Raw genomic sequence first — 72,089 nt, 5'->3', positions numbered from 1 at the left:
CCACGTCTTCCTCCTCCATGTCTTCCTCCTCCATGTCTTCCTCCTCAACGTCTTCCTCCTCCACGTCTTCCTCCTCCATGTCTTCCTCCTCCACGTCTTCTTCCTTCATATCTTCCTGCTCCATATCTTCCTTCTCCATGTCTTCCTCCTCCACGTCTTCCTCTTCCATGTCTTCCTCCTCCACGTCTTCCTCCTCCATGTCTTCCTCCTCCACGTCTTCTTCCTTCATATCTTCCTCCTCCACGTCTTCTTCCTCCATGTCTTCCTCCTCCATGTCTTCCTCCTCCACGTCTTCCTCCTCCATGTCTTCCTCCTCCACGTCTTCCTCCTCCATGTTTTCCTCCTCCATGTCTTCCTCCTCCATGTCTTCCTCCTCCACGTCTTCCTCCTCCATGTCTTCCTCCTCCACGTCTTCCTCCTCCATGTCTTCCTCCTCCACGTCTTCCTCCTCCATGTCTTCCTCCTCCACGTCTTCCTCCTCCATGTCTGCTCCTCCATGTCTTCCTCCTCCAAGAGACCCAGAAGGAAAGTGCCCATAAATAAAGTTTTTACAGTCATCTGATTGAAATTATATTAAAAATCCATTTTCTGTGAAGGTAAACAAAAGTAATTTCTTAAAGGGTAGAATATTTCAAATAATGCAGATTGTGTATCGAGCTTTAGCGAAGCTGTGACGTCCCTGCTACGATTTATTCATTTAATTATTGAAAGCTCATAAAGCACATCCATCCCTCCCCAGCCTGACGACTGGCTGTTTTAGTCCTGGATATTGTGGTGGGGCCTCCAAGGAAGCCAGGGAGAGTGGCTGGTGTACTGGGAGGCAAGCAAGCCAGGGCTGTTGTACTGGGAGGCAAGGAAGCCCGGGCTGGTGTACTGGGAGGCAAGGAAGCCAGGGCCGATGTACTGGGAGGCAAGCAAGCCAGAGCGGGTGGCTGGTGTACTGGGAGGCAAGGAAGTCAGGGCGGGTGGCTGGTATACTGGGAGGCAAAGAAGTCAGGGCGGGTGGCTGGTGTACTGGGAGGCAAGGAAGTCAGGGCGGGTGGCTGGTATACTGGGAGGCAAGGAAGTCAGGGCGGGTGGCTGGTGTACTGGGAGGCAAGCAAGCCAGGGCGGGTAATGGTGTACTGGGAGGCAAGGAAGCCAGGGCGGGTGGCTGGTGTACTGGGAGGCAAGGAAGCCAGTGCGGGTGGCTGGTGTCCTGGGACGCAAGCAAGCCAGGACTGGTGGCTGGAGAACTGGGAGGCAAGGAAGCCAGGGAGGGTGGCTGGTGTAATGGGAGGCAAGCAAGCCAGGGCGGGTGGATGGTGTACTGGGAGGCAAGGAAGCCAGGACTGGTGGCTGGTGAACTGGGAGGCAAGGAAGCCAGGGAGGGTGGCTGGTGTAATGGGAGGCAAGCAAGCCAGGGCGGGTGGATGGTGTACTGGGAGGCAAGCATGCCAGGGTGAGCGACTTGTGTACTGGGAAGCAAGCAACCCAGAGCGGGTGGATGGTGTACTGGGAGGCAAGCAAGCCAGGGCGGGTGGATGGTGTACTGGGAGGCAAGCAAGCCAGGGCGGGTGGCTGGTGTACTGGGAGGCAAGCAAGCCAGTGCGGGTGGCTGGTGTACTGGGAGGCAAGCAAGCCAGGGCGGGTGGCTGGTGTACTGAGAAGATAAGCAAGCCAGGGCGGGTGCATGGTGTACTGGGAGACAAGCAAACCAGGGTGAGTGACTGGTGTACTGGGAAACAAGTAAGCCAGGACGGGTGGCTTGTGTACTGAGAGGACAAGCAAGCCAGGGCGGGTGGATGGTGTACTGGGAGGCAAGCAAGCCAGGGCGGATGGCTAGTATACTGGGGGGCAAGCGAGCCAGGGCGGGTGGCTGGTGCAGTGGAAGAACAAGCAAACCAGGGCGGGTGGCTGGTGTACTGGGAGACAAGCAAGCCAGGGCGGTTGGCTGGTGTACTGGGAGTCAAGCAATTCAGAGCGGGTGGCTGGTTTACTGGGGGGCAAGGAAGCCGGGCGGGTGGCTGGTGTACTGGGAGGCAAGTAATCCAGTGCGGGTGGCTGGTGTACTGGGAGGCAAGCAAGCCAGGGCGGTTGGCTGGTGTACTGGGAGGCAAGCAATCCAGGAAGGGTGGCTGGTTTACTGGGGGGCAAGGAAGCCGGGCGGGTGGCTGGTGTACTGGGAGGCAAGAATCGAGGGCGGGTGGCTGGTGTACTGGGGGGCAAGCATGCCAGGGCGGGTAGCTGGTGCACTGAGAAGACAAGCCAACCAGGGCGGGTGGCTGGTGTACTGGGAGGCAAGCAAGCCAAGCGCGGGTGGCTGGTGTACTGGAAGGCAAGCAAGCCAGGACGGGTGGCTGGTGTTATGGGAGGCAATCAAGCCAGGGCGGGTGGCTGGTGTACTGAGAAGACAAGCAAGCCAGGGCGGGTGCATGGTGTACTGGGAGACAAGCAAGCCAGGGTGAGTGACTGGTGTACTGGGAAACAAGTAAGCCAGGACGGGTGGCTTGTGTACTGAGAGGACAAGCAAGCCAGGGCGGGTGGCTGGTGTACTGGGAGGCAAGCAAGCCAGGGCGGATGGCTAGTATACTGGGGGGCAAGCGAGCCAGGGCGGGTGGCTGGTGCAGTGGAAGAACAAGCAAACCAGGGCGGGTGGCTGGTGTACTGGGAGACAAGCAAGCCAGGGCGGTTGGCTGGAGTACTGGGAGTCAAGCAATTCAGGGCGGGTGGCTGGTTTACTGGGGGGCAAGGAAGCCGGGCGGGTGGCTGGTGTACTGGGAGGCAAGTAATCCAGGGCGGGTGGCTGGTGTACTGGGAGGCAAGCAAGCCAGGGCGGTTGGCTGGTGTACTGGGAGGCAAGCAATCCAGGAAGGGTGGCTGGTTTACTGGGGGGCAAGGAAGCCGGGCGGGTGGCTGGTGTACTGGGAGGCAAAAATCGAGGGCGGGTGGCTGGTGTACTGGGGGGCAAGCATGCCAGGGCGGGTAGCTGGTGCACCGAGAAGACAAGCAAACCAGGGCGGGTGGCTGGTGTACTGGGAGGCAAGCAAGCCAAGGCGGGTGGCTGGTGTACTGAGAAGACAAGCAAGCCAGGGCGGGTGCATGGTGTACTGGGAGACAAGCAAGCCAGGGTGAGTGACTGGTGTACTGGGAAACAAGTAAGCCAGGACGGGTGGCTTGTGTACTGAGAGGACAAGCAAGCCAGGGCGGGTGGCTGGTGTACTGGGAGGCAAGCAAGCCAGGGCGGATGGCTAGTATACTGGGGGGCAAGCGAGCCAGGGCGGGTGGCTGGTGCAGTGGAAGAACAAGCAAACCAGGGCGGGTGGCTGGTGTACTGGGAGACAAGCAAGCCAGGGCGGTTGGTTGGTGTACTGGGAGTCAAGCAATTCAGGGCGGGTGGCTGGTTTACTGGGGGGCAAGGAAGCCGGGCGGGTGGCTGGTGTACTGGGAGGCAAGTAATCCAGGGCGGGTGGCTGGTGTACTGGGAGGCAAGCAAGCCAGGGCGGTTGGCTGGTGTACTGGGAGGCAAGCAATCCAGGAAGGGTGGCTGGTTTACTGGGGGGCAAGGAAGCCGGGCGGGTGGTTGGTGTACTGGGAGGCAAGAATCGAGGGCGGGTGGCTGGTGTACTGGGGGGCAAGCATGCCAGGGCGGGTAGCTGGTGCACCGAGAAGACAAGCAAACCAGGGCGGGTGGCTGGTGTACTGGGAGGCAAGCAAGCCAAGGTGGGTGGCTGGTGTACTGGAAGGCAAGCAAGCCAGGACGGGTGGCTGGTGTTATGGGAGGCAAGCAAGCCAGGGCGGGTGGCTGGTGTACTGGGAGGCAAGCAAGCCAGGGCGGGTAGCTGGTGCACTGAGAAGACAAGCAAACCAGGGCAGGTGGCTGGTGTACTTGGGGGCAAGCAAGCCAAGGCGGGTGGCTGGTGTACTGGGAGGCAAGCAAGCCAGGACGGGTGGCTGGTGTTATGGGAGGCAAGCAAGCCAGGGCGGGTGGCTGGTGTACTGGGAGGCAAGCAAGCCAGGGCTGGTGGCTGGTGTACTAGGAGCCAAGTAAGCCAGAACGGGTGTCTAGTGTACTGGGAGGCAAGCAAGCCAGGGCGGTGGGCTGGTGTACTGGGAGGCAAGAAAGCCAGGGCTGGTGGCTGGTGTACTGGGAGGCAAGCAAGCCAGGGCGGGTGGCTGGTGTACTGGAAGGCAAGCAAGCCAAGACGGATGGATGGTGTACTGGGAGGCAGGCAAGCCAGGACGGGTGGCTGGTGTACTGGAAGGCAAGCAAGCCAGGACGGGTGGATGGTGTACTGGGAGGCAAGCAAGCAAGGGCGGGTGGCTCTTGTACTGGGAGGCAAGCAATCCAGGGCTGGTGGCTGGTGTACTTGGGGGCACCCAAGCCAAGGCGGGTGGCTGGTGTACTGGGAGGCAAGCAAGCCAGGGCGGGTGGCTGGTGTACTGGGAGGCAAGCAAGCCAGGACGGGTGGCTGGTGTTATGGGAGGCAAGCAAGCCAGGGCGGGTGGCTGGTATACTGGGAGGCAAGCAAGCCTGGACGGGTGGCTGGTGTACTGGGAGGCAAGTAAGCCATGGCGGGTGACTGGTGTACTGGGAGGCAAGCAAGCCAGGCGGGTGGCTGGTGAACTGAGAAGACAAGCAAGCCAGGGCGGGTGCATGGTGTACTGGGAGACAAGCAAGCCAGGGTGAGTGACTGGTGTACTGGGAAACAAGTAAGCCAGGACGGGTGGCTTGTGTACTGAGAGGACAAGCAAGCCAGGGCGGGTGGCTGGTGTACTGGGAGGCAAGCAATCCAGGGCGGATGGCTAGTATACTGGGGGCAAGCGAGCGAGGGCGGGTGGCTGGTGCAGTGGAAGACCAAGCAAACCAGGGCGGGTGGCTGGTGTACTGGGAGACAAGCAAGCCAGGGCGGTTGGCTGGTGTACTGGGAGTCAAGCAATTCAGGGCGGCTGGCTGGTGTACGGGAAGGCAAGTAATCCAGGGCGGGTGGCTGGTGTACTGGGAGGCAAGCAAGCCAGGGCTTTTGGCTGGTGTACTGGGAGGCAAGTAATCCAGGGTGGGTGGCTGGTTTACTGGGGGCAAGGAAGCCGGGCGGGTGGCTGGTGTACTGGGAGGCAAGAATCGAGGGCGGGTGGCTGGTGTACTGGGGGGCAAGCATGCCAGGGCGGGTAGCTGGTGCACCGAGAAGACAAGCAAACCAGGGCGGGTGGCTGGTGTACTGGGAGGCAAGCAAGCCAAGGCGGGTGGCTGGTGTACTGGAAGGCAAGCAAGCCAGGACGGGTGGCTGGTGTACTGGCAGGCAAGCAAGCCAAGGCGGGTGGCTGGTGTACTGGGAGGCAAGCAAGCCAGGACGGGTGGCTGGTGTTATGGGAGGCAAGCAAGCCAGGGCGGGTGGCTGGTGTACTGGGAGGCAAGCAAGCCAGGACGGGTAGCTGGTGCACTGAGAAGACAAGCAAACCAGGGCGGGTGGCTGGTGTACTTGGGGGCAAGCAAGCCAAGGCGGGTGGCTGGTGTACTGGGAGGCAAGCAAGCCAGGGCTGGTGGCTGGTGTACTGGGAGGCAAGCAATCCAAGGCGGGTGGCTGGTGTACTGGGAGGCAAGCAAGCCAGGGCGGGTGGCTGGTGTACTAGGAGCCAAGTAAGCCAGAACGGGTGTCTAGTGTACTGGGAGGCAAGCAAGCCAGGGCGGTGGGCTGGTGTACTGGGAGGCAAGCAAGCCAGGACGGGTGGCTGGTGTACTGGGAGGCAAGCAAGCCAGGACGGGTGGCTGGTATACTGGGAGGCAAGCAAGCCAGGACGGGTGGCTGGTGTACTGGGAGGCAAGCAAGCCAGGACGGGTGGCTGGTGTACTGGAAAGGCAAGCAAGCCAGGACGGATGGATGGTGAACTGGGAGGCAAGCAAGCCAGGACGGGTGGCTGGTGTACTGGGAGGCAAGCAAGCCAGGACGGGTGGCTGGTATACTGGGAGGCAAGCAAGCCAGGACGGGTGGCTGGTATACTGGGAGGCAAGCAAGCCAGGACGGGTGGCTGGTGTACTGGGAGGCAAGCAAGCCAGGACGGGTGGCTGGTGTACTGGGAGGCAAGCAAGCCAGGACGGGTGGCTGGTGTACTGGGAGGCAAGCAAGCCAGGACGGGTGGCTGGTGTACTGGGAGGCAAGCAAGCCAGGACGGGTTTCTGGTATACTTGGAGGCAAGCAAGCCAGGACGGGTGGCTGGTGTACTGGGAGGCAAGCAAGCCAGGACGGGTGGCTGGTGTACTGGGAGGCAAGCAAGCCAGGACGGGTGGCTGGTGTACTGGGAGGCAAGCAAGCCAGGACGGTTGGCTGGTGTACTGGGAGGCAAGCAAGCCAGGACGGGTGGCTGGTGTACTGGGAGGCAAGCAAGCCAGGACGGGTGGCTGGTATACTTGGAGGCAAGCAAGCCAGGACGGGTGGCTGGTGTACTGGGAGGCAAGCAAGCCAAGGCGGGTGGCTGGTGTACTGGGAGGCAAGCAAGCCAGGACGGGTGGCTGGTGTACTGGGAGGCAAGCAAGCCAGGACGGGTGGCTGGTGTACTGGGAGGCAAGCAAGCCAGGACGGGTGGCTGGTATACTGGGAGGCAAGCAAGCCAGGACGGATGGATGGTGTACTGGGAGGCAAGCAAGCCAGGACGGGTGGCTGGTGTACTGGGAGGCAAGCAAGCCAGGACGGGTGGATGGTGTACTGGGAGGCAAGCAAGCCAGGACGGGTGGCTGGTGAACTGGGAGGCAAGCAAGCCAGGACGGATGGATGGTGTACTGGGAGGCAAGCAAGCCAGGACGGGTGGCTGGTGTACTGGGAGGCAAGCAAGCCAGGACGGGTGGATGGTGTACTGGGAGGCAAGCAAGCCAGGACGGGTGGCTGGTGTACTGGGAGGCAAGCAAGCCAGGACGGGTGGCTGGTGTACTGGGAGGCAAGCAAGCCAGGACGGGTGGATGGTGTACTGGGAGGCAAGCAAGCCAGGACGGGTGGCTGGTGTACTGGGAGGCAAGCAAGCCAGGACGGGTGGCTGGTGTACTGGGAGGCAAGCAAGCCAGGACGGGTGGATGGTGTACTGGGAGGCAAGCAAGCCAGGACGGGTGGCTGGTGTACTGGGAGGCAAGCAAGCCAGGACGGGTGGCTGGTGTACTGGGAGGCAAGCAAGCCAGGACGGGTGGCTGGTGTACTGGGAGGCAAGCAAGCCAGGACGGGTGGCTGGTGTACTGGGAGGCAAGCAAGCCAGGACGGGTGGATGGTGTACTGGGAGGCAAGCAAGCCAGGACGGGTGGATGGTGTACTGGGAGGCAAGCAAGCCAGGACGGGTGGCTGGTGTACTGAGAAGACAAGCAAGCCAGGGCGGGTGCATGGTGTACTGGGAGACAAGCAAGCCAGGGTGAGTGACTGGTGTACTGGGAAACAAGTAAGCCAGGACGGGTGGCTTGTGTACTGAGAGGACAAGCAAGCCAGGGCGGGTGGCTGGTGTACTGGGAGGCAAGCAAGCCAGGGCGGATGGCTAGTATACTGGGGGGCAAGCGAGCCAGGGCGGGTGGCTGGTGCAGTGGAAGAACAAGCAAACCAGGGCGGGTGGCTGGTGTACTGGGAGACAAGCAAGCCAGGGCGGTTATCTGGTGTACTGGGAGTCAAGCAATTCAGGGCGGGTGGCTGGTTTACTGGGGGGCAAGGAAGCCGGGGGGGGGGCTGGTGTACTGGGAGGCAAGTAATCCAGGGCGGGTGGCTGGTGTACTGGGAGGCAAGCAAGCCAGGGCGGTTGGCTGGTGTACTGGGAGGCAAGCAATCCAGGAAGGGTGGCTGGTTTACTGGGGGGCAAGGAAGCCGGGCGGGTGGCTGGTGTACTGGGAGGCAAGAATCGAGGGCGGGTGGCTGGTGTACTGGGGGGCAAGCATGCCAGGGCGGGTAGCTGGTGCACCGAGAAGACAAGCAAACCAGGGCGGGTGGCTGGTGTACTGGGAGGCAAGCAAGCCAAGGTGGGTGGCTGGTGTACTGGAAGGCAAGCAAGCCAGGACGGGTGGCTGGTGTTATGGGAGGCAAGCAAGCCAGGGCGGGTGGCTGGTGTACTGGGAGGCAAGCAAGCCAGGGCGGGTAGCTGGTGCACTGAGAAGACAAGCAAACCAGGGCAGGTGGCTGGTGTACTTGGGGGCAAGCAAGCCAAGGCGGGTGGCTGGTGTACTGGGAGGCAAGCAAGCCAGGACGGGTGGCTGGTGTTATGGGAGGCAAGCAAGCCAGGGCGGGTGGCTGGTGTACTGGGAGGCAAGCAAGCCAGGGCTGGTGGCTGGTGTACTAGGAGCCAAGTAAGCCAGAACGGGTGTCTAGTGTACTGGGAGGTAAGCAAGCCAGGGCGGTGGGCTGGTGTACTGGGAGGCAAGAAAGCCAGGGCTGGTGGCTGGTGTACTGGGAGGCAAGCAAGCCAGGGCGGGTGGCTGGTGTACTGGAAGGCAAGCAAGCCAAGACGGATGGATGGTGTACTGGGAGGCAAGCAAGCCAGGACGGGTGGCTGGTGTACTGGAAGGCAAGCAAGCCAGGACGGGTGGATGGTGTACTGGGAGGCAAGCAAGCAAGGGCGGGTGGCTCTTGTACTGGGAGGCAAGCAATCCAGGGCTGGTGGCTGGTGTACTTGGGGGCACGCAAGCCAAGGCGGGTGGCTGGTGTACTGGGAGGCAAGCAAGCCAGGGCGGGTGGCTGGTGTACTGGGAGGCAAGCAAGCCAGGACGGGTGGCTGGTGTTATGGGAGGCAAGCAAGCCAGGGCGGGTGGCTGGTATACTGGGAGGCAAGCAAGCCTGGACGGGTGGCTGGTGTACTGGGAGGCAAGTAAGCCATGGCGGGTGACTGGTGTACTGGGAGGCAAGCAAGCCAGGGCGGGTGGCTGGTGAACTGAGAAGACAAGCAAGCCAGGGCGGGTGCATGGTGTACTGGGAGACAAGCAAGCCAGGGTGAGTGACTGGTGTACTGGGAAACAAGTAAGCTAGGACGGGTGGCTTGTGTACTGAGAGGACAAGCAAGCCAGGGCGGGTGGCTGGTGTACTGGGAGGCAAGCAATCCAGGGCGGATGGCTAGTATACTGGGGGCAAGCGAGCGAGGGCGGGTGGCTGGTGCAGTGGAAGACCAAGCAAACCAGGGCGGGTGGCTGGTGTACTGGGAGACAAGCAAGCCAGGGCGGTTGGCTGGTGTACTGGGAGTCAAGCAATTCAGGGCGGCTGGCTGGTGTACGGGAAGGCAAGTAATCCAGGGCGGGTGGCTGGTGTACTGGGAGGCAAGCAAGCCAGGGCTTTTGGCTGGTGTACTGGGAGGCAAGTAATCCAGGGTGGGTGGCTGGTTTACTGGGGGCAAGGAAGCCGGGCGGGTGGCTGGTGTACTGGGAGGCAAGAATCGAGGGCGGGTGGCTGGTGTACTGGGGGGCAAGCATGCCAGGGCGGGTAGCTGGTGCACCGAGAAGACAAGCAAACCAGGGCGGGTGGCTGGTGTACTGGGAGGCAAGCAAGCCAAGGCGGGTGGCTGGTGTACTGGAAGGCAAGCAAGCCAGGACGGGTGGCTGGTGTACTGGCAGGCAAGCAAGCCAAGGCGGGTGGCTGGTGTTATGGGAGGCAAGCAAGCCAGGGCGGGTGGCTGGTGTACTGGGAGGCAAGCAAGCCAGGACGGGTAGCTGGTGCACTGAGAAGACAAGCAAACCAGGGCGGGTGGCTGGTGTACTTGGGGGCAAGCAAGCCAAGGCGGGTGGCTGGTGTACTGGGAGGCAAGCAAGCCAGGGCTGGTGGCTGGTGTACTGGGAGGCAAGCAATCCAAGGCGGGTGGCTGGTGTACTGGGAGGCAAGCAAGCCAGGGCGGGTGGCTGGTGTACTAGGAGCCAAGTAAGCCAGAACGGGTGTCTAGTGTACTGGGAGGCAAGCAAGCCAGGGCGGTGGGCTGGTGTACTGGGAGGCAAGCAAGCCAGGACGGGTGGCTGGTGTACTGGGAGGCAAGCAAGCCAGGACGGGTGGCTGGTATACTGGGAGGCAAGCAAGCCAGGACGGGTGGCTGGTGTACTGGGAGGCAAGCAAGCCAGGACGGGTGGCTGGTGTACTGGGAGGCAAGCACGCCAGGACGGGTGGCTGGTGTACTGGGAGGCAAGCAAGCCAGGACGGGTGGCTGGTGTACTGGAAGGCAAGCAAGCCAGGACGGATGGATGGTGAACTGGGAGGCAAGCAAGCCAGGACGGGTGGCTGGTGTACTGGGAGGCAAGCAAGCCAGGACGGGTGGCTGGTATACTGGGAGGCAAGCAAGCCAGGACGGGTGGCTGGTATACTGGGAGGCAAGCAAGCCAGGACGGGTGGCTGGTGTACTGGGAGGCAAGCAAGCCAGGACGGGTGGCTGGTGTACTGGGAGGCAAGCAAGCCAGGACGGGTGGCTGGTGTACTGGGAGGCAAGCAAGCCAGGACGGGTGGCTGGTGTACTGGGAGGCAAGCAAGCCAGGACGGGTTTCTGGTATACTTGGAGGCAAGCAAGCCAGGACGGGTGGCTGGTGTACTGGGAGGCAAGCAAGCCAGGACGGGTGGCTGGTGTACTGGGAGGCAAGCAAGCCAGGACGGGTGGCTGGTGTACTGGGAGGCAAGCAAGCCAGGACGGTTGGCTGGTGTACTGGGAGGCAAGCAAGCCAGGACGGGTGGCTGGTGTACTGGGAGGCAAGCAAGCCAGGACGGGTGGCTGGTATACTTGGAGGCAAGCAAGCCAGGACGGGTGGCTGGTGTACTGGGAGGCAAGCAAGCCAAGGCGGGTGGCTGGTGTACTGGGAGGCAAGCAAGCCAGGACGGGTGGCTGGTGTACTGGGAGGCAAGCAAGCCAGGACGGGTGGCTGGTGTACTGGGAGGCAAGCAAGCCAGGACGGGTGGCTGGTATACTGGGAGGCAAGCAAGCCAGGACGGATGGATGGTGTACTGGGAGGCAAGCAAGCCAGGACGGGTGGCTGGTGTACTGGGAGGCAAGCAAGCCAGGACGGGTGGATGGTGTACTGGGAGGCAAGCAAGCCAGGACGGGTGGCTGGTGAACTGGGAGGCAAGCAAGCCAGGACGGATGGATGGTGTACTGGGAGGCAAGCAAGCCAGGACGGGTGGCTGGTGTACTGGGAGGCAAGCAAGCCAGGACGGGTGGATGGTGTACTGGGAGGCAAGCAAGCCAGGACGGGTGGCTGGTGTACTGGGAGGCAAGCAAGCCAGGACGGGTGGCTGGTGTACTGGGAGGCAAGCAAGCCAGGACGGGTGGATGGTGTACTGGGAGGCAAGCAAGCCAGGACGGGTGGCTGGTGTACTGGGAGGCAAGCAAGCCAGGACGGGTGGCTGGTGTACTGGGAGGCAAGCAAGCCAGGACGGGTGGATGGTGTACTGGGAGGCAAGCAAGCCAGGACGGGTGGCTGGTGTACTGGGAGGCAAGCAAGCCAGGACGGGTGGCTGGTGTACTGGGAGGCAAGCAAGCCAGGACGGGTGGCTGGTGTACTGGGAGGCAAGCAAGCCAGGACGGGTGGCTGGTGTACTGGGAGGCAAGCAAGCCAGGACGGGTGGATGGTGTACTGGGAGGCAAGCAAGCCAGGACGGGTGGATGGTGTACTGGGAGGCAAGCAAGCCAGGACGGGTGGCTGGTGTACTGGGAGGCAAGCAAGCCAGGACGGGTGGCTGGTGTACTGGGAGGCAAGCAAGCCAGGACGGGTGGATGGTGTACTGGGAGGCAAGCAAGCCAGGACGGGTGGATGGTGTACTGGGAGGCAAGCAAGCCAGGACGGGTGGCTGGTGTACTGGGAGGCAAGCAAGCCAGGACGGGTGGCTGGTATACTGGGAGGCAAGCAAGCCAGGACGGGTGGCTGGTGTACTGGGAGGCAAGCAAGCCAGGACGGGTGGCTGGTGTACTGGGAGGCAAGCAAGCCAGGACGGGTGGCTGGTGTACTGGGAGGCAAGCAAGCCAGGACGGGTGGCTGGTGTACTGGGAGGCAAGCAAGCCAGGACGGGTGGCTGGTGTACTGGGAGGCAAGCAAGCCAGGACGGGTGGCTGGTGTACTGGGAGGCAAGCAAGCCAGGACGGGTGGATGGTGTACTGGGAGGCAAGCAAGCCAGGACGGGTGGATGGTGTACTGGGAGGCAAGCAAGCCAGGACGGGTGGCTGGTGTACTGGGAGGCAAGTAAGCCAGGACGGGTCGCTGGTATACTGGGAGGCAAGCAAGCCAGGACGGGTGGCTGGTGTACTGGGAGGCAAGCAAGCCAGGACGGGTGGCTGGTGTACTGGGAGGCAAGCAAGCCATGATGGGTGGCTGGTGTACTGGGAGGCAAGCAAGCCAGGACGGGTGGCTGGTGTACTGGGAGGCAAGCAAGCCAGGACGGGTGGCTGGTGTACTGGGAGGCAAGCAAGCCAGGACGGGTGGCTGGTGTACTGGGAGGCAAGCAAGCCAGGACGGGTGGATGGTGTACTGGGAGGCAAGCAAGCCAGGACGGGTGGCTGGTGTACTGGGAGGCAAGCAAGCCAGGACGGGTGGATGGTGTACTGGGAGGCAAGCAAGCCAGGACGGGTGGCTGGTGTACTGGGAGGCAAGCAAGCCAGGACGGGTGGCTGGTGTACTGGGAGGCAAGCAAGCCAGGACGGATGGATGGTATACTGGGAGGCAAGCAAGCCAGGACGGGTGGCTGGTGTACTGGGAGGCAAGCAAGCCAGGACGGGTGGATGGTGTACTGGGAGGCAAGCAAGCCAGGACGGGTGGCTGGTGTACTGGGAGGCAAGCAAGCCAGGACGGGTGGATGGTGTACTGGGAGGCAAGCAAGCCAGGACGGGTGGCTGGTGTACTGGGAGGCAAGCAAGCCAGGACGGGTGGCTGGTGTACTGGGAGGCAAGCAAGCCAGGACGGATGGATGGTATACTGGGAGGCAAGCAAGCCAGGACGGGTGGCTGGTGTACTGGGAGGCAAGCAAGCCAGGACGGGTGGCTGGTGTACTGGGAGGCAAGCAAGCCAGGACGGATGGATGGTATACTGGGAGGCAAGCAAGCCAGGACGGGTGGATGGTGTACTGGGAGGCAAGCAAGCCAGGACGGGTGGCTGGTGTACTGGGAGGCAAGCAAGCCAGGACGGGTGGCTGGTGTACTGGGAGGCAAGCAAGCCAGGAAGGGTGGCTGGTGTACTGGGAGGCAAGCAAGCCAGGACGGATGGATGGTATACTAGGAGGCAAGCAAGCCAGGACGGGTGGCTGGTGTACTGGGAGGCAAGCAAGCCAGGACGGGTGGCTGGTGTACTGGGAGGCAAGCAAGCCAGGACGGATGGATGGTATACTGGGAGGCAAGCAAGCCAGGACGGGTGGCTGGTGTACTGGGAGGCAAGCAAGCCAGGACGGATGGATGGTATACTGGGAGGCAAGCAAGCCAGGACGGGTGGATGGTGTACTGGGAGGCAAGCAAGCCAGGACGGGTGGCTGGTGTACTGGGAGGCAAGCAAGCCAGGACGGGTGGCTGGTGTACTGGGAGGCAAGCAAGCCAGGACGGATGGATGGTATACTGGGAGGCAAGCAAGCCAGGACGGGTGGATGGTGTACTGGGAGGGAAGCAAGCCAGGACGGATGGCTGGTGTACTGGGAGGCAAGCAAGCCAGGACGGGTGGCTGGTGTACTGGGAGGCAAGCAAGCCAGGACGGGTGGCTGGTGTACTGGGAGGCAAGCAAGCCAGGACGGATGGATGGTATACTGGAAGGCAAGCAAGCCAGGACGGGTGGCTGGTGTACTGGGAGGCAAGCAAGCCAGGACGGATGGCTGGTGTACTGGGAGGCAAGCAAGCCAGGACGGGTGGATGGTGTACTGGGAGGCAAGCAAGCCAGGACGGATGGATGGTATACTGGAAGGCAAGCAAGCCAGGACGGATGGCTGGTGTACTGGGAGGCAAGCAAGCCAGGACGGATGGATGGTATACTGGAAGGCAAGCAAGCCAGGACGGGTGGCTGGTGTACTGGGAGGCAAGCAAGCCAGGACGGGTGGCTGGTGTACTGGGAGGCAAGCAAGCCAGGACGGGTGGCTGGTGTACTGGGAGGCAAGCAAGCCAAGGAAGCTGGAAAAGGAGGAGAAAGTGCTGTAGAGCAGGAGTACCACGGGAGAGGAAGGAGATTGAGTACATGTAGGAAGAGGAGGGTAAAGAGAGAAATGAAGAAACAGGATGAACAGGAAGAGATTCGTAAGGATGAAAATGAGGAGAGAGACATGGTAATAAGTGTTGTGTAATATGTACGTTTGTGTTTATTCATGTGTGTGTGTGTGTGTGTGTGTGTGTGTGTGTGTGTGTGTGTGTGTGTGTGTGTGTGTGTGTGTGTGTGTGTGTGTGTGTGTGTGTGTGTGTGTGTGTGTGTGTGTGTGTGTGTGTGTGTGTGTGTGTGTGTGTGTGTGTGTGTGTGTGTGTGTGTGTGTGTGTGTGTGTGTGTGTGTGTGTGTGTGTGTGTGTGTGTGTGTGTGTGTGTGTGTGTGTGTGTGTGTGTGTGTGTGTGAGTGTGTGTGTGTTTGTGTGTGTGTGTGTGTGTGTGTGTGTGTGTGTGTATGTGTGTGTGTTTTTGTGTGATTCTCTGTGTGTGTCTCTATGTGTGTCTCTGTGTGTGTGTTTCTGTGTGTTTGTCTGTCTGTGTCTGTGTGTCTCTCTCTGTTTGTGTCTGTGTGTGTGTGTGTGTCTGTGTGTGTGTCTGTGTGTGTCTATGTGTCTCTGTGTGTGTCTGTGTGTCTCCCTCTGTTTGTGTCTGTGTGTGTGTGTGTGTCTGTGTGTGTGTGTGTGTGTCTATGTGTCTCTGTGTGTGTCTGTGTGTGTCTGTGTGTGTGTGTGTCTCTGTGTGTGTCTCTGTGTGTGTTTCTCTATGTTTGTCTGTGTGTGTGTGTCTGTGTGTGTGTGCATCTCTGTGTCGTTGTGTTGTGAAAGAAAAGAGGCGATTAAATCTAAGTCCAGAAACCAATATATTCATTCCATATATCCACAAATACTGTTTCACTTTTTTTCTTTCATAGAGGAGATATTCGCTGTTTGACACGTTCAGGTCCTCAACTCCAGTTAGTCTTGTTGTCAATGCTATCATGATTTCCAAGAGGCATAACTACGTTAAGGTGATCTGATACTGCCACAACCTTCCCTAAAATAATGACACTTTTTTGATGCATTCCACTCAACACCTTATATTAATCCAGCAAACATTGTCAGTTTATTGGTGAAACTGGACTTGACAAAATGGGTCAGTGTTTTCTAGAAAAACTACAAAGCCTGTACAGTAGTCATTGTACTATTCAGACCAGAAGATCACAGCAAAAAGGTCTAAGTAGCCCATGGCTAACAAATAGCATCCTCCGGTCCACTGATAAATAACTATGAACAGACTAAAAACTATACTTCAGTACTTTCCAATCTAGTATGGAAGTCTAAATAACTGTATTATACTATCAGGTTTAGTGAAATAAATGGAACATGAAAAAGACCTGGAAAACACTCTAAATCCTAGATTTAACTAAACCCAGTAAACACGGCTCGACTCGACTCACTAAACCATATCACGGGTGGGGTTTGAACCCGCGTTCAGAGAGTCTGGAGTTTTGAGACTCTCTGACAGCGGGTTCAAACCCCACCAGTGGTGTGTTTTTTTTTTCAGTAAACACCACATCCAACCTACTGAAACAGTTAACACATTAAATATTTTTTCTCTACTATAGGAACAAAACAAACTAGCAAAATCCCAAGTTCTAATACCCAACGGAGTGAATACATTGCTCTAAGTTTTCTAAACTCCAACTAAATTTACTGAAGTCATTGACAATAAATTCACTGAAAAACAAGGCAGGAAACCTAACTAATTTGCTACCACTAATGTACTAAAAAGAACAGCTCATGTGCTGTCACCCACCATTGCAACATTTTTCAACAAATCATTAGAAACCAAAACTTTCACAAAAATGCTAAAGATATCTAGACCTATCTCAGTACATAGAGGAGGAGACTTAACTGATGTAAAATGACTCTTGGCCAGTATCCAGGTTGCCATTGTTATCTAAAATCTTCTAAAAACTAAGTGAGTATATTTTTTCCTAATGTCTGCTCATTATATTCAGCCACTGTAAGTTTGGTTTCAGTTTAACCAAAAAGTACAAATGATGCAGTTATAAAACTGTAGAGCTTACTTTATGTAGCTTTTGACAATAATATTCACTGGGGCTCTTCTTAGATCTTAGGAAAGCTTTCAGTACAGTAGACTACGACATTCTGCATCTTACATTAGAACATTATGGTATGAGAGTTCATTCTCGTTCATACTTGAAGTCTTTCTTAATAGCAGACACCGGTATGTCTTTATCAAGGGCATAACCTCATCAACTCTGCCTATCAACATTGGGGTGCCTCAGGGCAGGGGTTACTTGAACTTGTTCTGTTTGCAGATAACACAATTTTTGTCATCTCCCATTCAAATTAGAGGTAGATATTTTTATGAGGAGCTCATAAAAATATCTACCAGTAAATTCCCTTCTACATTATGTTTGAGAAAAGAGCTCCAAATGTCCAATTAAATTCACTGATCAACGGTTCTCCCACTGAAATTCTAACCGAGGAAACATGCTTAGGTCTGTACCTTGACCGCAACGTGAAGTTCAGAACCTACATCTGGCACATAACAATTAGTAGGTATCTTCTATAAGACACTTAAGATTACCTAATCTATCCATACCTCACTTATGATACTTGTGCCTTTGGATCTACTACAGCAAATAAATTAAAACCAATAAAAACTCACCAAAAAGCGGCTGTACGAACGATTACCCAGTCCAGTATATGTATATATATATATATATATATATATATATATATATATATATATATATATATATATATATATATATATATATATATATATATATATGGTTGGTAGACAGCAACCACCCAGGGAAGTACTACCGTCCTGCCAGATGACTGTGAAACAAAACCTGTAACTGTTTTGCATGATGGTAGGATTGCTGGTTTCTTTTTCTGTCTCATAAACACGCTAAGATAACAGGGATATCTTGCTACTCCTACTTACACTTTGGTCACACTTCACAGACACGCACATGCATATATATATATACATACATCTAGGTTTTTCTCCTTTTTCTAAATAGCTCTTGTTCTTTTTTATTTCTTCTATTGTCCATGGGGAAGTGGAAAAGAATCTTTCCTCCGTAAGCCATGCGTGTCGTATGAGGCGACTAAAATGCCGGGAGCAATGGGCTAGTAACCCCTTCTCCTGTATACAATTACTAAAAAAGAGAAGAAGAAAAACTTTATAAAACTGGGTTGCTTAAATGTGCGTGGATGTAGTGCGGATGACAAGAAACAGATGATTGCTGATGTTATGAATGAAAAGAAGTTGGATGTCCTGGCCCTAAGCGAAACAAAGCTGAAGGGGGTAGGAGAGTTTCAGTGGGGGGAAATAAATGGGATTAAATCTGGAGTATCTGAGAGAGTTAGAGCAAAGGAAGGGGTAGCAGTAATGTTAAATGATCAGTTATGGAAGGAGAAAAGAGAATATGAATGTGTAAATTCAAGAATTATGTGGATTAAAGTCAAGGTTGGATGCGAGAAGTGGGTCATAATAAGCGTGTATGCACCTGGAGAAGAGAGGAATGCAGAGGAGAGAGAGAGATTTTGGGAGATGTTAAGTGAATGTATAGGAGCCTTTGAACCAAGTGAGAGAGTAATTGTGGTAGGGGACTTGAATGCTAAAGTAGGAGAAACTTTTAGAGAGGGTGTGGTAGGTAAGTTTGGGGTGCCAGGTGTAAATGATAATGGGAGCCCTTTGATTGAACTTTGTATAGAAAGGGGTTTAGTTATAGGTAATACATATTTTAAGAAAAAGAGGATAAATAAGTATACACGATATGATGTAGGGCGAAATGACAGTAGTTTGTTGGATTATGTATTGGTAGATAAAAGACTGTTGAGTAGACTTCAGGATGTACATGTTTATAGAGGGGCCACAGATATATCAGATCACTTTCTAGTTGTAGCTACACTGAGAGTAAAAGGTAGATGGGATACAAGGAGAATAGAAGCATCAGGGAAGAGAGAGGTGAAGGTTTATAAACTAAAAGAGGAGGCAGTTAGGGTAAGATATAAACAGCTATTGGAGGATAGATGGGCTAATGAGAGCATAGGCAATGGGGTCGAAGAGGTATGGGGTAGGTTTAAAAATGTAGTGTTAGAGTGTTCAGCAGAAGTTTGTGGTTACAGGAAAGTGGGTGCAGGAGGGAAGAGGAGCGACTGGTGGAATGATGATGTAAAGAGAGTAGTAAGGGAGAAAAAGTTAGCATATGAGAAGTTTTTACAAAGTAGAAGTGATGCAAGGAGGGAAGAGTATATGGAGAAAAAGAGAGAAGTTAAGAGAGTGGTGAAGCAATGTAAAAAGAGAGCAAATGAGAGAGTGGGTGAGATGTTATCAACAAATTTTGTTGAAAATAAGAAAAAGTTTTGGAGTGAGATTAACAAGTTAAGAAAGCCTAGAGAACAAATGGATTTGTCAGTTAAAAATAGGAGAGGAGAGTTATTAAATGGAGAGTTAGAGGTATTGGGAAGATGGAAGGAATATTTTGAGGAATTGTTAAATGTTGATGAAGATAGGGAAGCTGTGATTTCGTGTATAGGGCAAGGAGGAATAACATCTTGTAGGAGTGAGGAAGAGCCAGTTGTGAGTGTGGGGGAAGTTCGTGAGGCAGTAGGCAAAATGAAAGGGGGTAAGGCAGCCGGGATTGATGGGATAAAGATAGAAATGTTAAAAGCAGGTGGGGATATAGTTTTGGAGTGGTTGGTGCAATTATTTAATAAATGTATGGAAGAGGGTAAGGTACCTAGGGATTGGCAGAGAGCATGCATAGTTCCTTTGTATAAAGGCAAAGGGGATAAAAGAGAGTGCAAAAATTATAGGGGGATAAGTCTGTTGAGTGTACCTGGTAAAGTGTATGGTAGAGTTATAATTGAAAGAATTAAGAGTAAGACGGAGAATAGGATAGCAGATGAACAAGGAGGCTTTAGGAAAGGTAGGGGGTGTGTGGACCAGGTGTTTACAGTGAAACATATAAGTGAACAGTATTTAGATAAGGCTAAAGAGGTCTTTGTGGCATTTATGGATTTGGAAAAGGCATATGACAGGGTGGATAGGGGGGCAATGTGGCAGATGTTGCAAGTGTATGGTGTAGGAGGTAGGTTACTGAAAGCAGTGAAGAGTTTTTACGAGGATAGTGAGGCTCAAGTTAGAGTATGTAGGAAAGAAGGAAATTTTTTCCCAGTAAAGGTAGGCCTTAGACAAGGATGTGTGATGTCACCGTGGTTGTTTAATATATTTATAGATGGGGTTGTAAGAGAAGTAAATGCGAGGGTCTTGGCAAGAGGCGTGGAGTTAAAAGACAAAGAATCACACACAAAGTGGGAGTTGTCACAGCTGCTCTTTGCTGATGACACTGTGCTCTTGGGAGATTCTGAAGAGAAGTTGCAGAGATTGGTGGATGAATTTGGTAGGGTGTGCAAAAGAAGAAAATTAAAGGTGAATACAGGAAAGAGTAAGGTTATGAGGATAACAAAAAGATTAGGTGATGAAAGATTGAATATCAGATTGGAGGGAGAGAGTATGGAGGAGGTGAATGTATTCAGATATTTGGGAGTGGACGTGTCAGCGGATGGGTCTATGAAAGATGAGGTGAATCATAGAATTGATGAGGGAAAAAGAGTGAGTGGTGCACTTAGGAGTCTGTGGAGACAAAGAACTTTGTCCTTGGAGGCAAAGAGGGGAATGTATGAGAGTATAGTTTTACCAACGCTCTTATATGGGTGTGAAGCGTGGGTGATGAATGTTGCAGCGAGGAGAAGGCTGGAGGCAGTGGAGATGTCATGTCTGAGGGCAATGTGTGGTGTGAATATAATGCAGAGAATTCGTAGTTTGGAAGTTAGGAGGAGGTGCGGGATTACCAAAACTGTTGTCCAGAGGGCTGAGGAAGGGTTGTTGAGGTGGTTCGGACATGTAGAGAGAATGGAGCGAAACAGAATGACTTCAAGAGTGTATCAGTCTGTAGTGGAAGGAAGGCGGGGTAGGGGTCGGCCTAGGAAGGGTTGGAGGGAGGGGGTAAAGGAGGTTTTGTGTGCGAGGGGCTTGGACTTCCAGCAGGCATGCGTGAGCGTGTTTGATAGGAGTGAATGGAGACAAATGGTTTTTAATACTTGACGTGCTGTTGGAGTGTGAGCAAAGTAACATTTATGAAGGGATTCAGGGAAACCGGCAGGCCGGACTTGAGTCCTGGAGATGGGAAGTACAGTGCCTGCACTCTGAAGGAGGGGTGTTAATGTTGCAGTTTAAAAACTGTAGTGTAAAGCACCCTTCTGGCAAGACAGTGATGGAGTGAATGATGGTGAAAGTTTTTCTTTTTCGGGCCACCCTGCCTTGGTGGGAATCGGCCGGTGTGATAATAATAATAATAGATAATAAATATATATTTAACAAGTCGGCCGCCTCCCACCGAGGCAGGGTGACCCAAAAAGAAAGAAAATCCCCAAAAAGAAAATACTTTCATCATCATTCAACACTTTCACCACACTCACACATAATCACTGTTTTTGCAGAGGTGGTCAGAACACAACAGTTTAGAAGTATATACGTATAAAGATACACAACATATCCCTCCAAACTGCTAATATCCCGAACCCCTCCTATAGAGTGCAGGCATTGTACTTCCCATTTCCAGGGTACAAGTCCGGCTATATAAAAATAACCGGTTTCCCTGAATCCCTTCACTAAATATTACCCTGCCCACACTCCAACAGATCGTCAGGTCCCAAATGCCATTCGTCTCCATTCACTCCTATCGAACACGCTCATGCACGCCTGCTGGAAGTCCAAGCCCCTCACCCACAAAACCTCCCTTATCCCTTCCTTCCAACGTTTTCGAGGACGACCCCTACCCCGCCTTCCTTCTCCTACACTTTTAAATGCTCTCCATGTCATTCTACTTTGATCCATTCTCTCTAAATGACCAAACCACCTCAACAACCCCTCTTCAGCCCTCTGACTAATGCTTTTATTAACTCCACACCTTCTCCTAATTTCCTAATTCATTTTCTTCTCATTGTGGATACTTTCCTGACGGAGACGGTATTTTCCAGCAGGATCTTGCTCCCAGCCACACTTCCAGAATAGTATTGACATTCTTCGAAGAGAGTGGGCTAAACGTTCTAAATTGGCCTGGAAATTCTCCTGACCTCAATTCAATTGAGAATCTTTGGGCAATAACCAAACGCATCATCGCGCAACAGGACTGTTCAACTGTGGAGAAGCTAAGTGTTGCTGTTATTAAGACCTGTTACCACAAAATGTGTTCAACATTGGTCGATTCTATGCCCAAGAGTATAGCAATGCTTATAAAATCAAAGGGTAGTCATTTCTCTTATTAAATCAATTATGGCATATTGCCTTGTATATTTTAAATAAACATTTATTTTCCAAATTAATGTCTTATATCATCAGCCACAATTAATATGCACACTAACGTAACTTGCGATTTCAGGGTCAGCTTTCTCTTTCTACTTCCTTCTTCAATAAAGAAATCATTTCATGGTTACAATAACTTTGCATGTTCATACAGTGTCAATGTCAAGGCAAAACATTCTGTCACAGATAATTCGAATGAATCCAACTAGTCACCTGATGAAGAGAGAAGGTAATGTAGACAAGACAACCTTATAACTTTACATACAATATGTAAGTTTATTTACGAGATTAATCTCCAGAAACCTTGTTTCAAAAACCTTTGTTTTGTGCCTGAAAACGTGTGAACTTTGGAGCAGTAAGACTGACAGCATGAAGCAACATTATCTTCATCCCAATAAGATGATGTTCAAAATACCTTGCATAGTAAATAAATCACTGAACGGATCAGGCTTCACTCCATAGCTCTTGCTACCCTCTACCCCTACACTATCCACTGCCCCACTGTACTCCATAACGTAATAAACATCCCTCTCTCTCTTGCTACCCAATACTCTTACATCCTTCACTGCCCTGCAGCGCTGTATAGAATTTGTGGTTTAGCGCTTCTGTTTGATTATAACAACCCCATAGCAAGTGGGTACTAAAACTTAAGCCAGTGCACAGTGCCAGTGACCTACTGCAAGGAAACGAGGAATCAGGTGTTCCAGGTAATGCTGATCTAATACTCATTCTCCTTCCCTTCCTGCACACAAACTGGCGAGCCATTATTGTGAATTTCAAGGAGTCAATTAAACACTCTTTTCATGCCTTAGCTGATTACAGACGTCTTCAAGAGCGATAATATTTAACAATATGATCTACCGGAAAATACTAGGACAACCCATTGTTATTCTCTAGCATCTAACCTGTGTCTAGCTAGTAACAGTTTTGCAACTCGTCATTGCAGGACAATCTACCTTTTGAAAGAGCTGTTATGCTGGGTTTTATATTGAGGTTACAGATATTAAAACATAAACTTTCTACAGAAAGTTTGAGAACTTTAATAATCACAAATGTCGAGGTTTGATTATTTTACAATAAATTAATGTAAGTGCTGGAATGATAGCTTCTTAGTATATATGTAAGTAATATGACTGACTGCCAGACTTAAGAAAAGAATATGACTAACAAACCAAACAATTTCCTTATGCAACATATGAGAATCTTTATTAAGGAAACGTTTCGCTACACAGTGGCATCTTCAGTTCATTTCTACTTTGTACTGGACTGATGAAGCCACTGTGTGGCGAAACGTTTCTTCAATAAAGATTCCCATATGCTGCAAAAGAGTCTCAATCATCATCTTGTAGGTTTTTAAACCATTTGTCACACAAACAGTTTCCGAAATAAACTAACATTCAGCATGAGAGTGGCTTCAAGCACAGCTTCCTAACACAGTGAAGTGAACAGATCGCCGAACAGCAATACGCAGACTAGCCATTATCAATTCAGTGGCAACAGGCAAGGAAGAGAGACACAAAAACTGACCAAACTCTGAGAACAATAGATTGTCCTCCAATAGTCACAAGTTTGAGATAGTTGGATCGAGTTACACTAGAACTAAATCATAGTGAGTTTTATATAATATGGAGCCACATTGTCCAAAAAAAATCTTTTTATAAAATGCATTTCTGGGAACACAGTTCCACGGAGGACACAATGCATGCACGCCAACGAAAACATACTTTACCACAAATGTATCTACATCAAAAAATAGTGGGTGAAAAGAGAGAGAAATAGCCATAGCAGATGATTGGTCAGACTGGTGATAAGGTAGGTTCAATCTAGCTCCCGCTATCCCCCCCCTTTTTCTCCACCCGGAAAGGTGACGTGTGGGGCTCCGACCAAATGGTAATCACTTGACTCACAGCTCCAAACACAACTGTAAGTAAAAGCCTCTGCTCCTGTTTTTAATGGATATATTGGTTAAAAGCTTCACTTTTATCCAATTTTAAGACGTAATTCATTCTGCCTTTATTTCCATGTGCTTTTAGATAATCACCATGTTTTTTAAATACTTTACTTATCATGGAGAGTGATTTCTTAGGCAGTGGGTAACCTTTGTCTCTATCTAGCTTGGAACATCAGCTTGGGTCATCTGGCAACCACAGAAACAGTGTTGAAGGAGACGAACTTCACATGAGTTCTGGGACGTCACTTTTTATCTACATACCTGATAAGTGTAGTCAACCCCAGGCAACTACCCCTCATCTTTGCAGTGGTGAAAGACCTGCGTTCCTATCATCTTGACGGATTATTCAAGGCAAGAGACTGTGAAGAACTAGTCGTTGGGTTGTCACTCAACATCTGTGACCCCCCCCCATTATCAGCAACGGCTACAATTTCTACAACACGTGGTGTCAACAACATCAACCAGACACCCCAGTCTAACTGTACATATTAGCGTTGAATTCAGATATTATTTTTATATTTAATTTTTCATTTCCCTTTCAAGTAGTATAAAAATTCATATTTAATTGTTTTATATTTTCATTTCTAAATAATAAAGTGTTTATATTTGACTGTTATTATTCTTTTTCTATTCATTAATTTTCCTGAGGAGGAGCCAGCCTTGGTAATACTGTCTGAAGTTGTTACAGGGCTGAGTAAGCCTTCACATGAATCCACATTTTGCATCGACTACAATCACTAGATGAATGAACCATTTTAATAGAGATTGCAGCCCAGTTATGACCAATTTTTTTAAGTGGTAACAAGTTACCATTTTTTTTAGATTGTAGTCCTCACTGTACTGTGTACAACTACATGAAGAAACTACAACAAAAAAATTAGTGGTAATTAGATACCAATTTTTAGAAGATCGTATTCCTTACTGTACAATGTATAAGAACTATGTAAAATACGAAATGCCTAGTATTCCTTTCTGGTAATGCAACAATGATTAGTGGGATCTGACAAACTCCCATTGAGATGTCTGCAATCCTATTTTTTGCGCTACCGCTCACAGGATGAGCTGCGGGTACACAATGAACTAACCGCTTAGACGGCACAACTAATTCGAAGCGCGCAGAATGAGGGAAGACATGACTGAAGTGAATAAGTGAAAGACAGAAATAGAGGAGATATAAATAGGGTACCGAGGATATCCCGATGACGTAGCAATAATGCATTTAAATTGGATAAGTTTAGGTAAATAATGGATATAGGAAAGTACTGGTGGATGAATGGAACAATCTCCCAAGTAGGGTCATGGAAGCAAAAATCTTGGGAAGTTTCAAAATCGACTGGACAAATAAATGAATGAGAGGGACTGGGTTTAAGTGGGACTTAGGTAGCCTTCAGAATAGGTTGGACAAATATTTCTGTTGGGGAGGGGTTTGGATTTGAAGAGAACCTGCCTAGTATGGGCCAGTAGGACTGCTGCATTGTACTATGTACTCGAAGGAACCTCTCCAACAACCATCCTGCACCCTTAGAGGACACTCAACACCCATCCTATACTCTCCCTGAACACTCGAGCACCCATCCTGTACTCTCCCAGAGTAATCCATCACCCATCCTACACTGTCCCAGAGCACTACAAGAGAGCACACCAACCTTCAAACTCCTAAAGCACTACCACACCCATCCTATATTCTCCCAAAGAACTGCAACACCCACCTTGTACTCTACTGCCCATCTTGAACGATATCAGAGTACTCCAACACCAATTCTATACTCTCCCAAACACTCCAACACCCACACTGTACTCCAATGCCTATAATATATTCCCACAGAGTACTCCAACACCCATCCCATACTCCCCCAGAGTACCCCAACACCCATCCCATACTCTCCCAGAGTGCTCCAACACCCATCCCATACTCTCCCAGAGTATTCCAGCAATCTTCCTGTACACTCCCTGAGTACTCCAACACCCATCCCATACTCTCCCAGAGTACTCCAACATCCATCCTACACTCTCCCAGAGCACTCCAACACCCATCCTACACTCTCCCAGAGTACTCCAACACCCATCCTATACTCTCCCAGAGAACTCCAACACCCATCCCATACTCTCCCAGAATACCCCAACACTCATCCTATACTCTCCCAGAGTACTCCAACATCCATCCTACACTCTCCCAGAGCAATCCAACACCCATCCTACACTCTTCAGGAGTACTCCAAAACCCATCCTATACTCTCCCAGAGAACACCAACACACATCCCATACTCTCCCAGAGTACTCCAACAATCATCCCATACTCTCCCAGAGTACTCCAACACCCATCCCATACTCTCCCAGAGTACTCCAACACCCATCCAATACTCTCCCAGAGTACTCCAACACCCATCCCATACTCTCCCAGAGTACTCCAACACCCATCCCATACTCTCCAAGAGTACTCCAACACCCATCCCATACTCTCCCAGAGTGCTCCAACACCCATCCCATACTCTCCCAGAGTATTCCAGCAATCTTCCTGTACACTCCCTGAGTACTCCAACACCCATCCCATACTCTCCCAGATTACTCCAACACCCATCCTATACTCTCCAAGAGTACTCCAACACCCATCCTATACTCTCCAAGAGTACTCCAACACCCATCCTATACTCTCCAAGAGTACTCCAACACCCATCCTATATTCTCCAAGAGTACTCCAACACCCATCCCATACTCTCCCAGTGTACTCCAACAATCATCCTCTACTCTCCCAGAGTACTCAAACAATCATCATGTACTCTCCCAGAGAACTTCAACAATCATCCTGTACTCTCCCACAGTACTTCAACAATCATCATGTACTCTCCCACAGTGCTTCAACAATCATCCTGTACTCTCCCACAGTACTTCAACAATCACCCTGTACTCTCCCAGAGTACTTCAGCAATAACCATGTACTCTCCCAGAGTACTTCAGCAATCATCCTGTACTCTCCCAGAGAACTTCAACAATCATCCTGTACTCTCCCAGAGTACTTCAGCAATCATCCTGTACTCTCCCAGAGAACTTCAACAATCATCCTGTACTCTAACAGAGTACTTCAACAATCATCCTGTACTCTCCCAGAGAACTTCAATAACCATCCTGTATTCTCCCTGAGTACAACAATCATCCTGTTCTCTCCCAGATTACATTAACAATCATCCTGTACTCCCATAGAGTACTTCAACAATCAACCTGTACTCTCTCTGAGTACTTCAACAATCGTCGTGTACTGTTCCAGAGTACATCAACAATCATCCCGTACTCTCCCTGAGTACTTCAACAATCATCCTGTACTCTCCCTGAGTACTTCAACAATCATCCTGTACTGTTCCAGAGTACTTCAACAATCATTCTGTACTCTCCCAGAGTACTTCAACAATCATCTGTACTCTCCCAGAGTACTTCAACAATCTTCCTGTACTCTCCCAGAGTACTTCAACAATCATCCTGTACTCTCCCAGAGTACTTCAACAATCATCCTGTACTCTCCCAGAATACTTCAACAATCATCCTGTACTCTTTCAGAGTACTCCAACACCCATCTCGTACTCTCCCAGAATACTCCAACACCAATCTGGGAGAGTATAGGATGAGTGTTGGAGTACTCTGGGAGAGTATAGGATGGGTGTTGGAGTACTCTGGGAGAGTATAAGATGGGTGTTGGAGTACTCTGGGAGAGTATGGGATGGGTGTTGGAGTACTATGAGAAAGTATAGGATGGGTGTTGGAGTACTCTGAGAAAGTATAGGATGGGCGTTGGAGTACTCTGGGAGAGTATGGGATGGGTGTTGGAGAACTCTGGGAAAGTATAAGATGGGTGTTGGAGTTGTCTGGGAGAGTATGGGATAGGTGTTGGAGAGCTCTGGGAGAGTATAGGATGAGTGTTGGAGTGCTCTGCGAGATTATAGGATGGGTGTTGGAGTATTTGGGAGAGTATGGGATGGGTGTTGGAGTACTGTGGGAAAGTGTAGGATGGGTGTTGGAGTACTCTGGGAGAGTATGGGATGGGTGTTGGAGTACTCTGGGAAAGTATAGGAAAGTATACTTTCCCAGAGTACTCCAACACCCATCCCATACTCTCTCAGAGTACTCCAACACCCATTATATACTTTCCAAGAGTACTCCAACACTCATCCCATAGTCTCCCAGATTACTCCAACACCCATCCTATACTCTCCCAGAGTACTCCAACACTCATCCTATACTCTCCCAAAGCTCTCCAACACCTATCCCATACTCTCCCAGAGCACTCCAACACCCATCCCATTCTCTCCCAGAGTACTCCAACACCCATACTATACTCTCCCAGAGTACTCCAACACCCATTCCATTCTCTCCCAGAGTACTCCAACACCCATCCTATACTCTCCCAGAGTACTCCAACAATCATCCTATACTCTCCCAGAGCTCTCCAACACCTATCCCATACTCTCCCAGAGTACTCCAACACCCATCCCATACTCTACCAGAGTACTCCAACACCCATCCCATACTCTCCCAGAGTACTCCAACACCCATCCCATTCTCTCCCAGAGTACTCCAACACCAATCCCATACTCTCCCAGAGTACTCCAAAACCCATCCCATACTCTCCCCGAGTACTCCAACACCCATCCTATACTCTCCCAGAGTACTGTACTCGAACACCCATCCCATACTCTCCCAGAGTAATCCAGCAATAATCCTGTACTCTCCCAGAGTACTCCAACACTCATCCCATACTCTCCCAGAGTACTCCAACACCCATCCCATACTCTCACAGAGTACTCCAACACCCATCCCATACTCTCCCAGAGTACTCCAACACCCATCCCATACTCTCCCAGAGTACTCCAACACCCATCCCATACTCTCCCAGAGTACTCCAACACCCATCTTATACTTTCCCAGAGTACTCCAACACCCATCTTATACTTTCCCAGAGTACTCCAACACCAATCCCATACTCTCCCAGAGTACTCCAAAACCCATCCCATACTCTCCCCGAGTACTCCAACACCCATCCTATACTCTCCCAGAGTACTGTACTCGAACACCCATCCCATACTCTCCCAGAGTAATCCAGCAATAATCCTGTACTCTCCCAGAGTACTCCAACACTCATCCCATACTCTCCCAGAGTACTCCAACACCCATCCCATACTCTCACAGAGTACTCCAACACCCATCCCATACTCTCCCAGAGTACTCCAACACCCATCCCATACTCTCCCAGAGTACTCCAACACCCATCCCATTCTCTCCCAGAGTACTCCAACACCAATCCCATACTCTCCCAGAGTACTCCAAAACCCATCCCATACTCTCCCCGAGTACTCCAACACCCATCCTATACTCTCCCAGAGTACTGTACTCGAACACCCATCCCATACTCTCCCAGAGTAATCCAGCAATAATCCTGTACTCTCCCAGAGTACTCCAACACTCATCCCATACTCTCCCAGAGTACTCCAACACCCATCCTATACTTTCCCAGAGTACTCAACACCCATCTCATACTCTCCCAGAGTATTCCAACACCCATTCTATACTTTCCCAGAGTACTCCAACACCCATCCCATACTCTTTAAGAGTACTCCAACACCCATCTTATACTCTCCCAGAGTACTCCAACACCCATCCCATACTCTCCCAGAGTTCTCCAACACCCAACCCATACTCTCCCAGAGTACTTCAACAATCATCCTGAACTCTCTCTGAGTACTTCAACAATTATCGTGTACTGTTCCAGAGTACTTCAACAATCACCCCGTACTCTCCCTGAGTACTTCAACAATCATCCTGTACTTTTCCAGAGTACTTCAACAATCATCCTGTACTCTCCCAGAGTACTTCAACAATCATCCTGTACTCTCCCATAATACATCAACAATCTTCTTGTACTCTCCCAGAGTACTTCAACAATCATCCTGTACTCTCCCAGATTTCTTCAACAATCTTCATGTACTCTCCAAGAGTTCTTTAACAATCATCCTGTACTCTCCCTGAGTACTTCAACAATCATCCTGTACTCTACCTGAGTACTTCAACAATCTTCCTGTACTGTTCCAGAGTACTTCAACAATCATCCTGTACTCTACCTGAGTACTTCAACAATCATCCTGTACTCTCCCAGAGTACTTCAACAATCATCCTGCACTCTCCCAGAGTACTTCAACAATCATCCTGTACTCTCCCAGAATACTTCAACAATCATCCTGTACTCTCTCAGATAACAACAACAATCATCCTGTACTCTCCCAGAGTACTCCAACACCCATTCAATACTCTCCCAGAGTACTCCAACACCCATCCCATACTTTCCCAGAGTACTCCAACACCCATCCCGTACTCTCCCAGAGTACTCCAACACCCATCCCATACTCTCCCAGAGTACTGCACCACCCATCCCATACTCTCCCAGAGTACTCCAACACCCATCCTATACTCTCCCAGAGTACTCCAACACCCATCCAATACTCTCCCAGAGTAATCCAACACCCATCCCATACTCTCCCAGAGTACTTCAACACCCATCCAATACTTTCCCAGAGTACTTTAACTCAACTCCCATCCTATACTTTCCCAGAGTACTCCAACACCCATCCCATACTCTCCCAGAGTACTCCAACACCCGTCCTATATTTTCCCAGAGTACTCCAACACCCATCATATACTCTCCCAGAGTACTCCAACAAACATCCCATACTCTCCCAGAGTTCTCCAACACCCATCTCATACTCTCCCAGAGTACTTCAACAGTCATCCTGTACTCTCTCTGAGTACTTCAACAATTATCGTGTACTGTTCCAGATTACTTCAACAATCACCCAGTTCTCTCCCTGAGTACTTCAACAATCATACTGTACTTTTCCAGAGTACTTCAACAATCATCCTGTACTCTCCCAGAGTACTTCAACAATCATCCTGTACTCTCCCAGAGTTCTTCAACAATCTTCATGTACTCTCCAAGAGTTTTTTAACAATCATCCTGTACTCTCCCTGAGTACTTCAACAATCATCCTATACTGTTCCAGAGTACTTCAACAATCATCCTGTACTCTACCTGAGTACTTCAACAATCATCCTGTACTGTTCCAGAGTAGTTCAACAATCATCCTGTACTCTACCTGAGTACTTCAACAATCATCCTGCACTCTTTCTGAGTACATCAACAATCATCCTGTACTGTTCCAGAGTACTTCAACAATCATCCTGTACTGTTCCAGAGTACTTCAACAATCATACTGTACTCTACCAGAGCACTTCAACAATCATCCTGTACTCTCCCGGAGTACTTCAACAATCATCCTGTACTCTCCCAGAGTACTTCAACAATCATCCTGCACTCTCCCAGAGTACTTCAACAATCATCCTGTACTCTCCCAGAATACTTCAACAATCATCCTGTACTCTCCCAGATAACAACAACAATCATCCTGTACACTCCCAGAGTACTCCAACACCCATTCAATACTCTCCAAGAGTACTCCAACACCCATCCCATACTCTCCCAGAGTACTCCAACACCCATCCCATACTTTCCCAGAGTACTCCAACACCCATCCCGTACTCTCCCAGAGTACTACAACACCCATCCCATACTCTCCCAGAGTACTCCAACACCCATCCCATACTCTCCCACAGTACTCCAACACCCACCCCATACTCTCCCAGAGTACTCCAACACCCATCCCATACTCTCCCAGAGTACTCCAACTCCCATCCCATACTCTCCCAGAGTACTCCAACACCCATCCTATACTTTCCCAGAGTACTCCAACACCCATCCCATACTCTCCCAGAGTACTCCAACTCCCATCCCATACTCTCCAAGAGTACTCCAACACCCATCCTATACTTTCCCCGAGTACTCCAACACCCATCCTATTCTTTCCCAGAGTACTCCAACACCCATCCCATACTCTCCCAGAGTACTCCAACACCCATCCTATACTTTCCCAGAGTACTCCAACATCCATCCCATACTCTCCCAGAGTACTAAAACATATATCCTATACTTTCCCAGAGTACTCCAACACCCATCCCATACTCTTCCAGAGTACTCCAACACCCATCTTATACTCTCCCAGAGTACCCCAACACCCATCCCATACTCTCCCAGAGTACTCCAACACCCATCCCATACTCTCCCAGAGTACTCCAACACCCATCCCATACTCTCCCAGAGTACTCCAACACCCATCCCATACTCTCCCAGAGTACTCCAACACCCATCCCATACTCTCCCAGAGTACTCCAACACCCATCCTATACTTTCCCAGAGTACACCAACACCAATCCTATACTCTCCCAGAGTACTCCAACACCCATCCTATACTTTCCCCGAGTACTCCAACACCCATCCTATACTTTCCCAGAGTACTCCAACTCCCATCCCATACTCTCCCAGAGTACTCCAACAACCTTCTTATACTCTCCCAGAGTTCTCCAACACCCATCCCATAATCTCCCAGAGTACTCCAACACCCATCCCATACTCTCCCAGAGTACTCCAACACCAATCCCATACTCTCCTAGAGTACTCCAACACCCATCCCATGCTCTCGCAGAGTACTCCAACACCTATGACATACTCTACCAGAGTACTCCAACACCCATCCCATACTCTCCCAGAGTACTCCAACACCAATCCCATACACTCCAAGAGTACCCCAAAACCCATCCTTTACTTTCCCAGAGTACTCAAACACCCATCCCATACTCTCCCAGAGTACTCCAACACCCTCCTGTACTTTCCCAGAGTACTCCAACACCCATCCTATACTTTCCCAGAGTACTCCAACACCCATCCCATACTCTCCCTGAGTACTCCAATACCCATGCCATACTCTTTCAGAGTACTCCAACACCCATCCTTTACTTTCCCAGAGTACTCCAACACCCATCCCATACTCTCCCAGAGTACTCCAACACCCTCCTATACTTTCCCAGAGTACTCCAACACCCATCCTATACTTTCCCAGAGTACTCCAACACCCACCCCATACTGTCCCAGAGTACTCCAACACCCATGCCATACTCTTACAGAGTACTCTAACACCCATCCTTTACTTTGCCAGAGTACTCCAACACCCATCCAATACTCTCCCAGAGTACTCCAACACCCATCCTATACTTTCCCAGAGAATTCCAACACCCATCCAATACTCTCCCAGAGTACTCCACCACCCATCCTTTACTTTCCCAGAGTACTCCAACACCAATCCCATTCTCTCCCAGAGTACTCCAACACCCATCCTATACTTTCCCAGAGAATTCCAACACCCATCCAATACTCTCCCAGAGTACTCCACCACCCATCCTGTACTCTCCCAGAGTACTTCAACAATCATCATGTACTCTCCCACAGTACTTCAACAGTCATCATGTACTCTCCCACAGTACTTCAACAATTATCCTGTTCTCTCCCAGAGTACTTCCGCAATAATCCTGTACTCTCCCAGAGTACTTCAGCAATAATCCTGTACTCTCCCAGAGTACTTCAGCAATCATCCTGTACTCCCCCAGAGTACTTCAACAATCATCCTGTACTCTAACAGAGTACTTCAGCAATCATTCTGTACTCTTCCTGAATACAACAATTATCCTGTACTCTCCCAAAGTACTTCAATAACCATCCTGTATTCTGCCTGAGTACAACAATCATCCTGTTCTCTCCCAGATTACATCAACAATCATCCTGTACTCTGCCAGAGTTCTTCAACAGTCTTCATGTACTCTCCCAGAGTACTTCAAAAATCATCCTGTACTCTCCCTGAGAACTTCAACAATCATCCTATACTTTTCTAGAGGGCTTCAACAATCATCCTGTACTCTCCCTGAGTACTTCAACAATCATCCGGTACTGTTCCAGAATACTTCAACAATCATCCTGTACTCTCCCAGAGTACTTCAACAATCATTCTGTACTCTCCCACAGTACTTCAACAATCTTCCTGTACTCTCCCAGAGTACTTCAACAATTATCGTGTACTCTCCCAGAATACGTCAACAATCATCCTGTACTCTCCCAGAGTACTTCAACAATCATCCTGTACACTTCCAGAGTACTCCAACACTCATCCCATATTCTCCCAGAATACTCCAACACCAATTTGGGAGAGTATAGGATGAGTGTTGTAGTACTCTGGGAGAGTATAGGATGGGTGTTGGAGTACTCTAGGAGAGTATAAGATGGGTGTTGGAGTACTCTGGGGGAGTATGGGATGGGTGTTGGAGTACTCTGGGAAAGTATAGGATGGGTGTTGGAGTACTCTGAGAGAGCATGGGAGGGGTGTTGGAGTACTCTGGGAAAGTATAGGATGGGTGTTGGAGTACTCTGGGAAAGTATAGGATGGGTGTTGGAGTACTCTGAGAGAGCATGGGATGGGTGTTGGAGTACTCTGGGAAAGTATAGGATGGGTGTTGGAGTACTCTGAGAGAGTATGGGATGGGTGTTGGAGTACTCTGAGAAAGTACAGGATGGGTGTTGGAGTTCTCTGGGAGAGTATGGGATGGGTGTTGGAGTACTCTGGGAAAGTATATGATGGGTGTTGGAGTACTCTGGGAGAGTATGGGATGGTTGTTGGAGTACTCTGGGAAAGTATAGGACTTGTGTTGGAGTGCTCCCTGTACTCTTCCTGAGTACTTCAACAATCATCCTGTTCTTTTCCAGAGTACTTCAACAATCATCCTGTACTGTTCCAGAGTACTCCAACACCCATCTTATACTTTCCCAGAGTTCTAACACCCATCCCATACTCTACCAGAGTACTCCAACACCCATTCTATACTTTCTCAGAGTACTCCAACACCCATCCCATACTCTCCCAGAGTACTCCAACAACCATCCCATACTCTCCCAGAGTACTCCAACACCCATCCTATACTTTCCCAGAGTACTCCAACACCCATCCCATACTCTCCCAGAGTACTCCAACACCCATCCCATACTCTCCCATAGTACTCCAACACCCATCCTACACTATCCCAGAGTACTCCAACACCGATCCCAGACTCTCCCTGAGTACTCCAACACCCATCATATACTTTCCGAGAGTACTCCAAAACCGATCCCATACTCTCCCAGAGTACTCCAACACCCATCCTATACTTTCCCAGAGTACTCCAACACCCATCCCATTCTCTCACAGAGTACTCCAACATCCATCCTATACTTTGCCATAGTACTCCAGCACCCATCCCATACTCTCCCAGAGTACTCCAACACCCATCCTATACTTTCCCAAAGTACTCCTACACGCTTCCCATACTCTCCCATAGTACTCCAACACCCATCCTATACTTTCCTATAGTACTACAACACCCATCCCATACTCTCCCAGAGTACTCCAACACTCATCCTATACTTTCCCAGAGTACTCCAACACCCATCCCATACTCTACCAGAGTACTCCAACACCCATCCCATACTCTCCCAGAGTACTCCAACACCCATCCCATACTCTCCCAGAGTATTCCAACGCCCATCCCATACTCTCCCAGAAAACTCCAACACCCATCCCATACTGTCCCAGAGTAATCCAGCAATCATCCTGTACTCTTCCAGAGTACTCCAACACCCATCCCATACTCTCCAAGAGTACTCCAACGCCCATCCCATACTCTCGCAGAGTACTCCAACACCCATCCCATACTCTCCCAGAGTACTCCAACACCCGTCCCATACTCTCCCAGAGTACTCCAACGCCCATCCCATACTCTCCCAGAAAACTCCAACACCCATCCCATACTCTCCCAGAGTAATCCAGCAATCATCCTGTACTCTTCCTGAGTACTCCAACACCCATGCCATACTCTCCCAGAGTACTGCAACACCCATCCCTTACTCTCCCACAGTACTCCAACACCCATCCCATACTCTCCCAGTGTACTCCAACATCCATCCCATACTCTCCCAGAGTACTCCAATACCCATCGCATACTCTCCCAGAGTACTCCAACACTCATCCCATACTCTCCCAGAGTACTCCACCAATCATCCTGTACTCCTCCAGAGTATTGCAACAATCATCCTGTACTCTCCCAGAGTACTCAAACAATCGTCCTGTACTCTCCCAGAGTACTTCAACAATCATCCTGTACTCTCCCACAGTACTTCAACAATCATCATGTACTCTCCCACAGTATTTCAACAATCATCCTTTACTCTCCCATAGTACTTCAGCAATCATACTGTACTCTCCCAGAGTACTTCAACAATCATCCTGTACTCTCCCAGAGTACTTCAGCAATCATCCTGTACTCTCCCAGAGTACTTCAATAATCATCCTGTACTCCCTCAGATTACATCAATCATCCTGTACTCTCCCAGAGTACTTCAGCAATCATCCTGTACTCTCCCTGTGTACAACAATTATCCTGTAATCTCCCAAAGTACTTCAACAATTATCCTGTACTCTCCCTGAGTACAAAAATCATCCTGTACTTTCCCAGAGTACTTCAACAATCATCCTGTACTCTCCCATAGTACTTCAATAATCATCCTGTATTTTCCCTGAGTACAACAATCATCCTGTACTCTCCCAGATTACATCAACAATCATCCTGTACTGTTGAGAAATGGTATTACCAGCTAAGTTTAAATATAGGGAAACTTAACTTAGAAAGACAGCTCATCGCCTGCACAGCCGCCCCTGCAGACGAGGTCTTGAGAAGCTGTCGAAGTCATCTCTAAACGGGCTGTAATGAGTTATAATTTGTAAGATTATAAATTACCCCTAGGGGGTGTTATGTCAGCATATTTCATTCACTGATTGCTGACAAACTTACGTGTGTGGACTCAAAGGTCCGCTTATCATCGGGGTTTATGGTAAGTGACTAACTCACGATTTTATACTCAACTGCGCAGTCAATAGTAGCACATCACGAGTTAGAACACTTACCTGGGTATATGTATCTGACCCGTAATTTCGCCCGGATATCCGTTGAGTTGATTGAAGAATAGTGTTCTTTGAAGAATGTCGCACTACACTCTGTTGGATCGCAACACTCGTTGTTACACTGTTCATCAATAATTGTTCACACAATATCACTAAGAAGTTGATCACACTTCTCTGTAAGTGTTTATCGTGTTTTGTGAGACACTTTGTTCACACTAACGCACAGATCGTTCTTTGTTGGTTATCCTGGCGTCAGTGTCACTCTCAGTAGAGTCAAAAGTAATCTGAAGACGCCACAACGCCCCACGCCGTCACTGCCCCAGCACAAAGGAAAAGCTGACCTATTACTTTTGCTTCCTTGCCACTTCCTCGATGAAGCAAAGCAGAATGTTTGATTCTTGCTGTCTTAAGCATAGACAACAATGTCCACTATCTTTACTATGGTAATAAAGTGGGAGCAGGATTTTCCTTAATTGTCTTGCTAAGGTAAGAGATGAACTGTCTTTTATTAAGCTACACTTTGCAACACAGAACTGCACGGAGCGTCGAGCCACGTCACATACTGGTACTGCATCTGGGGTCAATTACTCGCTGTAGCAGTAAACAAGATATTTGCCCCTTCTGAGAGGGCTGGGCCCCTCAAGGCTGAAAGGGGCTGAAGGGGGCTGATACCCCCTCCTGGAGAAAATTTCTCCACATGTACTCTCCCAGATTACGTCAACAATCACCTTGTACTCTCCCAGAGTACTTCAACAATCATCCTGTACTCTCCCTGAGTACTTCAACAATCATCCTATACTGTTTCAGAGTACTTCAACAATCATCCTGTACTCTCCGAGAGTACTTCAACAATCATCATGTACTGTTCCAGAGTACTTCAACAATCATCCTGTACTCTGCCTGAGTACTTCAACAATCATCCTGTACTCTCCCTGAGTACTTCAACAATCATCCTGTACTGTTCCAGAGTACTTCAACAATCATCCTGTACTCTCCTAGAGTACTTCAACAATCATCCTGTACTCTCCCAGAGTACTTCAACAATCATCCTGTACTCTCCCAGAGTACTTCAACAATCATCCTGTACTCTCCCAGAGTACTTCAACAATCATCCTGTACTCTCCCAGAGTACTTCAACAATCATCCTGTACTCTCCCAGAATACTTCAACAATCATCCTGTACTCTCCCAGAGTACTTCAACAGTCATCCTGTACTCTCCCAGAGTACTTCAACAATCATCCTGTACTCTCCCAGAGTACTTCAACAATCATCCTGTACTCTCCCAGAGTACTTCAACAATCATCCTGTACTCTCCCAGAGTACTTCAACAATCATCCTGTACTCTCCCAGAGTACTTCAACAATCATCCTGTACTCTCCCAGAATACTTCAACAATCATCCTGTACTCTCCCAGAGTACTTCAACAGTCATCCTGTACTCTGCCAGAGTACTGCAACAATCATTCTGTACTCTCCCAGAGTACTTCAACAATCATCCTGTACTCTCCCAGAGTACTTCAACAATCATCCTGTACTCTCCCAGAGTACTTCAACAATCATCCTGTACTCTCCCAGAGTACTTCAACAGTCATCCTGTACTCTGCCAGAGTACTGCAACAATCATTCTGTACTCTCCCAGAGTCCTTCAACAATCATCCTGTACTCTCCCAGAGTACTTCAACAATCATCCTGTACTCTCCCAGAGTACTTCAACAATCATCCTGTACTCTCCCAGAGTACTTCAACAATCATCCTGTACTCTCCCAGAGTACTTCAACAATCATCCTGTACTCTCCCAGAGTACTTCAACAATCATCCTGTACTCTCCCAGAGTACTTCAACAATCATCCTGTACTCTCCCAGAGTACTTCAACAATCATCCTGTACTCTCCCAGAGTACTTCAACAATCATCCTGTACTCTCCCAGAGTACTTCAACAATCATCCTGTACTCTCCCAGAATACTTCAACAATCATCCTGTACTCTGCCTGAGTACTTCAACAATCATCCTGTACTCTCCCAGAGTACTTCAACAATCATCCTGTACTCTCCCAGAGTACTTCAACAATCATCCTGTACTCTCCCAGAGTACTTCAACAATCATCCTGTACTCTCCCAGAATACTTCAACAATCATCCTGTACTCTCCCAGAGTACTTCAACAGTCATCCTGTACTCTCCCAGAGTACTTCAACAATCATCCTGTACTCTCCCAGAGTACTTCAACAATCATCCTGTACTCTCCCAGAGTACTTCAACAATCATCCTGTACTCTCCCAGGTACTTCAACAATCATCCTGTACTCTCCCAGAGTACTTCAACAATCATCCTGTACTCTCCCAGAATACTTCAACAATCATCCTGTACTCTCCCAGAGTACTTCAACAGTCATCCTGTACTCTGCCAGAGTACTGCAACAATCATTCTGTACTCTCCCAGAGTACTTCAACAATCATCCTGTACTCTCCCAGAGTACTTCAACAATCATCCTGTACTCTCCCAGAGTACTTCAACAATCATCCTGTACTCTCCCAGAGTACTTCAACAGTCATCCTGTACTCTCCCAGAGTACTTCAACAGTCATCCTGTACTCTGCCAGAGTACTGCAACAATCATTCTGTACTCTCCCTGAGTACTTCAACAATCATCCTGTACTCTCCCTGAGTACTTCAACAATCATCCTGTACTGTTCCAGAGTACTTCAACAATCATCCTGTACTCTCCTAGAGTACTTCAACAATCATCCTGTACTCTCCCAGAGTACTTCAACAATCATCCTGTACTCTCCCAGAGTACTTCAACAATCATCCTGTACTCTCCCAGAGTACTTCAACAATCATCCTGTACTCTCCCAGAGTACTTCAACAATCATCCTGTACTCTCCCAGAATACTTCAACAATCATCCTGTACTCTCCCAGAGTACTTCAACAGTCATCCTGTACTCTCCCAGAGTACTTCAACAATCATCCTGTACTCTCCCAGAGTACTTCAACAATCATCCTGTACTCTCCCAGAGTACTTCAACAATCATCCTGTACTCTCCCAGAGTACTTCAACAATCATCCTGTACTCTCCCAGAGTACTTCAACAATCATCCTGTACTCTCCCAGAGTACTTCAACAATCATCCTGTACTCTCCCAGAGTACTTCAACAATCATCCTGTACTCTCCCAGAGTACTTCAACAATCATCCTGTACTCTCCCAGAGTACTTCAACAATCATCCTGTACTCTCCCAGAGTACTTCAACAATCATCCTGTACTCTCCCAGAGTACTTCAACAATCATCCTGTACTCTCCCAGAATACTTCAACAATCATCCTGTACTCTCCCAGAGTACTTCAACAGTCATCCTGTACTCTGCCAGAGTACTGCAACAATCATTCTGTACTCTCCCAGAGTACTTCAACAATCATCCTGTACTCTCCCAGAGTACTTCAACAATCATCCTGTACTCTCCCAGAGTACTTCAACAATCATCCTGTACTCTCCCAGAGTACTTCAACAATCATCCTGTACTCTCCCAGAGTACTTCAACAATCATCCTGTACTCTCCCAGAGTACTTCAACAATCATCCTGTACTCTCCCAGAGTACTTCAACAATCATCCTGTACTCTCCCAGAATACTTCAACAATCATCCTGTACTCTGCCTGAGTACTTCAACAATCATCCTGTACTCTCCCAGAGTACTTCAACAATCATCCTGTACTCTCCCAGAGTACTTCAACAATCATCCTGTACTCTCCCAGAGTACTTCAACAATCATCCTGTACTCTCCCAGAATACTTCAACAATCATCCTGTACTCTCCCAGAGTACTTCAACAGTCATCCTGTACTCTCCCAGAGTACTTCAACAATCATCCTGTACTCTCCCAGAGTACTTCAACAATCATCCTGTACTCTCCCAGAGTACTTCAACAATCATCCTGTACTCTCCCAGAGTACTTCAACAATCATCCTGTACTCTCCCAGAGTACTTCAACAATCATCCTGTACTCTCCCAGAATACTTCAACAATCATCCTGTACTCTCCCAGAGTACTTCAACAGTCATCCTGTACTCTGCCAGAGTACTGCAACAATCATTCTGTACTCTCCCAGAGTACTTCAACAATCATCCTGTACTCTCCCAGAGTACTTCAACAATCATCCTGTACTCTCCCAGAGTACTTCAACAATCATCCTGTACTCTCCCAGAGTACTTCAACAGTCATCCTGTACTCTCCCAGAGTACTTCAACAGTCATCCTGTACTCTGCCAGAGTACTGCAACAATCATTCTGTACTCTCCCTGAGTACTTCAACAATCATCCTGTACTCTCCCTGAGTACTTCAACAATCATCCTGTACTGTTCCAGAGTACTTCAACAATCATCCTGTACTCTCCTAGAGTACTTCAACAATCATCCTGTACTCTCCCAGAGTACTTCAACAATCATCCTGTACTCTCCCAGAGTACTTCAACAATCATCCTGTACTCTCCCAGAGTACTTCAACAATCATCCTGTACTCTCCCAGAGTACTTCAACAATCATCCTGTACTCTCCCAGAATACTTCAACAATCATCCTGTACTCTCCCAGAGTACTTCAACAGTCATCCTGTACTCTCCCAGAGTACTTCAACAATCATCCTGTACTCTCCCAGAGTACTTCAACAATCATCCTGTACTCTCCCAGAGTACTTCAACAATCATCCTGTACTCTCCCAGAGTACTTCAACAATCATCCTGTACTCTCCCAGAGTACTTCAACAATCATCCTGTACTCTCCCAGAGTACTTCAACAATCATCCTGTACTCTCCCAGAGTACTTCAACAATCATCCTGTACTCTCCCAGAGTACTTCAACAATCATCCTGTACTCTCCCAGAGTACTTCAACAATCATCCTGTACTCTCCCAGAGTACTTCAACAATCATCCTGTACTCTCCCAGAGTACTTCAACAATCATCCTGTACTCTCCCAGAATACTTCAACAATCATCCTGTACTCTCCCAGAGTACTTCAACAGTCATCCTGTACTCTGCCAGAGTACTGCAACAATCATTCTGTACTCTCCCAGAGTACTTCAACAATCATCCTGTACTCTCCCAGAGTACTTCAACAATCATCCTGTACTCTCCCAGAGTACTTCAACAATCATCCTGTACTCTCCCAGAGTACTTCAACAGTCATCCTGTACTCTGCCAGAGTACTGCAACAATCATTCTGTACTCTCCCAGAGTACTTCAACAATCATCCTGTACTCTCCCAGAGTACTTCAACAATCATCCTGTACTCTCCCAGAGTACTTCAACAATCATCCTGTACTCTCCCAGAGTACTTCAACAATCATCCTGTACTCTCTCAGAGTACTTCAACAATCATCTTGTACTCTCCCAGAGTACTTCAACAATCATCCTGTACTCTCCCAGAGTACTTCAACAATCATCCTGTACTCTCCCAGAATACTTCAACAATCATCCTGTACTCTCCCAGAGTACTTCAACAATCATCCTGTACTCTCCCAGAGTACTGCAACAATCATCCTGTACTCTCCCAGAGTACTTCAACAATCATCCTGTACTCTCCCACAGTACTTCAACAATCATCCTGTACTCTCCCAGAATACTTCAACAATCATCCTGTACTCTCCCAGAGTACTTCAACAATCATCCTGTACTCTCCCAGAGTACTTCAACAATCATCCTGTACTCTCCCACAGTACTTCAACAATCATCCTGTACTCTCCCAGAATACTTCAACAATCATCCTGTACTCTCCCAGAGTACTTCAACAATCATCCTGTACTCTCCCAGAGTACTTCAACAATCATCAACTGTTCCTTTACTTTATCTGTACTGCGTCACATATTTCATCCTTAATTTATTCTAATTTTTCCCATTTATACCCTACTTATTGCCTCATTCATTTCTTTCATATTTACTTCCTCTATATTTACGTCTTTCGTACTCTTAATTCTTCATGTTCTCATTGTTAATTAACAAAAAGGCACAATACCGTGACTGGAACAATACACAAATAACCCGCACATAAAAGAGAGAAGCTTACGACGACGTTTCGGTCCGACTTGGACCATTGACAAAGTGACTTTGTCAATGGTCCAAGTCGGACCGAAACGTCTTCGTAAGCTTCTCTCTTTTATGTGCGGGTTATTTGTGTCTCATTGTTAATTTTTATTCACCCCCTTCATTCTCACTGCTTTCATACTAAATTCCATCACACTCACTTCCTTCATACTCAATTCTTTTATTCGTTCCTTTCGCATTCACTGCTTTCACGCTGTCTTCCTGTGCAACATTCTTAACTGATCTCATTATCACTTCTCCCGAGAATGAAATTCTGAGAGCAATTCATCATCTTCACTTTTATTTCCTGAACATGTTCTCTTAATTTCTGAAACGTCTTGTCCCTCACGTTTGATGACGTACTGGAATATATTGTGCCCTAATTCGTTTCGGTAATTTGGGAAGGCAAGACATCAGTAGACAAATGGATGATGGACGAATTAATTGGTTATAAATGGCCATTATTTTTAAAGGGGTGGGCCGGTAAGCCAGCGGAAGGTCTCGGTCAGATGACCAAAGCTCCAAAGGTGGGTCATCATCTGACTAAAGCCCGCGTCAGGAAACACTTGTCCTGTTTCCTGACAAACCTTACCTAACCTAACCTAAACGGATGACTTCCTGGACACAAGATCCTAGCCTAGAGAAACTAGGCTCATCCTTGTGAAATGAAGGAGACATTAAGAAGAGGCAAAGGGGCGCACACACACATTGCAGGAGGGTACATATGCCTGGTGGCTAATGCTCTCGCTTCACACGGCGAGGGTCTGGGCTCGATTCCCAGCTAGAGTAAAAACATTAATCGTTTTTCTTTACACCGGTTGTCTATGTTCACCCATCAGTACAATGGGTACCTGGGTGTTAGTCGACTGGTGTGGGTCGCATCCTGGGACGTAACTAACCTAATTTGCCCGAAATGCTCAGCATAACAAGCGGCTTTCTATATAGTAGTATGTCACTGATGTCAGCTAGGACTGTATACCTTGTACATGTACTTGTAGTAAATTAAGATATTATTATTATTATTATTATTATTATTATTATTATTATTATTATTATTATTATTATTATTATTATTATTATTATTATTATTATTATTATAAATGTAGATAGTACTGAGTGTCTCAAAATTTAAAAAAAAAGTGTCAGAGTATGTGATTTAGGCTATGGCTGTTGTCCTTGATTTTACAACCCAGGATTCCAAATGGCCTGTTATCCCGGGTGTAATGGGAGCAAAATAAACACAGCAGAAAAAGTTTAGACTTATATTATCCTTCACCAATTTAGAACAGCAATATGTGCACTATGTACAGTGATAAGTATAGTGCACTCCACGGTAAGCAAGGCAGAAATAGAAGCCACAAGATAGCAGACCGTGCTTCAATCAACTCTAGAATGGGAATGACAAGGGCAGACAGGAGAGTGGTACCCACATAACCTCTGCGATTGCCAAAACCATCTTATTATTGGCTAGAAACTGGTCACTAGTTGAACGACGGGGCCCCATCATCAACTCTTAGCAATAAAATGGTATAAAATACCGACAGGTTGTTAGGTAAGACACATATGCAACAGTTAGGTATCTTTATTTCGAAACGTTTCGCCTACACAGTAGGCTTCTTCAGTCGAGTACAGAAAAGTTTATAGAAGCAGAAGATACTTGAAGACGATGTAATCAGTCCATCAAGTATCTTCTGCTTCTATCAACTTTTCTGTACTCGACTGAAGAAGCCTACTGTGTAGGCGAAACGTTTCGAAATAAAGATACCTAACTGTTGCATATGTGTCTTACCTAACAACTCTTAGCAACCTGGTTCGCTGGTTGGGAGAGATAGCCTGTAAATGAGGGTGTGTACATGCGCCGAATAAAGGTTACATACTCTTTGCATTCCACACCCCCACCCCGAGAAGGCTCAGGATTAGGCTGCCACCTCCCAGTGGTAACCGTGCCGCCATGGCACAAAATAATGGGACCGCCTTTCCTCTCCACCATCCAACTCTTAGATAGAGCTCAGCTTTTCTCGTGCCCAAAAGCCAAACCCTAAACTTAGAGTGAGACAGTAGTCAGTCAGGCTAGCATAGGTCCAAGATACAGGCGGACGGTAGCCCGCATCCCCTCACAAAAAAAAAAAAAACCACACCAGGGGATAAAAAAAAAGAGCGTGAAAAGGGGTTACCACAAATAATATAACATCCTAACCTAAATAAATAAAAATATTAGACTCTAGATAAAGAGTCCACCAAGACATTTTCTTTGCCGGCAATATATTTAGTTCTGAGTGAGTATGGTTGCAGTCTTAGCGTCCAGCGCATGAGCCTTGTGTTGTGGTTCTTCATGGCTTGGAGATATACTAGAGGATTGTGATCACTGTAGACTGTGACCACCTGCGATGTCTGGCCCACATAAACATCGAAATGCTCCAAAGCCAGTACCAGAGCGAGGGCTTCTTTTTCAATGGTAGAGTAAGCCCTCTGATGCGGCTGGAACTTGGCTGAAAAGTATGCTACAGGCTGCAACTCCTCATTCTCGTTTTGTAATAGTACTGCCCCAACCCCAGACTCACAAGCATCAACCTGTAATGAAAAAGGTTTGGAGAAGTCTGGAGACAAGAGAATGGGTGCAGTACACAATATTCTTTTTGTTTTGTCAAAAGAAGTTTGACAATCTGGGGTCCAATTAAAGAGAACTATTTGACTGGTAAGAGAGGTAAGAGGGGCTACAATATCTGAGAAATTCTTACAGAATCTTCTGTAAAATCCTATCATGCCTAGGAAACGTTGAAGAGATTTCCTATCATGAGGAACTGGATAATCTTTAATAGCAAGAACTTTAGCAAGTTTAGGTGCAACTTTACCACTACCTACTTCATGGCCTAGAAAAGTGACAGTGGCCTGGCCAAAAGAAGATTTAGATGAATTAACTGTTAAATGGGAACTCTGAAAGGTCTCACAAAGAGCCTTAAGTCTAAGCAGGTGTTCATCCCAAGTATCAGACACCACAACAATATCATCTAGATACGCTGCCGTGCCTTCAAGTCCTTTAATAGCCTGATGGATAAGTTTCTGGAATGAAGAGGGGGAATTTTTCATTCCGAAGGGGGTAACTGTGTATTGATAATGACCTCCTGGAATTACGAATGCAGAGATTTCCTTCTTATTCGTCAAAGGTACCTGATAGTAACCTTTAAGGAGATCTAACTTGGACACAAAAGTAGCCTTACCCACAAAGTCAATTACGTCATCCAGACGAGGAAGAGGGTAAGCATCTGTAATTGTGACCTCATTCACCTTACGGTAGTCTGTACACATACGAAACCCTCCATCAGCCTTCTTAACAAGGATGCACGGTGAAGCCAATGGACTAGATGACTCCTCCACTAAACCATGCTTTAACAAAAATTCTACTTCCTGCTGAAGTAGCCTCTGCTTTTCAGGATTAACTCTATAGGGGGAGAGTTTAATAGGGTTAGAGTTTCCCATATACTACATCATGATAACCTAACGTACATTTTTTCGGCACATCCGAAAAAATATTAGGATATGACTGTAGAAGCTCAGTTAAATTTGTTGCTTGCGTTTCAGATAGTCCCTCCATTAAAGGGCTAGGATCCTTGAGGAGGACAGAATTTGAAAGTTTAATATTAATTTCAGAGATAGAGTGCAAAGAATCAGAGTCGTCCTCAGAGGTAGAGGACAGAGTCATTACTGGGACTTTATCTGGTGTATGAAAAGATTTTAATTGATTAATGTGGTAAGTTTTAGTTTTTGAGGTCTTATCAATGGGAGCTACCACATAATTTACATCAGATAATCTACTTACAATCTGCATAGGTCCCGTAAATCTAGCTTTCAAGGTGTGGCCAGATATAGGTTCCTGCACCAACACCTTGTCTCCTGGATGGAAGGAGCGGAATTGTGCACTTCTGTCATACCTCTGTTTCATCTTACTTTGAGCTGTCTTTAGGTTAGCCTTGGCTAACTGACGTGCCACCTGCAACCTTGAAGACGGGTTGTAGAGTGTTGAGCTAACGTCTTCTCCCATCCATCCTTCTTTGAGCACCCGAAGAGGACCTCGTACATTGTGCCCAAAGATCAGCTCAAACGGGCTATACCCTGTAGACTCTTGCACCGTCTCTCGTACTGAGAACAGCAACAAAGGTAGTGATTCATCCCAGTCTGTAGGAAAGTGCATCCAAAAAGTTCTCATCATTGTTTTTAACGTCTGATGGAATCTTTCCAAGGCGCCTTGGGACCGAGGATGATAGGCAGTGGATAAGTTGTGGATTATCCCTAACCTAGTTAATACTTCCCTAAATGCTTTGGCAGTAAAGTTAGTACCTTGATCACTTTGAATAGTTTTAGGAATGCCAAAACAAGAAATGAATTTTGTTAAAGCTTTGAGAATAGCTTTAGTATTAATACTGCGCATGGGAATTGCTTCAGGATATCTGGTTACTTTATCCATAATCGTAAATAAATATTGATTTCCAGACTTTGACCTAGGTAGTGAACCTACACAATCTATAATTAAATCTACAAAAAGTTCTCCATCAGCAGGTATAGGTTGGAGAGGTGCAGGTTTAATGGAATGTTCAGTTTTCCCTACTTGCTGACATTCTCGGCAACACCTAATATGATTCTTCACATCTTTCTTTAATTTTGGCCAATAAAATTCTTTTGTGATTCTATACAAGGTTTCTGTAATTCCTAAGTGACCTCCCAATGAAGTATTATGAGCTATATTTAATATTTGAGATCTAAACTTGGTTGGAACCACTAACCTGTTAAACAATTGCCGGCCTTCTATCTCCTTACCAGTCTCAGTGCAGACCAAATAATCATTTTTAAGTTCATACTTGACCGGATGACCCAAAGAGGATTTACCCATGGCTGCCTGAAAAGCGAATTTTAAAGAAGGGTCCTTTCGTTGTTGCTCCCGGAAGGACAGTCCCTCGGACATGGAAACAGAGACATCTGGCAATCCTGCAACCTGGGAATAGGAAGGCTTGATCGGGGTCTGTTCACTTGATTTACGAGGCTCCGGCCGGTGTGCCTCATAAAACAACGTGGCTATTCCGAGATCGGAGTCGTCCAAGGATAGGTCAACATTCTCTCCAGACAACCCTTGGGATGTTGCCCGAGTTATGGCCAACACCGGAGAAGAATTAATCATTATAGGTTCAGGACATGCACTCACAGTAGTAATGTTATTACCCGGTAATAACATGGCATCTTTCATGGGGAATCCTTTTGAGACACCCACAGTCAAGTACCCAGTGTAATATTTGCACTGTACATAAATTTTATGCAAAGGGACAGAATATATAGCTCCTCCAAATGCTTCCGATAAAACAGAGGAATTCAAGGAAGTGTTCTCCGAAAGGGGTAATATTCCTTCTCTTACAAGTGAGCAATATGCTCCAGTATCTCTAAAGGTCTTTACTTCAGTTGTTTCTGAGTTTTCCTGAAGGGAAATAAGGCTCTTGCAATAATAAGGGGCCATACCTTTTTCTACTTCTCTAGAGGACATGTTACTAGGGATATTAGAGATTTTCCCAATGGGTTGGGGTTTATGGGGGCAGTTGGGACGGATGTGACCTACTTTATTACACAGGAAACAGACGACAGGCTTGCCCTTTACTCCCTGCTGACGTTGCAAATGGTGTCGTTCTGGCTGGTGTCTCTCTGGATACTTTTGTCGAGATGCACCATGAGTAGTTTGCCTCTCCGCAGGTGGACCATAAGTTGAGAAGCGTGGCTCACCAGATGACTTAGTTGGCTGACGTAGACGTTCTCCCTCCAGCTGGCACTTCATTCTCCAAGGTTGACGATCTCTGTTCATGCCAGGCTGTTGAAAAGAGAGACGGGACCGCTCGGACAAGGAGCGGTTAGTTTCGAAGGTATCAGCCAACCTGGCTGCCTCCAATGCAGTGGTTAAGTCACGATCCTGCAGAAAGACTCGAACCTCTGGTCCCACAGACTCCAGCAGGTTATCAATCAGAATAAGCTGTACCAGCTCCTCAAAGGCAGAGACACCACTTGTTTTATACCAGCTGGTAAAAGCTTTGGTTTGCCGTCTCACAAAGTCCACTAGGGATTGACCAAGCTGCTGCCTGCTTAGTTTAAAAAGCTTACGGTATTTGGCTGGGATACATGTATTTGCTCCCAACACTGTGGTCTTCACTCCTTTATAATCAGAAAATTCAGCATCATTTAATACTGACGTAAATTCCTGTGCCTTACCAAACAATGCTGTATGAACCAACGATGCCCAATGCTGTTCCGGCCACCTCAAGGCTCGAGCCTGATTTTCGAAGCTTTCGAAAAATTGTTCTGGTTCGGCCTCCTTGAAGCGGGGAACAAACTGTACTGCTTTTTGTAAACTAAAATCATTTACAGAATGCGAAAACTGCCTCCTTTCTCTTTCCCTATCAAATTCTTCCCTTGCGAATGCTCTCTGTTCCCTAGTTTGCTCAAGACTGATTTTTGCCAGCTGAAGTGCCAACGACGCTGATTCACCTTGAGACAACCCAGCTGCACTATACTGACCATTTTGCTCTGTAGGTGTATCATCTTCCTCCTGCGAGAACATAGTAGTTTTTGCCCTAGCTCACATAGAGGGAGGAGTCTGATGTGCCATCTCTTCTTCTATAAGTTTGTCAGCAATCAGCGAACGCAGTTGTGCAGCTGTGAGAGTGCGTTTGTATTTAATGCCAATGGAACGAGCAATTTGCCAACAACGCTGAAGGGACAATTTAGGTAGGTTATGCAAAGTATATGCCGACACCAGACGTCTGACTCGTCTAGGTGGCATAAGTTATTCGCTATGCACAGTATGATTGCAGAATACCCCAACGTAACACGTTAATTTGCAGAACACGCTTAGCTATGCACAGTACGATTGCAGAATATGGATACAAGCAAACCTGACTGCAAAATTCTCCACACCGAACAGGCTAGTAACAACTGACACGCAAAATTTGTAAAGCAATGCCAGACAGCTACACTGTTCTAGAAGATTGACCGTAGTGAAGCGAGCACACCGAACAAGCTAGTAGCGAGCTGTTGAACGATCACACAATAGCAAGGCTGACCATAACAAAGCAACTGACATGCAAAATTTGTAAAGCGTAGGCAAAGCTAATGCAATGCCAGACAGCAAGCTGCACAATGTTCCTGCTACGAGCTTCACCCTAAGCTCAACCGCTTCTCTAAGTCCAGCTCCAGCTCCCGGACAGGCCCCCATTTTACAACCCAGGATTCCAAATGGCCTGTTATCCCGGGTGTAATTGGAGCAAAATAAACACAGCAGAAAAAGTTTAGACTTATATTATCCTTCACCAATTTAGAACAGCAATATGTACACTATGTACAGTGATAAGTATAGTGCACTCCACGGTAAGCAAGGCAGAAATAGAAGCCACAAGATAGCAGACCGTGCTTCAACCAGCTCTAGAATGGGAATGACAAGGGCAGACAGGAGAGTGGTACCCACATAACCTCTGCGATTGCCAAAACCATCTTCTTACTGGCTAGAACCTGGTCACTAGTTGAACGACAGGGCCCCATCATCAACTCTTAGCAACCTGGTTTGCTGGTTGGGGGAGATAGCCTGTAAATGAGGGTGTGTACATGCGCCGAATAAAAGTTACGTACTCTTTGCATGCAACACTTGATATGTGATGTGATGATACTGGAAAAAGTTGTTAAGGAAAAGTGAGTTAAACACAATAGCTGGAAAACAATTTGAATTTCTGATAAAATCCTCTGTTTATAATCTGTAAAGTTATTATAGGAGAAACTGTTCAATAAAGAAGTGGATGGATAAATAACATTTACCTAGACTATGGAAAGGGCTTTTCTAGTGTTATCAGAGATACAAAGATTATTGGGTTATATCCATTAATATTAGAGATATATATGTTACTCTCATACACAATAATACAAGATGTGCAAATATAACAATATTATACGGTGTAAAATTCGAAAAGCAATTATCACGGCTTTACATATAGTAATATCAAGGATACAGAGATAACGTTGTTTTGCAGAGCAATATGAGACATATAAATGTTACGTTACAACACATATTTAGAACGTAAGAACATAAGAAAGAAGGAGCACTGAACAGGCCTACTGACCCATGCGAAGCAGGTCCGTGTCACCCCCGGCTTAGACCAATAACCCACCTAGTCAGGTCACTTCCACTGAAGGAAGGAGCACGGCATCAGACCTAGTAGCACAAGCTAGTCAAGTCCAACTCACATCCACCCACACCCACTCATGCATTTGTCTCACCTATTGTTAAAACTACACAACGTTTTCGCTTTTATGACGGTACTCGGGAGTTTGTTCCACTCATCCACAACCAAATCAGCGCTTTCCTATATCCTTCCTGAATCTGAATTTTTCCAACTTAAAACTATTGCTGCGACTATTGCTAGATATTTTTTAGCACGCTATTTACATCCCCTTTATTTATTACTGTTTTCCATTTACACACCTCAATCATATCCCCCCTACTTCTACGTTTTTCTAGAGAGTGCAGATTCAGGGTCCTCAGTCTATCCTCACAGGGAAGATTTCTGATACATGGGATCAACTTTGTCATCCTCCTTTGTATATTTTCCAGAGCATTTATATCCATTCTGTAATACGGTGACCAAAACTGTGCAGCATAATCTAAATGAGGCCTAACCAAAGATATATAAAGTTGAAGAAGAACCTGAGGATTTCTAGTATTTATACTTCACGATATGAACCCAAGGATTCTGTTAGCTTTATTGCGAACACCAGTAACACGAAGATCAGTGTTAAACACAATGACTTCAGAAATTGATTCAGAGATCAAGAAGATACACATAGAAATATTCAGAGATCACACATTTATAAGAAACGTTGAAGTTTATTCTGTAGTTTGGAAGAATGAATTTGTGTATTCAGGCGAGCAGTGTCAAAGGCAATGGTAGAGAGAAGGTTACAGAGATCCTGTGGTAGAGCCGCAAAGAGAGCACGTTGACGTTGACGGAAAGTAAAGAAGGCATCTTCAACCTGTGATTTAGTAGAAAGAATGAGCTGTTGAAGTAGGAGACGGGCATGATCAGGAAAGGGAGTGCCCAGTGGGTTGGTTTTCAGGAAGTGGGAGAAGGAAGGGGGCAGAACTTGTTCAGCAAAACAGTCACGTAGGAAGCGAAGCTGATTCTTACGACGCCTGGTAGCAATAAGAGCAGCCTCATAAGATCGAAAGAAAAACTTAAAAACATAAAAAGATATGACATTTATATAGACTAATAAAATAAACAATAGGTGGCCTTTCCATGGAGATCTGGGTAGAGGACGTCTGGTCGGACTAGGTTTCCAGCCTTCCCGGACGGATGTATTGACTGGGTGCAGATTTCTGTGTGTCCTCCCCAGTAATTACACTTGCTCGCATATACTGATATTGAAACACCTGTGTTCTAATATCATATGTGGGCAGTGTTCTATGGAGTTGCCACATCTGACATGTTAAGTTCCTCTCTGAGGAAATTCTGTGTTTGGGGTTCACAGCTCTCAACGTCCCTCTCAAATAATGGAGTTTAATCCCATTTGTTTCCCCTTTTATTATGTGATAATATTTTGCTAAATGAGTGTGAGTGTGAGGTGATCTTCACCTCAACACCACAGTGTGAGGTGATCTTTACCTCAGCATCACAGTGTGAGGTGATCTACACCTGAACATCACAGTGTGAGGTGATCTTCACCTGAACATCACAGTGTGAGGTGATCTACACCTGAACATCACAGTGTGAGGTGATCTTCACCTGAACATCACAGTGTGAGGTGATCTTCACCTGAACACCACAGTGTGAGGTGATCTTCACCTGAACACCACAGTGTGAGGTGATCTTCACCTGAACACCACAGTGTGAGGTGATCTTTACCTCAGCATCACAGTGTGAGGTGATCTTCACCTGAACATCACAGTGTGAGGTGATCTTCACCTGAACACCACAGTGTGAGGTGATCTTCACCTGAACACCACAGTGTGAGGTGATCTTCACCTGAACATCACAGTGTGAGGTGATCTTCACCTGAACACCACAGTGTGAGGTGATCTTCACCTGAACATCACAGTGTGAGGTGATCTTCACCTGAACACCACAGTGTGAGGTGATCTTCACCTGAACACCACAGTGTGAGGTGATCTTCACCTGAACATCACAGTGTGAGGTGATCTTCACCTGAACACCACAGTGTGAGGTGATCTTCACCTGAACATCACAGTGTGAGGTGATCTTCACCTGAACACCACAGTGTGAGGTGATCTTCACCTGAACATCACAGTGTGAGGTGATCTTCACCTGAACACCACAGTGTGAGGTGATCTACACCTGAACATCACAGTGTGAGGTGATCTTCACCTGAACATCACAGTGTGAGGTGATCTACACCTGAACATCACAGTGTGAGGTGATCTTCACCTGAACACCACAGTGTGAGGTGATCTACACCTGAACATCACAGTGTGAGGTGATCTTCACCTGAACATCACAGTGTGAGGTGATCTTCACCTGAACACCACAGTGTGAGGTGATCTTCACCTGAACACCACAGTGTGAGGTGATCTTCACCTGAACACCACAGTGTGAGGTGATCTTTACCTCAGCATCACAGTGTGAGGTGATCTTCACAGTGTGAGGTGATCTTCACCTGAACACCACAGTGAACATCACAGTGTGAGGTGATCTTCACCTGAACATCACAGTGTGAGGTGATCTGAACACCACAGTGTGAGGTGATCTTCACACATCACAGTGTGAATCATCACAGTGTGAGGTGATCTTCACCTGAACACCACAGTGTGAGGTGATCTTCACCTGAACACCACAGTGTGAGGTGATCTTCACCTGAACACCACAGTGTGAGGTGATCTTCACCTGAACACTTTACCTCAGCATCACAGTGTGAGGTGATCTTCACCTGAACCTCACAGTGTGAGGTGATCTTCACCTGAACACCACAGTGTGAGGTGATCTTCACCTGAACATCACAGTGTGAGGTGATCTTCACCTGAACATCACAGTGTGAGGTGATCTTCACCTGAACACCACAGTGTGAGGTGATCTTCACCTGAACATCACAGTGTGAGGTGATCTTCACCTGAACATCACAGTGTGAGGTGATCTTCACCTGAACATCACAGTGTGAGGTGATCTTCACCTGAACACCACAGTGTGAGGTGATCTTCACCTGAACACCACAGTGTGAGGTGATCTTCACCTGAACATCACAGTGTGAGGTGATCTTCACCTGAACACCACAGTGTGAGGTGATCTTCACCTGAACATCACAGTGTGAGGTGATCTTCACCTGAACATCACAGTGTGAGGTGATCTTCACCTGAACATCACAGTGTGAGGTGATCTTCACCTGAACACCACAGTGTGAGGTGATCTTCACCTGAACACCACAGTGTGAGGTGATCTTCACCTGAACATCACAGTGTGAGGTGATCTTCACCTGAACACCACAGTGTGAGGTGATCTTCACCTGAACATCACAGTGTGAGGTGATCTTCACCTGAACATCACAGTGTGAGGTGATCTTCACCTGAACATCACAGTGTGAGGTGATCTTCACCTGAACATCACAGTGTGAGGTGATCTTCACCTGAACATCACAGTGTGAGGTGATCTTCACCTGAACATCACAGTGTGAGGTGATCTTCACCTGAACACCACAGTGTGAGTGTGTGATCTTCACCTGAACATCACAGTGTGAGGTGATCTTCACCTGAACATCACAGTGTGAGTGTGTGATCTTCACCTGAACATCACAGTGTGAGGTGATCTTTACCTCAGCATCACAGTGTGAGGTGATCTACACCTGAACATCACAGTGTGAGGTGATCTTTACCTCAGCATCACAGTGTGGGGTGATCTTCACCTCAACATCACAGTGTGAGGTGATCTACACCTGAACATCACAGTGTGAGGTAATCTTCACCTCAACATCACAGTGTGAGGTGATCTTCACCTCAACATCACCTCACATATTAACCTTTAGTTATTATAACTTGGGTAATATTGTATTCTTTTGTATTTACAGTTATGGTTGACATTCAGACATTTAATGTTATTGTACCTAATACAAGGAAGACCAGAGCCATCAGACCCCTCGATGCCGCCACCCTTCCCTGTCCACACTGCCAGAGAACGTTTCGTGCGCGGATTGGCCTGACAAGTCATCTGCGTACCCACCAACTTCGACCCCAGGATGACTAGATGGTCCTCGTCGAATCGACGGACAAACAAACAACAACAAACACCTATAAATCTATTTGTAATATCTTCATAATGTGAACATTGATATTTATTATATGTGAAAAAATATAAATATTAAGTAATAATATTAATTTTGATAATAAATTCTGCGCCCCACATATAATAATATGCTAATATAATATAATATAATATAATATACTAAAATAATATGCTTCTGCATCTTAAAAAAGGAAAACTCAATTTCGAGAACAAGAACCTCGAAGTTGGTGTAGGGCTCTTGTTTCAAGGAACTAGAGATAACTTCCCCTTCCTCGGAACAAATCTAATTGCCTCCAATTTTCCACTCAGAGTATGACCTCTCTAGGCTCAGAACTTCCTCATTACTATATTAATAATAATTAATATATTTTAATATTTACTGTGTTTCAGGAATTATAGGTATCTTCCTCTTTCTCGGATCAATTATGTACCTCGGTAGGCAAGAAAATATGATTAAGTATAAACGAAACACTGGCTGAAGTTAAACTTAAGTTTAGTGCTGCGGAGTCAGCCTGGCTGACCCTACTGTCAGCCAGACTGACAGCAGAGTCAGCCAGGCTGAGAGAACACAGAGACAAACTTGAGGGATATAACAGAGACCAGTGTGACTGGCAAGACTAGAAGAGCATTACCAGTACTCAACTATTTGTGGTTGCTGGAGTCAAGTCACAGCTCCTGGACCCGCCTCTTCGCTGGTCACTACTAGATCAACTCTCTCTCTCCCTGCTGCATACATAGCTTGTTCTACTTCCTGACAACTCAATGACTGAAGAAATATTTCCTAACATCACTGTGTCCAATGTGTGTGTACTTACCTATACGTGGTTGCAAGGGTCGATTCACAGTTCGTGTGTGTTTGCGTGGGTCTGGTTTCTGATCTCCAACCATTTATAATTAATGATAACAGTAAAATAACTATTATTTGCGATCACTGTCAGCCTCAGAGTTTTCTTTCAGTTACCAGACCCTGCCACGTGGAAGTTAGTGGCTCGTCTTTAAGTCCACCTACCCACTTACTGCATTTTTTATGCTTTCCCCAGGTCCTTGCATCCAGGAGTCAATCTGTGTCTCCTCAGATATTGTGTCTAAGAACCCATCGATAGGCCCCCAGATGTCTTCCCTTCTCCACTTCCCTAAGATAAGCCTCATATCTCTCAGTAATATCAGATCTTGCTTCCAGCTTCAGCTTTCCTCAGGTTCATGTATCCAGGAATCCATCTGTTCGCTCCCAGATGACAGCGAGTTTCGTGCCTTCCTTGAACTAATGTCTCCGGGAGTCCGCCTGTGTCACCTCAGGTGGACTCCCTTCCCCATTTCCTCGAAGTCAGCGGATTTCTCCACCACCTATGACCTTGCTTAATGGATAGAAACTTGGTCTTGTTTAGCTGGTCTACGATAGAGACTGTCCAGGTGAGTGGAACTACTTGAGGTGACACATAGAAAACCGCGTTCAGTAATTACACACACCAAGACTGCTTCGACCATAGGTCAGCTAGACGAGACCAAACTCTCACCCAACTCACCCACCCACGAGAGACTCTTCAGTAAAAACTTTAGATTCTAGTTAAGGTACTCTATGAATCTATACTGAATGAATGTTTTTTCTAGTTATATACCTATATAACTGTATTTGTCATTTTTTTGTATGTAAAGGAGTGTCAATGTGGTATTCTGTTTCTCACCCTCATTGAAAATTGAAATATTAATAAGATTTCATTTTAAACCATACCACGGGCGGGATTGAACCCGCGGTCAGAAAGTCTTAAAACTCCAGACCGTCGAGTTCAATCCCGCGGGTTCAATCCCGCCCGTGGTATGGTTTGTTTGCAATCGTGTCATTACGATTTCGTGAGTCACGTTAAGATTTCATTTTGTTCTATTATTCCTCAGTTTTTATTTGCAATGCACGTAAAATATATACAAGTATTCGGACTTATATGTTTATTTTCACTCATTTATGCCTCTCTCTTCCCCCCCCCCCCACACACAGAGGGGGACTCGAAGAACCCAGGGATCTGGGAGAATGGTTCTGGTAGGGAGGAGTGGATGGAGGAGCAGTACAAAAGGGTGGAACAAGAGTGCAGGAGAAAACTAGGACAGCTTTCTACAAAAATGAAGACAGAGCTTTCTGTGAAATTTGAAGAGGTTGGAGGAGGAGAAGAAGAAATGCGAGTCTCAAGTCGAAACTGCAGTAGCCAAGATAAGGGTCCTAGAAGATGAGGTAAGCAGGCTGAAGCGAGTTACAGGGGTACTGACCAGAGGCGACACAGTATATGAAGCTGGGAGGCCCAATGGGAAGGAGGTATAACTTATGCTAAGACCACATCAGCCTACCAAGCAGGGCCAAGGAGTGAAGGGGGTGAGCAGCTGGGTGCAGGTGGAGAGGGGTATAGGTCAAATGCAGTGGCACGAACATGCCACCAAGAGCTACGAGAAAAAACAAGGGAGAAATGGCCATGTACAGACAGGAACCATGGTCACAGAGGGAAAGGCAATGAGAGGAGGAGAGGGTGAAGTCAGTGTTTATTCATGGGCTTCGGGAGAGGAAGGGAAGGACACACACTGACAGGCAGCAGGCAGAAAGAAAGGAGATTGAGAACATCATCACAGAAATAGGTGACGGGGACACGTCCAAGATTGTTGATTTTCAGAGAATAAGGGGGTATTTGAAGGGGAGAATACGACAGAGCAAGCTAATTCTCAGGACAGAAACAGTGCAGAACAGAATCCTCCAAGAGAAACCCTGGTTGAAGGACTCGGCAGAATACAAGAGGGTGTTCTTGGACCGAGACAGAACACAAACAGAATGACAGCAGCTGAGGGAGAGAACACAAAAGCGAAAGGAGCTAGGAGGAGAGACAAGGATAGAATCAGCAGAGGACAACCAGAGCAGGGCAGAGCAAGCACACACAGAACCATCTCCAGAACCCCACAACCAATCATGCTATCCCAACACAAACCACAATCCACACCCACAGCTCCCACCCAACACTCAGTTATAGAATCCCACAGTACACTACCAGGTCCCCCACACTCATAGAATCCCCAAAACACAGTATTAGAGAGAAAACTGAAGGCATTGTACACCAACACCGATGGAATAACAAATAAGTGGGAGGAGAGGCACGGAAGAATCAAAGAGGCATCACGGAACATCATAGCTCTCACAGAAACCAAGCTCATAAATATGATAATATGCCATCTTTCCAACAGGATATCAGAGCCTGAAGAAAGACAGCAGGAACATAGGGATGGAGGAGTGGCACTGCTGGTCAAAAACCGATGGGATTTTGATGAGCTGGAGAGAGGAGACAGTAGAGAAGCAAGGGATTACATAGTAGGAATGCTTCAGTCTGCAGGTCCCAAGGTAGTAATTGCAGTGATGTATAACCCACCACAGAACAGCAGGAGGCCAAGGCAAGAGTATGATGAGAGTAATAGAGCAATCGTTGACACATTGGCTGAAGTGGCAAGAAGAGCTCATGCGAGCAGGGCAAAGCTACTGATCATGCGCGACTTCAACCACAAGGAAATCAATTCAGAGAACTTGGAGCCACATGGGGGACAAGAAACGTGGAGGGCTAAGATGATGGAGGTGGAAAACTTCATATACCAACACGTGATGGACACTACCAGAGAGAGAGAGGAGAGGATGAACCAGCGAGACTGGACCTAGTATTCACCTTGAGTAGTGCAGATATTGAGGACATCACATATGAAAGACCCCTTGGAGCCAGCGATCATGTGATTTTAAGATTCGAATACACAGAGTTACAAGTGGAGGGGAAGCAGGAAGAGCCAGACAGATGAAGCCAAACTACAAGAAAGGGGACTACGCAGGAATGAAGAACTTCCTGAACAGGGTTCAGCGGAACAGAGAACTGGCAGGGAAGTCAGTAAACAAGATAATGGAATACGTGACAACAATATGCAAGGAAGCTGAGAGAGGTTTGTACCCAAGGGTAACAGGAATAATGAGAAAGCCAGGATGAGCCCATGGTTTACCCAAAGGCGCAGGGAGGCCAAAACCAAGTGTGCTAGGGAATGGAAGAAGTATAGAAGGCAAAGGACCCAGGAGAATAAGGAGAGCAGTCGTAGAGCCATAAATGAATATGCACAGGTAAGAAGGGAGGCCCAACGGCAATATGAGAACGACATAGCAGCGAAAGCCAGATCTGACCCGAAGCTGTTGTACAGCCACATCAGGAGGAAAACAACAGTCAAGGACCAGGTAATCAGGCTAAGGAAGGAAGGAGAAGAGATCGCAAGAAACGACCGAAATGTATGTGAGGAACTCAACATGAGATTCAAGGGAGTGTTCACAAAGGAGACAGAAGGGACTCCAGAAAGACGGAGAGGTGGGGTATGCCACCAAGTGTTGGACACAATACATACATCCGAGGAAGAAGTGAAGAGGCTGCTGAAAGAGCTAGACACTTCAAAGGCGATGGAACCAGATAACATTTCTCCATGGGTCCTGAGAGAGGGAACAGAGGCACTATGTGCACCCCTAACAACAATATTTAACACATCTTTCGAAACAGGGAGATTACCTGGGGTATGGAAGACAGCAAATGTAGTCCCAATTTTCAAAAAAAAAAAAAAAAAAAGAGACAGACAAGAAGCAGTAAACTATAGACCAGTGTCACTGACATGTACAGTATGCAAAGTCATGAAGATTATCAGAAGAGTGGTGGAACACCTAGAAAGGAATGAGCTTATCAACAACAGCCAACATGGTTTCAGGGACGGGAAATCCTGTGTCACAAACCTACTGGAGTTCTATGACAGGGTGACAGCAGTAAGACAAGAGAAAAAGGGGTTGGTAGATTTCATTTTCTTGGACTGTAAGAAGGCGTTTGACACAGTTCCACACAAGAGATTAGTACAAAAATTGGAGGACCAAGCAGGGATAACAGGGAAGGCACTGCAATGGACCAGGGAATACCTGTCAGGAAGACAGCAGCGAGTGATGGAACGAGGCGAGGTGTCAGAGTGAGCGCCTGTGACGAGTGGGGTTCCACAGGGGTCAGTTTTAGGACCGGTGCTGTTTCTGATATTTATGAGCGACATGACGGAAGGAATAGACTCCGAAGTGTCCCTGTTTGTGGATGTTGTGAAGTTGATGAGATGAATTCAATCGGACGAGGACCAGACAGAACTACAAAGGGATCTGGACAGGCTGCAGGCCTGGTCCAGCAATTGACTCATGGAGTTCAACCCAGCTATGAAGATTGGGGAAGGGCAAAGAGGACCACAGACGGAGTACAGTCTAGGGAGCCAGAGACTACAAACCTCACTCAAGGAAAAGGATCTTGGGGTGAGTATAACACCGGGCACATCTCCTGAAGGGCACAGCAATTAAATAGCTACTGCAGCATACGGGCGCCTAGCAAACCTAAGAACAGCATTCAGGCATCTTAATAAGGAATCGTTCAGGACCCTGTACACCGTGTACATAATGCCTATGTTGGAGTATGCAGCACCAGTTTGGAATCCACACGTAGCCAAGCACATAAGGAAGCTAGAGAATGTGCAAAGGTTTGCAGCAAGTGTAGTTCCGGAGCTAAGGGGCATATCCTACGAGGAGAGGCTAAGGGAAATCGACCTGACGGCACTGGAGGACAGGAGAGATAGGAGGAATATAACAACGACATTTACGATACTGAGAGGAATAGACAAGGTGGACAGAGACAGAATGGGCCAACAGGCCTGATGAAGTGTTCCTCCTTTCTTATGTTCTTACGTTCCAGAGATGGTACGCAGCAACAAGGGGTCACAGTTGGAAGTTGAAGACTCAGGTGAATCACAGGGATGTTAGGAAGTATTTCTTCAGTCACAGAGTTGTCAGGAAGTGGAATAGTCTGGGAAGTGATGTAGTGGAGGCAGGATCCTTACATAGCTTTAAGAAAAGATATGACAAAGCTGATGGAGCAGGAAGTATGACCTAGTAGCAACCAGTGAAACGGCGGGACCAGGAGCTGTGTAGCCAATGAGTACAACTAGGTGAGAACACTGATACACACACACACACACACACACACACACACACACACACACACACACACACACACACACACACACACACACACACACACACACACACACACACACACACACACACACACACACACACACACACACACACACACACACACACACACACACTGACACACACACAAACTGACACACACACACACACAATGGGGCCGGATAACATCTCTCCATGGGTCCTGAGAGAGGGAGCAGAGGCGCTATGTGTACCCCTAACAACCATATTCAACACATCTATCGAAACAGGGAGATTGCCTGAGACATTGAAGACAACAAATGTAGTCCCAGTCTTTAAAAAAGGAGAGAGACATGAAGCACTAAACTACAGACTAGTGTCACTGACATGTATAGTATGCAAAGTAATGGAGAAGATTATCAGGAGAAGAGTGGTGGAACACCTAGAAAGGAATGATATCAACAACAGCAGCCAACATGGTTTCAGGGACGGGAAATCCTGTGTCACAAACCTACTGGAGTTCTATGACATGGTGACAGTAGTAAAACAAGAGAGAGAGGGGTGGGTGGATTGCATTTTCTTGGACTGCAAGAAGGCGTTTGACACAGTTCCACACAAGAGATTAGTGCAAAAACTGTAGGACCAAGCAGGGATAACAGGGAAGGCACTACAATGGATCAGGGAATACTTGTCAGGAAGACAGCAGCGAGTCATGGTACGTGGCGAGGTGTCAGAGTGGGCACCTGTGACCAGCGGGGTCCCACAGGGGTCAGTCCTACGACCAGTGCTGTTTCTGGTATTTGTGAACGACATGACGAAAGGAATAGACTCCGAAGTGTCCCTGTTTGCAGATGACGTGAAGTTGATGAGAAGAATTCATTCGATCGAAGACCATGCAGAACTACAAAGGGATCTGGACAGGCTGCAGACCTGGTCCAGCAATTGGCTCCTGGAGTTCAACCCCACCAAGTGCAAAGTCATGAAGATTGGGGAAGGGCAAAGAAGACCGCGGACGGAGTACAGTCTAAGGGGCCAGAGACTACAAAACTCACTCAAGGAAAAAGATCTTGGGGTGAGTATAATACCAGGCACATCTCCTGAAGCGCACATCAACCATATGGGCGCCTAGCAAACCTCAGAGCAGCATTCCGACATCTTAATAAGGAATCGTTCAGGACCCTGTACACCGTGTACGTTAGACCCATGTTGGAGTATGCGGCACCAGTTTGGAACCCACACCTAGCCAAGCACGTAAAGAAACTAGAGAAAGTGCAAAGGTTTGCAACAAGACTAGTTCCAGAGCTAAGAGGTATGTCCTACGAGGAGAGGTTAAGGGAAATCAACCTGACGACAGGAGAGATAGGGGGGACATGATAGCGACATACATAATACTGAGAGGAATTGACAAGGTGGACAAAGACAGGATGTTCCAGAGATTGGACACAGCAACAAGGGGACACAGTTGGAAGTTGAAGACACAGATGAATCACAGGGATGTTAGGAAGTATTTCTTCAGCCACAGAGTAGTCAGGAAGTGGAATAGTTTTCGAAGCGATGTACTGGAGGCAGGATCCATACATAGCTTTAAGCAGAGGTATGATAAAGCTCACGGCTCAGGAAGAGTGACCTAGTAGCGACCAGTGAAGAGGCGGGGTCAGGAGCTTGGATTCGACCCCTGCAACCTCAACTAGGTGAGTACAAACTGGCACACACACACACACACACACACACACACACACACACACACACACACACTCATACACTCCTTCCCTCACTGTTATACACACTTCACGGCAACATAAACATACTCGACGTGTTATTCCTTGAAGATTCGCCAATTATACTAATGCACTTCCTGCTTCAGAGTTATTAGCTGCAGCCTCAAGTAGCGAGGCAGCGAGGCAGAGCAGCAGTGAGGCAGGGTAGCAGTGAGGCAGGGTAGCAGTAAGGCAGGATAGCAGTGAGGCATGTTAGGAGGGAGGCGGGGAAGCAGCGAGGTAGGGTAGCAGCGAGGCAGGGTTTCAGTGAGGCAGGGTAGAAGCGAAAAAGGATAGCAGTGAAGCAAGGTAGTAGCGAGGCAGGATAGCAGTGAGGCAGGGTAGTAGTGAGGCAGGGTAACAGCGAGGCAGGGTAGCAGTGAGGCAGGGTAGCTGGAAGGCAATGCAGCAGTGAGACAGGGTAGCAGCAAAACAGTGTAGCAGTGAGGCATAATAGCAGCGAGATAGTGTAGCAGTGAGGCAGGGTAGCAGTGAAGCAGGGTAGCAGTGAAGCAGGCTAGCAATGAAGCAGGCTAGCAGTGAAGCAGGCTAGCAGGAAGGCATGACCTACTTCCACACTGGACAAATGTGACACCACCTACGACTGCTGCACCTCTCCTACCTACGGTATATAAGCTACTTCTCCGCACATATGCTGTATTCTATTCAAGATTGATGGACTGACCACATCGACTCAAGGCTGAGGGACTGATTACCTCAAACTCCTCCTGTTCTTCACCATTCTCCTTTGTATGGACTGATGAAGCCACTGTGTGGCGAAACGTTCCCTCATTAAAGATACCCAAGTGTTGCACATGTGTCTAATTTATCAGACCGGGTAGCAGTGAGGCAGAGTAAAAATGAGGCAGGGTAGCAGCGAGGCAGCGTAGCAGGGAGGGAGAATAACAGTGAGGCAGAGTAGCAGTGAGGCAGGGTAACGGTGAGGCAGCGCAGTAGTGAGGCTCCCATGCCTCACTGCAGAGGTTTCCCATAAACTTGACTTCATAGACCCTGAATCCTGGTCTCAGGAATGCTGAAGAATTGTCTCAGCCATGCTGAAGCCTGATCCCACCTTTCTGTAGCCTGATCTCACCCATGCTGAAGCCTGGCTTCAACCATGCTGAAGCCTGGCCTCAGACATGCTGAAGCCTTCCCTCAACCAAAGTTATTCATTAAACCATACCCAGGAAGCGGCCATTTCATTCCTAGAAAACAGAGGTGTATAGTTGATATCTCGTTGCTCTTCTAGGTTACATTCCATGGAGAGACGCACTGCCAGCGGCGTACCTAAGGCATGGCATGCCCTGGGCGTCACTTGAAGGGGACCCCACCGAGCAGTTATTATTAAAGTCAGACAAGCCATTCTCGGATAGGGAAATCAAGAATTTTCTTCATATTTGATCTGTGTTTGATTATTATTGGTGAAAAGCACTAAGAGAGCTAGATATACATTATAAGGTAAAAATAGTGCTGGGAGCTACATGACCATGCACCTGACAGTACGGCTACTCAGTGGCAGCTTGCAGTAAGATCATTCTCCTACGCAAACTAGGGAGGTAGTCTAGAATTTTGTGCAAAATCTGTGAAATTTCTTGTTCTTATTAAAAGTGCCATTTCCTTATTTCAGAGCATTGTGTAAGAAGACCATGAAACGTTTCTTCACGAAGAAGGAAAGTGGAGCTGATGGACGGAAGAGAGGAAAGTTAGAGGTGGAGGAAGCAAAGAAGTCAAGCAAGTTCTTCTTTCCCTTCTTTGAAAAGCCCAGAACAAGTTCGACACGTTCATGGAGTCACTTGCACCTCCTACAAGTTTGTTAGAATCCAATGGTGAATCAAGTACAATGCGTCACAACCCAAGAAGGAAGTCAGGTCAGATAAATCAGAGTATGACGAGATTAAAAGAAAGGCTGCCAGGGAGAATATGGACATGACAGGAGGGGAAGAAGATGGTTGTGGTGATGATGTTGAATTTATTGACGAGAGTTTACCTGACGAGATTAAACCTGACAACAATGAACCTAGTGAAGTAGATGGTGTCGAATAGCCTCGAACTGTCATACCAGAAGTGATTGATTGAGCAGCAGGACATTGGACTTCTGAAGTTTAACAAGGATACCGGTAAAGCAATTCTCCCCGACGTGTTAAGAACATAAATAACATATCTGGGTTCTAAGTATTTCCAGAACAGTGAGAGGCCTTTCCTATCAAAAAATAACCGCTCAATGAACAAAACTTGGTACAAGAGGAAACTAGGAAATAATCGTTGTGAGGAAGTGACTCACTCATGGCTGGTCTATCCCACTTCTAAAAAGTCTACATTTTATATCTGTTGTCTTCTCTACTCATAGTCAGATCATCAAACCTCAATGAAGCGGGAAAGTGGATTCAACCAGTGGAAAGCACCTGAAAGGATTAGTGCTTATGAAAATGCTAAGAATTATCTGGAGTGATTCACACAGTGGAAAGAAATTTAGCTGGAAACAGAGGAGTTATTGACGTGGAATTTCAGTCACAGATTGAGAAGGAAAAGCAGAAGTGGCGTGATATCTTGAAGTGAATCCTTCCTTGCAGCTCAGGACCTGGACCTGGCTTTGCGAGGACACAGTCACTTCAGCTGGACGATGATTCCAGTGTGGAGAAATTTCTTTGACTTTCTAAAACTATTGGCCACGTTTGGCCCTGTCATGACAGAACACCTCACTCGTGTGGAAATTAGTCCTGGATCCACGTCTTATCTTTCACAGGGTGTCCAGAACGAATTCATCCACATAATGGCATCCACTGTTCGGCAGACTGCCTGACTCCTGATCAGGCACACTGAGCAGATGTCAGAACTAGTGAGGTACGTGGAAACCAATTTTGAGAGTAAAACAGCCCGTGTTAAAGAGTCCTTCCTTGGCTTTATCCACATAAACCAGAAGGATGGTGTGAGCTTGGTTGAAGACATCTTGAAACAACTAGAGAAGGACGAAATGGAGCTACAAGATGGTCGGCCACAGTGCTATGACAATGCTGCTGTGATGGCTGGACACAGATGTGGAGTTCATCAAAGAATAAGTCGGAAAAAGATATTGTCAGTGTTTGTGAATTGCGACAATCACTCACTGAACTTGATGGGTGTACATGCAGCCAAGCAGGGCACAACGATGGTCATGTTTTTTGGAACCATCGAAGCCCTCTACGTGTTCTTCTCTCGTTCAATACAGCGTTGGGAAAAACTAAAAAAACGCCATGCCTGTGGTTAAGTCGGAGTCCGAACCCAGGTGGAGTGCAAGGACAGAAGCAGTGAAACCCGTCAACAAGTACCTTGAGGAGATACTTCAAGTTCTCCACGAAATGATAGACCAGTGAAACAAGAAGCGATGCAAGGCAGCTGTGAAACCGCATGTTGAGTTACGATTTTCTGACATTGCTAGGATTTTGGAGCAAAGTACTCTGTCACATTGACCGTATTCAAAAGAGGCTGTAGGATCCTAGCATGAACTTCCACTATGCCGCCCTAGATTTGAAAGCCCTTCGAGATCATTTCGATGATGAAAGAGAAATGTTGGTCAGTGAGTCACTCGAAGAAGGACTCGGTCTCTGTCAAGAATGGAATATTGAAGTTCAAAGACGTCAGAGAAGAAAGAAATGAATGGTTGATAAGAACAGCCGAGGAGGAAATGGAAAGAGTAATGAAGGGAACACTCGACCATCTTCACAGAAATGGATGAAAGGTTCGCTCATGTGCACGACACTGACGCCAAGTTTGGGTTCCTTTTCGATGTCGAGGTACTGTGTTACGGCGCCGACAGTAAGGACCAAGAGAAGAAGTGGAAAATTTGGGCAAATTGTACAGTCTGATATTGATGCACAGCAGCTTTATGAAGAATTTTTTGACTTCAGAATGTTACTATCAAGTCTGGGCAACATGAAAATATCAAGACCTGAAAAACTTCTCAAATTTATTGTTAGTATGGAGATAAGAGCTAACCAGAGCATTTTCCATCGCCAGCTGTGAGAAATCATTCAGTAAGTTAAAACTAATACTGAGTGTAGAAAGAGAGGAAACTGAAAAAAAACTGATTCTGAGCACATCATAAACCAATTTGCATCAGTGATAACAAGGAAGGTGCAGTTATAATTTTCATGTGGTGTCAGAATTTGTTAATTAAAAGATTAACGAGCTTGAATAATTTTTTAGTTGATTTTATAGTAGAGTGATCTACAAGATGGGTGTCAGATGTTTGGACGGGATGCGGATTTTCAGTGCTTGTCATAGGCGCTATTTTTCGTAGATCAGACCCTGCCCACTGTATGGTATTTGTTTACATTAAAATACCCATTGTATGCTCATAAATATTATTGATAATGCTTTAGTCTATAGAATGTGGGTCACTAAGCTTCTTGGGAACGCCATTAATTGTTATTTATTAAGTATAAATTATACACCTGTTTTAATCAGACAGGAGTACGAGTATCCTGTACATGTGATTATTTGTGAGTGATGTGAGAGGGAAGTAGCCATCATTCTTCACACCGAGACGTGAGCACTAGCCCGGCGTTACCAGGTCACTCTTGTGAACCCTCACCGTTTACGAGCTATTGTATCACTATTGTATCCTTCCTCGCGTGATGAGCTACTACTGACGAGCGACACTCAAGTGTGGTACAGTGTTGTAATACAAAGGCCCGTAGACTATATACTCTAATTACTAAGTTACCTAAATTACGTTTTTAGCTTCGTTTAACTTTATATTTATGCAAGAGACTATAATAATCTATTAAGACTCTACTGTTAAAGCAATCATACGATGAAAGAATTGAAAGTTGAAATTTTAGCAAGCGTACATACAGGCGAGTATCACATTACAGTCCTCCCTTTTACCTCACAATGTTTACACATCCCCCCTTCTCTCTCTCTCTCTCTCTCTCTCTCTCTCTCTCTCTCTCTCTCTCTCTCTCTCTCTCTCTCTCTCTCTCTCTCTCTCTCTCTCTCTCTCTCTCTCTCTCTCTCTCTCTCTCTCTCTCTCTCTCTCTCTCTCTCTCTCTCTCTCTCTCTCTCTCTCTCTCTCTCTCTCACACACACACACACACACAATTACTGGGAAATTTGCTTAATTACTTGTGTGATTTTCCACAAGCCATGCTGAAGCCTGACCTCAGCCATGCTGAAGCCTGACCTCAGCCATGCTGAAGCCTGACCTCAGCCATGCTGAAGCCAGCCGCAGCAGCATCACCACGATCACCAGCTGCAGCAGCATCCCCACGATCACCAGCTGCAACAGCATCACAACGATCTCCAGCTGCAGCAGCATCCCCACGATCACCAGCTGCAGCAGCACCATGATCACCAGTTGAAACAGCAGCACCATGATCACCAGTTGAAGCAGCAGCACCATGATCACCAGCTGAAGCAGCAGCACCATGATCAACTGAAGCAGCACCAGTTCACTAGCTTAAGCAGCACCACGATCACCAGCTTCAGCAGCACCATGATCACCAGCTGCATTGTCACCAACACGATCACCAGCTGCAGCAGCAGCACCACAATCAACAGCACCACCACGATCACCAGCACCACCACGATCACCAGCACCACCACGATCACCACCACCACCACGATCACCAGCTGCAGCACCACCCCCACGATCACTAGCTGCAACTGGAGCACCTCTATCACCAGATGTAGCAGTAACACTACAATCACCAGCTACAGTAGCACCACCACGATCACCAGCTGCAGCACCACCAGCACTGGAGCAGCATCACAACAACCACCATAATAGCGCTGATGGCCTGTGTCTACATTAATTAAGGCCAATAATAATTGAAAATAAACGCACATTTCAAAATGTCAATGAAATTCAATATATAATGTTTAAAATTGATTAAATGAGCAGTTAATCCAATTCTATGACGTAATCATATTACACTTCCTAACACAGTATAATTATTCCCATATAGAAATCTGTAATGTATAATCACTATGTTTATGTATGAAGGTTTAGAGTAATATTGATAAAGCCACTGGATGGTGAAACTCCTACAGTAAAGATACACAGAAGTTACACGTGTCTTCTTCATCTTGTCGCTATATATACACTACAAATGTATAATGGTAATGTATCCGGAAAGTTGTAGAGACAGTTGATACACAGGTGGAATAATGTGTGTGTGGCTACTCGTGATACTACACTAGCTACTGTGAGATGTGGAGTGTAGTTAGGGCTCACTGCCACCGTGCACCACCACCACAATGAGCTCTACACTAATGGCACAATACTAAGATTAAAATATATATTAATAATTCAACATGTATGGTTTATTCGGGTTAAATAGTTTCTTGGGAAAAGTGATTTTAATATGAGTTTTTGGATAATTAAGCTAGCTGTTGACACACCAGTTCATGTTCTAGCATTGCTTACACTTACCACAATTAAAGTAGTGTAGACAAGTCATATAATGTTACTTTGGACACAATGTTATATTATACTGGCAGACATGACGTCCTTTTCTTCCCAAGACTCGTGTCTCACTCTATACCTCATTGGTAACCCTAAAGGTGCCAGAGTATCTAAATATAATTCCTTACATACCATTATAATTCCAAAAGCAAAATAATTCCAAAAGCATGGCGTACACTTAATGGGACTAGTAAACGACTATTCTATAACCGATGTCTTTCAAAAAATCAACAATTTGTTCATTATGGAGATGATAGGAAAGATCTACGGTATTAATATTTTATTTATAATTTGTTCTCAGGTCCCCAAACCGATGAGACCAACTAATCATCTCTGATCTTAAAGACGTATGAAAGATGAGGAACTGGCTCACAGTTTGGTAAGGATGCATAGCAAATGTATTACATCTGCTACCTAACTACAAATCTAACTCTAGTGAAATCCTGCAAAAGATCAGCCATGTATTTACATTTAATCAAGACGCACTGGGGTGCCACAGACTCCTGGAGAGGCGATAGTTCTCATATATACCAAACGTAGGTACAGTTAGATAACCATAAATATGTAATACCATCAGGTAGCAATCTCTAAAGGAGTCAAACTGAATATAAGAACAAAATTATACACCAGAGGTTATTTTTGAGTACCTGTATGTTTACACCACCAAAATTGAATACACGTATTTGTAGTATCTTCAGTGAACTTAGCAGATACCAAACTATTGGTAAAGTAATAGAGAGAGCAAGAATGAATATGCTCACTGTTAATACCTTATATACTTATAGACAGAACTTAGTATGTACTAATCATCCTGAAGCTAGTGAGAGACTGACTTCCAGGTCTGGGTGTAAATCAAAATCAATTAGTTTGAAGGTCAGTCCTTCACTCTGGTTAACGTTTACACCGGGTAGTTATCCTTGATTCAGACGAGGACCTCGACGTCTGAAGTGGCAATAAGCTATTGGGCTTTTGGCTGATTATGGAGGAAGTGCAGCATGTGTGATTGTGCGATAAACACAAAATAAAAATGTCGTACTCGGCGAATACCATCTATTACACAATACAGAAATAACCCTCACACAGGCGAGAGGAGCTTACGACGACGTTCCCCCCCCCCACCCCCCCAACCCCCAGAACACTGATACAGCTGGATCCGCCAGCATCCCTCAGATGGGTAGTTGGTAACCATAATAACAAAAATGTGTCTAGGTGAAAAAGTATTTACAATTAAATTAAACTTAATAATCACAGAGGTAGCCTCCTACTGAACTTTTGATGTTTAGTTTTAGTATTACACATTATACATTAGGCTTAGTCTGTACATTTAATTAAAATGGAGCTATGAGCACTTTAGGTAAAGATACTGTACATAAAATATACTCTTAAACTGTACTATGTTGTACATTGCTGTAATGAAGCACTTTAAAGTAAGAGAGTAAAATTATGTGAGTGTGAATGTATGTGTGTATGTGAATGGCTAGACTCGACTTAGAATGTGACTGACCAAATAATTCCCTAGTGCTAACTTCGGACCCGTAAAAGCAATATAATAGATGTTTTAACAGCAGGACGATCAATTTCAGTAATAGTGTTCGAAGTAGCCGTGAACAGCACAGTGTCAGGCAAGGAGGAAGACCAAAAAATAATCCCACATAAGGCAAGAAACTCTCTTATTTCTGAAACTGAGTTCTCCAACTTCCTACGTCTGGCATAGCTGCCAAAACAAGGTAGATCTAGAGTGTCTCGCTACACAACTTCAGAAAACGTCAGAAATCACTAACTCTAAATAATGCTCTGTGAAGAGTGGCACAGAGTTACGAAATGTATGTTGTGTCTCACCAACGGAAAGATACACAACCAACTGAGTTTAAATACCACGAGTTAAGTAGAACAGCGTCCTCTCAGACAAAGCAGAAAGAGGTTGTCTCGACCAGTAGCTGTGTGAGAAAGAGATGCAACATCAGATGAGTTGTGCCAGCTTACCACATGCAGCTTACCACATGCAGCTTACCACATGCAGCTTACCACATGCAGCTTACCACATGCAGCTTACCACATGCAGCTTACCACATGCAACTTACCACATGCAGCTTACCACATGCAGCTTACCACATGCCCAGCGTGATACAGAGCGGTAGTTACGTTCTGCCAACATACATACATACATACATAAGCTAAATATAGGAGAAAAATAATATTATAAAGCATAATATTTTTGTTTTACCTATAACGAAAACTTAAGCAATATAATATTAGATGAAAGACAAATACTCAAGACAAGAACTCATTTAAAATTAAGACCTTTCTAAAATTTTCTCTTATACGTTTAAAGATACATATTTTTTTCATTTAAGTTAAAGCAAAACTTAACAATTTTGCACCAAAAAAAAAAAAACTATAGAAAGCTTACCTAACTTTATTATAATAATCGCAATTTAATTTAGACTAATCCAACTAAATATATTTTAGATACGTTTATAATGAAATATATTTTTTTCGTTAGGTTCAGAATTTTTGCAAAATTATTGCATGCAAAAATTTTTGCTTGACTTATTCGGCAAGAAGAGCGTTACTATTTCTGAGGACGCTACAGCAATACACGTGCAACATGTCTACCAGGCACTCTCTTCTTCACGTTGTATGATGCCATTACATCGAGACCCTGGAACATGTTATTGTGTCACGTGGTGTACAGTATCTGTGTTATGATAACGTGTTCTCTGTTATCTACCTACAGATGGGTGTTGGTTCTCAATAAATTCTAAATTAATTAATTTTAAGGGTGTATTACGCAGTGTTTTGTAGAGAATATTGCATAAAAAAAGGCTTCAGTTTCCGAGATTTGTTCTGAAACCGGACGCGTATTATTCCTGGTCAATCACAGTGGCCAGGAGAGGAGAGTGAGATGTGTATTAGTGAGTACGAGAAGAGTGGAGACTGGAAGAGCGGGGGCTGGAAAGGCGGGGGCTGGAACAGGTCGTCGTATATGTTGTAGGTATGTGGGTGGCATTTTTGGCCAAGTCTGAGCCAGTGGTTATTTTATTGCTGTTATGCTTTCACGATTTTCCTTAAAGACCCTAGTGCAGGGGTGGGCAACCCCCGGCCCGTCAACTTAACACCTGGACACTAATTATCTAATTAGTATCGAATACAGATGCAGTAGTTCACTTCAAGGTTAAGCAGTCCCTGGAAAAGTT

The sequence above is a fragment of the Cherax quadricarinatus genome, chromosome 39 (genome assembly GCF_038502225.1).
Source record: "Cherax quadricarinatus isolate ZL_2023a chromosome 39, ASM3850222v1, whole genome shotgun sequence".
Classification (NCBI taxonomy): domain Eukaryota; kingdom Metazoa; phylum Arthropoda; class Malacostraca; order Decapoda; family Parastacidae; genus Cherax; species Cherax quadricarinatus.
Note: the sequence above shows the minus strand (reverse complement) of the source record.